The sequence below is a fragment of the Poecile atricapillus genome, chromosome Z (assembly GCF_030490865.1).
Source record: "Poecile atricapillus isolate bPoeAtr1 chromosome Z, bPoeAtr1.hap1, whole genome shotgun sequence".
In the NCBI taxonomy this organism is placed as follows: domain Eukaryota; kingdom Metazoa; phylum Chordata; class Aves; order Passeriformes; family Paridae; genus Poecile; species Poecile atricapillus.
Window position 1 is genome coordinate 13,405,694 of NC_081289.1, and position 72,089 is coordinate 13,477,782.

At 41.0% G+C, this 72,089-nt stretch overlaps 2 protein-coding genes across 2 annotated transcripts; one reads left to right on the forward strand and one right to left on the reverse strand.

Annotated features, from left to right (window-relative positions):
• The first annotated feature begins 16,500 nt into the window (after nucleotides 1-16,500).
• Nucleotides 16,501-46,478, forward strand: LOC131592726 (cadherin-related family member 3-like). The gene is made up of 20 exons (XM_058864454.1): nucleotides 16,501-16,516; nucleotides 16,631-16,833; nucleotides 21,164-21,332; nucleotides 23,653-23,738; nucleotides 24,728-24,822; nucleotides 24,919-25,023; nucleotides 28,559-28,707; nucleotides 30,039-30,228; nucleotides 30,524-30,696; nucleotides 31,258-31,361; nucleotides 32,155-32,254; nucleotides 32,400-32,498; nucleotides 33,094-33,320; nucleotides 34,988-35,159; nucleotides 36,716-36,960; nucleotides 39,482-39,645; nucleotides 40,923-40,936; nucleotides 42,346-42,377; nucleotides 43,371-43,419; nucleotides 46,165-46,478. Exons 1-20 carry the CDS (start codon nucleotides 16,501-16,503, stop codon nucleotides 46,476-46,478), a joined length of 2,706 nt encoding a protein of 901 aa, XP_058720437.1.
• Nucleotides 46,479-60,716: 14,238 nt separating this feature from the next.
• On the reverse strand, nucleotides 60,717-64,522 carry LOC131592727 (synaptophysin-like protein 1). Its single transcript, XM_058864455.1, has 5 exons — nucleotides 64,454-64,522; nucleotides 63,681-63,799; nucleotides 62,319-62,523; nucleotides 61,621-61,809; nucleotides 60,717-60,833 (listed from the first exon to the last, which is right to left on the reverse strand). The coding sequence occupies exons 1-5, from the start codon at nucleotides 64,520-64,522 to the stop codon at nucleotides 60,717-60,719; spliced, it is 699 nt and encodes a 232-aa protein (XP_058720438.1).
• Between the last annotated feature and the right edge of the window lie 7,567 nt (nucleotides 64,523-72,089).

Sequence of the window (72,089 nt, forward strand, 5' to 3'; positions counted from 1 at the left end):
TTTCTAAGCATATATTGACTGTCAGTTTTCTATAAAGAGAGGTGTCTACTCTTCTGTTTACAGGAGAGATGGAACCCTTTTTCTGTGCCCTCCCACATCGTCATAATTAGCAAAATTGATACAACTCACTGAAATCTATTAATAGCATAAGCAGTGGCATTTTATTGAGTAATGTGCTCATGTTGCAGTAGAGCTGGGTACTTCTGAATATTTCTAAAATTGTTTGTAACCAATGGAGCAAAACTTATGTCATGCTCTTATAAAAAAATACAATGTTAGAGGTTGTATGGAAGCAGAGTGAGTTTTGGTGGTGACAAGACCTAACATCAGCGCCTTGATAAACACAATATATACTAGCAATACAATAGGAATTGAAATTGAAAGGTAAGTCTACATTGGAGCGGTTAGAAATGTCTTGTATGTCTATGTATTACAGGTGAATAGAGCCATGAACCTGTGTCTTCTGGATTTGTAGAGAGAATAGCATCTCTGGGTTCTTAAAGTGCTCATATGAGGGTGAATTCCTCCATTTATTCAGGGTTTAATGTTTTTGCCTATGGAAATTTTTACATTAGCTGACAAAACCCCCTCAGTCTGTCTTTGTCAATCTGAATCTTAATGTAGCCAACTGTTCTGTTCTGTTCTGTTCTCACACTACATTTGTGGTGTAAGAGTCTAAGAGCATGCTGTGTCAGCCATGGGATTATTGGTCCTAGATTTTGTAAAATTTCCCATACGCATTTTTAAAACAACAGCAGATAATTATGAGAGTTGGCAGATGCCACAGACATAATTGTTTTCAGCAGCTACAATAGATGTTTTAAAAACACTTCCATATTCAAACCTTTAGTTAGTTCAGGGCTGGTGAAATACAATCCTTCCTATTGCCTCCTGCCCTTGGGACATCCTCTAGGGATAGCAACCGGCAGGACCTCCCTCTTTCTAGCTCCCCATTGCTTTTCACCTGCCTGGCTCACCTTTTAGGTCATTGCTCCAGGTAATTTGCTGGGCTGCCTCTCTGATCTGCTGCCTCTCTGATCTGCTGGTCTGGACTTTGCAAAGGCTTTGGAAAAATCATATCTCAAAACAACTATTCCATCAAAATGGAGCCATGTCTGGAAAGATGGTTGAACTCATCAGCATTTTATTTCAAAAAGTAACATGGATAAGGCGTACCTGGCACCAAAATATTATGTGTTAGTATTTAAGGCATGATGATGATGTAACTGTCACTTTCCTTTTCTCCTGTCCCTGTTTCAAACTTGACCTGACCTGAGATTAAACAATCAGTGTTGTCACCATAACATATTTCTTGTGCTCTAAGATCACAAGTAGGCTGACCTCAGTACACAGCAGATATGGTTGGCATGCAGAAGGTAAGCAATGGTACACATGATCTTGACCAATGCATTTATACCCTCACCCTGTCTGCAGCACACGTGGCCACACATTAGTGAGATGATAAAGTTTTCCTTTCTTTTATATTTTTTCACTTCCCTACTCTATTTACCTAAGCAGCAGGAGTCATCCTAACAGTTGTTAGTGGGAAAAGATACAGAATGTAATACATCTTCTTGTCCCTCAGGAAAGACATTTGGTAAATTTGGAATGAGCATCTAATTCTCTCCAGGATGCTCTGAATGTAAATTTGGAAAGAGAAATTTCTCCAAATAATTATAGTTGAAATGCTGAATTCCAAATATATTTATTTTCTTTGCTTTTTTGTTGGCGCGTGTTGCACACATGCTGGAAGAGATTTCTTTTTTGTGGTTGCTATGGTAAAAAGCAGTCCCCAGTCCTTTTACTTAAAACCCATGAACTGCAATTAACTGTTTAATGTTGTAACAGACAACAGCTCTAGTAACACCTTAACAGCTTTGAGCATGATACTCCCATCATCTCAGCAGATGGTGATTTTTGGCATTCTGTGTTTTCAGTTTATTCCTCTCCTTTATAATCCTTGCCATTATATCTTCTGACAAATGCTTCTGGACTAACTTAATTGCAATTTGATTATACTGGGACAGTCCTCAGATCTCACATCTTTTCGTATTTCTGTTAAAGGTGACCAATATATGAAAAAAAAATAAATTGTGTGTATCCCCATCAACAATTATAAAACTGGATTTTAAAGTAAGAATCTGTTTCTTCTCATCTGTAACCACAAAAATACAGTCTTAAAATATGCTTAGTCTGCCATAGGAGCCCTTCATCTGAACAGAAAAGGAGAAATAAATTATTCTTTTGTGAAGGAGTAACCCTGAATGTTTGTCAAGATTCTGAATTAAATAAGAGTTACCAATTTCAACTAGTTTTACTACAGAGAGTTGTCCTTCATTATTATTTCTATAGAGATGGAGACTGAATTCCTCATGAATTTTGCTCACTGTTTTAAAGATTTGTGGCTAATATAAATCCTTTTAAACAGAGAGTTTCAATTAAATTTAGAAAAAAATTCAACTTTGCCAAGACATTATCAAAAGCAAGATTGCCTTATGAAAATGTTTTTCTGCTTCTCTTCCTTTTTCTCCCATATAATGTAGTTGTATTCTAATTTTTTTTCACTTAGAAATAAATTATTTGAATTTAAAATCAGCACTGTTCTCCATTTTTCTCTTTAAAAGGATTTAGCAGGCAGAACACTTCAGATGTTTAATTCTGTAATACAGGACCAAATAAAGTTTTTTTGGTACCTCTGGCAGCAATATTAGCATTTCTTCTTTTTTGGGAAAAGAAAACAAGAGGGGAAAAGGAAAAGAATAGTTTTCCCAGAATCACAACAAGATAATATTGCAGTTTCAGGTTCTAAAATATGAATGTCTCATTCACAGCTATTTCCTGGCTGACTCCAGGTTTCTATGATTATTATTTATTCAGTGCTGATAGTGTGTTTGACATTGTGCAAATATAGAAAGAGATATTCATGTGGACTATCTGCCAGGATTTCCTAGTTGTTAGTGGCAGTGTTAGCCTCTTTAAGCAAAAGCTTGAGGCTGTCTTTAAAGCAGAGATTCTTATCCATCCTGCCAACATGCAGCTTCATACATATGACCGTGGGAAACACTGCTCAAATGCACAAGGCTTTGGAAGGATGGACCCAGTGGAGTTTAATTTAATTAGTACAGCAGCAGTGTGTGGTAGCTCTAACTAATCAAACCTTTAAGACCATTCATGGTAATTTTAAAAGCTGGAAAATTTTTAGAGAGAAGTGATTGGGAAGAATCAAAGATACCTAAAGATACCTAAAGAATCAAAGAAAGACTGTTTGCTTGAATACTGCATGGTTTAAAATCCTGTGTCTTCTGTGAAATCCATGAACTGTTTTGTAATTTATTTGTAGGAGTTACTGATGGCCCGTGTACTTGATTCACCTAGATAGTAGTGATGGTGTCCCTCGAGTTCTTGCTGCCTGTTGCAGACTATCCCCTGATTAATTTCTCAGGTTAGGGACATTCTGCCAGAAAAAAAAACAAAAAAAACCAAAAAAACCAAACAAACAAAAAAAAAAAAAAGTGAAAAATCTTAGTCTAAACGGGAGGAATGTTTGTCTTTTTATTAGAAATCTATCTTTGGATTTCCTTTCCAAAGAAGTCACTGAAAAATCCTTCTAAGGAACTTTAGTGACACTTCCTTGACTTTATGCATGAAAGAGTAGAAAGTTTGCTGTCTGCTGTTTCATAGATGAAGAATATTTTTGTCATGATAACTTGTAAAAATAATAAAATGTCCAAAATCCCACCAATAAAACCAACTTGCAATGAATTAAAAGGTGGAATGCGAACACTTGTCCGTGTTTTCTTCCTGGCTAGGATAATAATTTCATTATCTGATTCTTTCCCTTACCCCAGCAGAATGAATGGATGATGACAGTTAGCTTCTCTCTTTGTCTGAGGTAGTGATACCACCCAAGCTGGCACTGCAAAGCCTTCTTAGAGCAACACAAGTCATATATAGGAGCCAGTATCAAAAAGCTCCACATCCAGAAATGAGCACATCTGCCACGTATTGTACAGAAGCAGCCAAACCAAAAAGATTTGTAGAAAAATAAACAAATCTCTGAGGAGCTTGAAAGCCGAAGTCAAATATCTTGAGGTCAGTTCAGAACTGTGAAGCAAGTTAAAAATGGATGTATCAAATCTGATATATAAATTACAATTCCTGTATTAGTCATAGTTGTTATACCCCAAATTTTGTTTGGGGAAGGAAAGACAGTGCTCAAATTTCCTTGCCTCTCCACCCACCTCCCTCAAAGTGTTCCCTTTAGCTTTCAAGCAATTTATTTACACTGGGAAAAATGTCTGGTCTGCACTCACAGAAAAAGTTTTAATTAATTCTCATTTTACAAATCCTCCACAATATTTATTCAAAAGATTGGCAAATTCCAGGAAGTTCACCCATCCCTGAAAAAATAAGTTTTATAAACAAATCTGGCAACAAATTTATTTTAACAGCAGCAATCCTGCTAATCTGTCAAGATGTAGTTTGTTTCTGACTTTATTAAATTCTTTTTCATTAAAAATAGAAAATAATTTGCTACAAACAAACCATTTAGCTGGGACATGGTGACTACCCCTCTGCTATTTCACAGAGCATTTAATTCAACATAGAAAAGCTAACAGTATAATGTTTTGCACTTTTTTTTGTTTGTTTGTTTTTTAAACAGAAACAACAACAACATTAGGGGCTTCGGGACCTTTAAAGCCCATTCTTGCTGTATCCCACAAACTGAACCAGCATTACTCCACATCTCAACATAAACAAGGGGCATGTTTCAGGCTGTATTCCACAGGAATTTTTTTGCCCATACCCCTATTTCCTGTCCATTTGTTCCTGTACATATCATCCACTTGGTCACTTCTTATCCAGCCTCAATCCATGGATCCAGTTCCCTGTGCAGCAACACCAGCACTTGTGCAGGTGCATTAGCCTGAGACAGCCCAGGCTGATATGACACAACTGAGTGGACTGTGCAGCTTAGTCTGATTTCATTAAGAAAAATGTCCATGCCCAAAAAAATGTTTTATGCAAGGAAATAATCTCAGATGTTTGCAAATATCAGTAAGGCAAAATATGCAAGCCCCACGGCTTGCCATTAATGTTGATTGAAACAGAAGAAAAATAGGTGCTGAAGTTCAACTTAAATGGAAACCATCCTTCTTTGTGTTAAGACCTCATCCAGCCGGACTGCTGGGTGTGTGAACATTTTGGGGTGTTCACTTCTTGATTCTTAAAGAGATTTGGCATGTCATCTCGCTGCTGCTCCTTAGCACAGGAAAACAATTTGTGAATCTATTTTATATCACAGCTTCATAAAACTGCATGTCCTGGTGTAAAGGCTCAGCTGGTGCAATGCCAGTATAGTCCCAGCAGTTTGTACAGCAGGTAAAATCTGCCATCCATCTTTCCTGCTACTTCCCCAGCTCCTTCAAACTTTAAAAGACTGATCCAGATCCTGATGAAGTCAGTGAGAGCTTTCTCTCTGTGCTGGATCCAGCAGTATGCAGCCTCTTAAGTCCAGCAATTAAGATATTGAGCGAATGTTAGTAATCCTTTCCTGCCTGCCTAGAACACCCAAACTGTCTGAGTCAGGCTTCATTTCATGCAAAAGCCTGAGGAAATCAGTTGGGTTCATGTTGCATCTGAAAGGTCAGTCTGTGTCCCCATGGACTGAGAGGTATGGGGGAGTTCCAGAATTTGCTGTCAGTTTCTTGCTATTTATTTCTGGAAGCTGTTAGCTTAGATTTTTTTTTTTTTTTTAGCTAAACTTAGTTATGGGGAACTGAGATGCTAAGAGTGAGGGCTTTGGAAAGTCCCATTTCTAGGTGCTTTAAAACCTGTTTATAAATCTAGAACCCTTGCTTTTCAGGTTCCTTTTCAAATGGAATTTTAAGTCACATTATGGACACTCAGGAGTGTGCACATATTCTATTTATTTTCTAATACCACATTTAAGGACTTTGCCAAATGAACAAAAGCAAAGAAAACAACTCTAAAAGTCCTGTCAGAGTTTGACATCAGTAACTTTATAAAGTAGTATTATTGTGAGACATTTTATTATCTAAATAATACCTCATTTGGAGGAATTTCAGATACACATTTTTTGAAGCATATTTAAAATCAGTGTAGATAATGAAAGGATTTATATTTGATGTAGAGATTTATATCTGATGATGGGAAATAATGGATTTTTAAAATATAAGCCAATTAACTTAGCAGACTCTTGCTCAATTGGCACTCATTCTATTTAAAAGAAAAGGAGTGGTGGGTGTCTAAAACTTTCTCAGGCTGAAAAACAATGGTTTTTTATAGTATTGATTCTCATGCTCTTTTTGATTTAATCCTTTCCTTTACATGTCTAGTAGATAGAAATAGTGGGAAAGTCACAGCCACAAGCAATAACATGGCAATTAACTCAGGGGTACTGGAGGGACATTTAAGTAATTCTAAGTCAACATTTATAAACATGATGTTGCTGGCTTGAAAATCTGGACATTATTTGCAGCTTTGGAAGATTAGATTACTTAACTGATTTTGATTTTCAAATTGCTTTTGAAAATCAACCACTGGTTTGAATCTGCTCCAGATGGGCAATGACTGAAAATTGTTATAATTTGGCACATATTTGGTAGCATAGATAAGTGAGTTGATGGCCTCATTAAAAGTATCTCAAACATATGTGCTGATTGAAACCCCCTCATCTCAGGCTCAGCAGGGTTTTGGCTGAAGGGACCTGAACAGCTCTGTCACCCCTAAGGGCCCTTTCTGGCATGACAACAGGAGGAACTTCATAATGCTGCTGCACACAGAGGTGAATATGAAATGTGTCATGGCCCAGTGCACCTGCCCAGCAGCAAGTGTACCCTGCTACTGGCCACCAGGAGTTTCTGTGTGAGTACATGTGGCCCCACAACCTGAATGAGACTCACACAACTGAGATCATGGAATTTACAAGTCTAAAAGTGGTGTTTTTTCCACCAACAGGTCCTCAAAATTATTGCCTATCTAGTTAAAAAATGGTACAGAGAGACAGGTACTGAAGGTTCAAAGGCTCCAAACATCAGAACCAGACATCCCCAAACCCCCTTGTTGTCTCTGCAGAGAAACAGATGTTTCAAAAGTACATCACTTCCCTAATCCTAATGTAATACATCACATCCTAAATGCAACAGCTAAAGCTGGCCACACCAGCTGGGCCCTAGCAGTGCCTCTTTGCTTCCAAAAGAAATCTAGGGTGACCATGGAACAAGAACTGTCTGGTCTGTGTTTTAGTAAATTTAAGGCAGGCAAGATAAATCCCATTCTCAACAGCATCCCATCATTCTGGCAGCTACTTGCTAAGCAGCTATGAGAATACTTTGCACTTTTTTCACTATCTCAGAACAACTGAACAGGGTCTTTCCTCTGAAGTGTTATGACTCAGCTCCCACACACAGTAATTTTTTAAAGGAGAAAAATGTATCATTTCTAATAACAAACCTGGCAAAGGCACTGGCCAAAAGGATGTCCCTGGCACATAATATAGCTGCGTTTTAGGATGTTTTGTCATCATTGCCTACATGAATTAAATGGCTCTTTTCTGTTTAGACAGCTGGATTTCTCTGTGGCACTAGATGGCAATATTCCCTCAGCTCCTACAATGGTCAGGGGAGCAATACACAGCAAAGGGACACATCCTGACCTTGTTTCCTTGTTATCACCCATGCAGCTGATACTATAACAGCCAGGTTTTATGTGACTAAACTCAATCTGGGCTGTAGGGTTTTTTAAAATCTCTGTGCGTTCATCCACCTACCTTTACAGCTTCACAGTTCTCTGTCAAAACATTTATTGGACACTAGGTTTACTGTGTGGGATCTTCTGTTTCATTAAGAGAGCTCTTATGGTCTCAGGCTGCTTCATGATGTTGCTGCTCAAATCCACAGACAAGAAATATAAACATCCAGAATATTGCACTGGTTTCCTGCTGCCTTTTGTGTATTAATGTGGTGGCAGATTCAGTCAAGTCATTACTCAGATATAATGTTGCCTCATGTCAATTATAAGTGGATTAGTTTTTCCACTCATGTTTGCTCTCATATAAAATCAGCATAATCTAAAGTCAGCAACTGTAAAAAAGTAATTCTGTGTCTGTACCTAGATTAATTTAACCCTATCCATGTGTAATACTTCTAAAGGTTTTCTCTAGTTAAAGAGCCTATAGACAGCAAGGAACAGGGCCAGCAATGAATATTGCCTATCTCCTTTGTGTGATTAGGATTTTTTTGCCTTTGGACCACTCCAAAAGTGTTTATTGAAATTGCTGCTTTCAAAATCAAGCTTGTCATTGATTTTTGTGAGACCACGATCACAATAATTCACAAGATCATGATTTTCCAATAATTAAGTACTCTGAAACAAAGGTGTAGAGTAAAACACCCCTGCTTATGCCACACCCCTCTTCTGGTCCCCTGGAGAGCCACAGAGCCCAGCTGAAGATCTCGAAGTTTTTGAAACCATAAACAAACAAAATTTCACACTGTTAGGTGGTAGTGAATTATTCTCACTCCTCCTGTTCAAAGGATGGAGTGACTTATGTGTAAAAACCCATCTATCTCTTAGTGAAACTCCACCACCTGAGCCCTCACCCTGTGCCCAGCCATGCCCTTTTCTGTTAGTTGCAGAGTTTTCTGTGGGTTGTTTTTTCAAAATCAAGAGAAAGTATTTTATATGTGCTAAAATGCAATGTTGCTTTTGCAAAAATAATCAAATGCCTCTTGCTGATAAAAAGGGAAGGCCAGTTTAAGTAACTCTTGATATAATAAAATACTTGACTAAATGAAGTGCATCACACTGTGTACATAGAAACCTTAGAGTTTGTGTACCCATGTTTTCCCAGAGCATTCCTTCTTGTTGCACTTGGATCATTTGCTATTCACAGCCTGGTTTATATATTTACCAAACAGCTCAGGTGGCCAAGCAATTACAATAACAAATGTGTAATATGCAGTAAATGCTGTAACATGAGGTACAAAGTATTGCTGCATGGGTTCAGGCCCTCATCCAATAACCAGTAAATGCAGAAAGAAGACTTCATTGGCCTTAACACATTTTTCACTGTATCTTTACTGGCACTAGAACTTAATTTGGAAGACATGATTAAAAGTCAAGTGTTATATGTATCTGGTATGGACAGGTGACATTATTTCTTGCAGGCACCAAATGTTCTATGCTACAACACATTATTCATCTCAAATCACAAGACACAAAATACTTGCTGGTAACATCTACTTTTGCTTGGGTGAAAGAATATTAAAACTTGTTATCACTGACTTCTGTGTTTTGTTAGGGAAGAAGAAAATGTAATATTTTTAAGCAGCACAAGAACTTCTTAAAGAGAAAAACATTTATCAACAATGTGTTTTTTACAGTCATGATGTCTTACAGTTGTCATGACTGTTGTTGGGAGTGGGACTAAGACCTCCGGCTTTTCTGGAGTTTCTGTGTGGCCTTGCTGATGTCACTTGGTCTTTACATTTGGAGTATTCAAGTACCTCTAGAGCTTTCTTGAATTCATGTCCTTGTAATCATCTGTCTGCCTCAGTCCACATTTGTCTAGATGGAGCTGAGGGAATGGGAAGGACCAGAACAGTCTCTGCTAACTTAATGCCTTTCATATTCCCAGTGGTCCTAAAATAAGTGCTCAAATTCTTTGTTGCAAAAGACAGACTCTTAGGATTCCTTCTTCTCTGGCAAATGCTTTCACCTCTTGAGTGTATAACTGCTGGAATAATGGGAAGACTTGTTTTCAGCACAGACAACAGCATCATTTTCAGCTCTCTGTGTGTACTCACCCAGATTTTAGGCTGTTCTTTACTTAAACCTGGATCCCCAAAACAGAATTAGCATGATGGAATCTCGTCTTGTTAACAACCACTTCAAGCTAATTGTCAATGGAGTGACTAAAGGGGGTTACATGTTTACAAGTCAATGCTGGAAAAATACCTGCCTGGGACTTTTTTTGTAATTGTATAGGTTACTGACCTAGCTAGTAGGGGATTGCAATAGGTATGATTAATGTAGAATGGGTAGTACTCTTTGACTTTTATTTGTTCTTGTTACTTAGAAATGGTACAAAGGAAGCTGAGAAATTGAAGGAAATGGTGCATAAGTTTCTCGTGTAGGATGCTAAGGTACCCTTTTAATATTTTAGGAAAGGCTACCAAGGCAGTGCTTGGAGAAGCTGTAATGTTTAAAGAGAAAGGAAATGAAAATAAAACCTAACAGTCTCAGTAATATAATTCATGAAACAACAATAATAAAAATCATAAATTGAGGCTGGATCAGGTGTGTGAAAATTCTCCTTAGGCGGCCTAATTTTTGGTGAGTAATTACCACAGTGATAGCAAAATATCTGCTTTCTCCCGTTAAAGAGAAGAGAGACACTTCTCTGGCTGAAGTAACCATTAATGGAAAAATTATGTCTTGAGCCTCTGATGTGTTTGAAAAGTAAGAGAACATTTCCTTGATGCTGACAGACTGGAAGTCGATTGAGAATTAAATGCGTAGAAAACAATTGAACATCTTGAACCTGCACATTTTGTTATGCAAGTGGACTACTCTGAAGCTGGCTTCTGTTGAAATCCCTCACTTTCCTGAGCACAGGCAATTGGAAGCTTGAACATCAAGTCCTGATCTTTCCCACCTCATAACCCTCACTTCTCATGTTCTTTCTCCCAACTTAAGAGCAGTGCATCCCATCTGTAGATCTTTTCCTTGGAACCAGGATTCTTTCATCTCTTGAAAGATATTTCATCTTCCTCATATTCCCCACTTTACCTGATTATCCAGAAGACTTTTTTTCAGAAGTGCACTTTTTTTGCTCCAAAGCAAAAAATAATACAATACCCAAATTACATTGCAAGTCATCATGAAAGCCAAAGAATTAAAAAACCCCACCTTTTTTTGAGCTTCCCTCCATTTTGCCTGAAAACTCCCTGATTGTATTCTTGCTAATGTTGCATTGACCTCTCTTCATCTATTTGCATTATATTTCCAGAAAGCTCATTCTTGACCTCTTGGCAGTGTAAGTGCTGCTGTTGCTAGACTTGGCAGTAAATTTCTGCCTTGCTCACCTTTTCCTAATTCACCTGTTCCTAACCAGCTCATATGTTTTTTTCCTACTTGATTTTCAACCTCTTTGGGGCTCTCTTTTAATTCTGGCTCCCCTTTCACTTCATGCCTCACAGCCTGTCAGGTTGAATCAGAGAGCCATAGAAATCCACTCAAAGGAATGTAATAAATGAGAGATCTAAGGAAAGTAATGAAACACACTGGAAGTGACCCAAGACAGAAGAAAGAGCCAGTGCCCTTTCTACTCACCCTTACTCCACCCATATGAGCTGCTCTCCACACTCCCCTTCCTGTGTGCTATGCTTGGCTCTCCCCTCATCTCCATGGTCACCTTTACAGTCTCCTCACAACATGCTTGAACCATGAGGCTTAGCAGGAACTGTTTGAAAGCCCTGGAGACATATTTAGAGGGAAAGCAGAAATTAACTACTCCATGGGTATTCGCTTAGTACCTGAAACAATCACTCATTGCATTTCCAGGTGAAGTTGGGGACAGGATAGCATTTCAGGCACATGTACCTTTCCCATACATGTCTCCTGTATCTCTCTACAGTGTCTATATCATAAATAATGTCTGGTTTATGTTTATGGACTTTGAATCCTTGCTGAAAGTAGATGTGTACGTTGTCAGAAGGAGGATCAAAACAAAGAAGCTGAGAATTTTGTTTATAGGAAGAAAAAACACCTCAGGCCACACCAAAATCAAATCCTCCTCCTCCCCACCAAACCCCAGCCTAAGAAGAAAAGAAAGAAAATAAAGGATAAAATTGTGACCTTTGAGTTCTGGAGAAGGTTTGGCTATCCAGAGCATAGGATGGAATCAGTCCTAACACTCAAAGTAAATACTAAACCAATTTAGAAATGTATCTGAAAGACTTTGAAACTTATCCCAGATGTTTCTATAGTTTTGTCAAGACTTAAAGAAATAGGCTTATAATGGGATAGATTACACATTACAACCAAAAGGAGGGAATACCAGTGTTCTGGTATTCAGTAGAAGATCACTGCACAAGACATCACCTTGTACAAGCCTGATTCATGCTTCTGCACACAGACCTCATCTCTGTGAGGTGTCCAGTCAGATCAAAAGTTTCTTTGTGAACTCAGGAAATGCTATGAAGGGATGGGCAAAGACCTGGTAGGTAAAGAGACAGGTTAGAATTTTTTTGACAATATAAATATATTAACATTATTACCAACATATCTAGGTCATTTGAGAGTGAGATTTTCCATACACTGTTTTTACTAACATGAAGTCTAGGCACACATTTCCTGGGACAAAGGAAGATCAGCCTCCTTGGTACTACAGGTTTTGTTCCCAGATGATAAAGTGTGGCCACACCCACTTTAAACCATTACAAGATCCTAGAAGCACTTTAGAATAGATGCAGATTAGCCATCAAATGAGTACTTCTCATGATTTCTCAAATCAGTATCTGATATGTAGGTATGGTTCTATTCCAATCAGTAGGCTTTACTGACGCATCCTTTCCAGGTCCATTGTGTCAGCAGAATTCTCCAGGCCACATAGGTACCATTGCCTAAGGTGTGAATACAGCAATCATAGGTAATGCCTGCCCCAGTGTTAAACAGGCTGCTCATGTTCAGCATGTTCAATTAACATGCTCATACTACACAAAACACAGAAGCAAGGGACAGAACTTTCTGAGCTACTGTTAGCTTTCAATGGGACAACCAGAAAGGGTCATGCGGACACATCTAGAGATGCCAGCTTAGATCACAAATCATTCAGGTTTCTTCACAGCTGTGTTAAGTATGAATCTCAAAATTCTTCCTCTTAGCAGAGATGCTAAGTTTGTGCAGAGGTGTTGAGAATCAACTAGATGAAACCCTGAGCAACCTGATTTAATTAAGTCTGCTTTGAGCTGGATATTTGACTAGGTGACCTCCAGAGGTCCCTTCCAGGCTAAATTATTCTATTAATCAATTCTAATGCATCTATATTTCATTCAGGTCCAGTATTAGTGTCACTGCTCTCCTATTCTCAATGAAATAACACTAGGACTGTCCTCAGTAAAAAAAAAAACAAAACAACAAAAAACCAAATTTGGTTGTATTGTGGGCTAGCAAGTTAAGTGTCTAATCTAAGGGAGCCAGTGCGCTTCTTCAGGGGCCCATGCTGTTCCTGAGACAGAAAAGCTGCATCATGTACAAACTTCCTCATGTACACATGCCCCACCTCCAAGTATGCAGTATTTATTGTCTGAGTGATCCTTTAGTAGTCAGAAAAATAAGAAAACTTCAGGTTCTAGGTTTGGGTGAAAAAAACATGAGTATTTGATTCTGGTGTGTGAAGAGAGCACCTCATTGACAGAGTGGTGAAAGCGGCATGGTATTTCCAGATTTAAACAATACTAGATTCTCTTCATAATGCTTCATTGAATAAGACTATTATAGTGGAAGGACAATTAATGACTGTTTTTCCAAGTACAGACCAGGGCTGTGAATGAAGTGTCAGCAAGGAGCAGTTCCCTGACAAGCAAACAAGCTGACTGTGTTTGGGAACTCCCTTAGAGACGTGGGTCCTTTGTTTCATTTCTCACTGCTCAACATGAAAAAGAGGAAGAATTTAGGAGGAGCTGATTTAAACTGCAGAAAACATACTGTGATCTTCCTTCAGTTTGCATACTGGTAACATGAAGGACAGGGTCATAAAGACAATGAGGAGCACGATCCTTTTCCTAATTTTGCTGGGAGTAGTATCTGGTAAGAACATGATTTCATTATGCTGCTAAAATTAGGACACTGTTGGCTGTTATACTTTCTCTAGGGAATTTTATAATACATATTTAGGGATCAGACACAGATGGGAAAAATCAAGTAACAATTATTTTCCTACTGAAATAGATTGGGCTCTGTGGTCACAGCAGTATAATGAAGAGAATATGACTCTTTGCTAAAACACTTTGTTGGATGAGGCACTTCATTTCTAATAGCCACTGCTCAGTGTGACAGCACTGGAGTGGGAAAGGAGGTCAGCTCTCCAAGAAACAATAACTAGTAGTTATACTCCAGTATCTTCCTTTCAAATATTGATAACATTTCTCTTTGATAAAGTAAAACATGCAACCAAACAGGACCAAACAGAAAGAAATTTATGGACTATATTAGTGATGCAAAATCACTAATTTTGATCTGTGTAAATACATGGGAAATTTGCTAATATGATATTCGTATATTAGCAACTTAGTAGATATTCAAACTGTCTGAAGTCTGTGTGGCACATGAAGCACTGCTGTTGCTGTAAGCTACTTCCTCAGGTAGGGTCATTTTGTTCTCAAGGAACTGTAAGATTTCTGCAATCCCTTAGAAACCTGACAGTATTCAGTGGTTTTCCTGATGTTCCCAAAACTGTGATTAGGACACTGCCCGTGACTTTTAGGTTTGTTTCTTTGAAAAATAGCGTTTTTCTAACCTGCATGGTGGTGGATAGAGAAAATCTTGAACGTGTTACTCAAACACACTCTAAAAATTGGCACATCACAGACAAATAAGTCTTAAATATACATAAACTTTTCCAAACTAATATCGTTGCTTTGTCTTGGACTCATCATTTGTCAATGATTGTCATTGATAATTCTGATAAATAATGTGTTAAATTGCTTTAGAAATATTTTGTTCTGCAAAGTAAAGAGGTAAGCAAGGATTTGTGAATATGGAAGGAGAGTTTTTGTAAAATTGGTGGGAAAAAGAAGAAGCCATTTAGATGAAGAACCTAAAATTTCAGTTAAAAATAAAGAACAAGAAGTAAGAACTTTTGATTTAGAAAGACAAATTCTGAGTAAACAGCCAATGAAATCTTTGGAGATAATACAAAAATAGCAACTCCTTTCTACATTTCTAAATACTAGTAAATTAATTCATTGTTTTTATAGATGGTTTCCATTAATGAACTGTGGCTTGATGAGTGAGCTGAATTCATCAAGTACTGTCCACAGGAGATTACATTCAAAGTTCAGCTCCACTTATGGAAATATATCTCCAGAAGCCCTTCTCAGCTCAGCCTCATTTGCATGGGTGATTTTTGTTGATGATGTTTTCCAGAATCTCTAATAACAGTAATAAAAACTTAGTCCTTCACTGTTATCTTGCTCCTGCTGATATAAATCAGTAACAGCTCAGCTGAACTCAGTCCTACTAAGGTGTCAGATTGACCTGTCCAGATTAACTCTTTCAGGCACTTCCCACCTCACAGTCTCCCACATCCCAGCCTGTACCTGTAGAGTTTCTCCAATGCCATATTTTCCATAAGTGCCAGAGTAATCCCAGATGGATCAGTGACCCATGAACCTGCTATATCTGCAGTGTGGGAGCATGAGAATCTCCATGCAACTGTGGAGGGGCCCTTAGGCTGCAGCTCAAATGGTCTCAGACTAGTTCCTGTAGCAACTTTTCACCTTGTAGTTCTGCAGCAAAAAAAAAAACAAAACAACTTAATGGGGCTTTTGCTACAGTAATAACCGTAATTACAGTAATTACTGAGCCTGTCCAGACCCTTGAGTGGGCAGTATCTGTCTCCTTCTTGGCACAGTGTGTAGGAAGTTTGGCTGAACATGGCCAGCTTTCTTGGAGAGTGTTTTGGATGAGCCAGTGAAGCATCCCCAAGCAAGAGTCAGCCCTGCCATAATCTGGTGCTGAGATACATTGCTGGTTCAGGGATGTGAGATTAATGAAGTGCTGTTTCAGGGCACCAAAAACAGTCCTGATTTATGTTTTCTGACATTCTCCATAAGATGAAGCACAACAGGCCTTTGTCAAAAATACCAAAATCTAGAAGCTAAATGACAGTGGCAGCAAAAAGTTTGGTTTGGGGAGACCAGAGGTCCGGACAAACAAGGAGCTTGCACAGATCTCTTGGATGCCTCCCCAGTATGTACAGCTTCCACGCAGTTTTGAACCATAGTGTGCTTTTGTGGGCCTGCATCTTCTGCAAAGACTTCTCCAGATTGCTCTTCCTTGCTCAAAGCAGGAGACATGACAAAAACACCCCTGGAACTGCTACTAACTCACACTACTCAAGAGCCAGGCTTGCACACAGCTGCCATAGAAAGAATTAGAAGAGGGAAAATAGAGGAAATAGGTGCTGCAGATAATATAGTCCACAAAAGAACATTATTTCTTTAGTATCTGGGTCTGTTTCTCAAGGTACTTTTTGATGTAACAGTGAACAGAGGCACTAGTTAGTACAGGGGGAAAAATGAAAATATAGAAAGAAAATTGGCTTCTTTGCTTAGGTATAAAGACATATGAAGGCAAATGGTGCAGTAAAATAATTCTTTAACAATAACCACTCTAGATGACAACATTGTAGGACTGAATAAACAAAAAAATGGATTCTTCAGCCATTAACACTGGATTTACTATGATGCAATGCCCCCATTCATAGGTAAAAAGAGAGTCAGGGTATTTTGTCTTCCTTAATGGCAGCTCTTGACAAAAGCTGTGTACTTATTAGCTCAAGATTCCCAGAAGTAATTTTACATTCATTTTCATCTTGCAGGAAGAAGAACCCAGTTGCTTAAGGGCTTACCTGCAACAAGCACTGTTGAAGAAAACTCAGCAGCTGGTGTTTCAGTCTATGACTTTAATGTGACTGTTTCTTCATTGGCTGCTGAAGGTGTTGCAATTCTTCCTACCATAGTAAATTCAAATCCACTCACAGAAGCTTTTGACATTGAATCAAAAGGAGGTCTTGAATTCAGGGTGAGTTTAACTTGAGTAATTTTCAGTTGTAGGCTGATGTTTCCTGGATTACTGAGCACTGACAGTGCACAGTGTCACATCTTTTAATCAGAAAAGAATTTTAAATGCAGACTGTGGTAATATTCAAAAATGCTGTAATAGATATGACAGATGAATAGCAATAGTAATTATGATTTTTAATTGCATCTCGGAAAAATCACTCATCACAATAATTCCATTAATTCTGTGATAGAAAAATTGTGATTTTTAGAAAATAATGGGTGAAGAAGAACATGGAGGATCTGCTTCTGTTTTGAGGTTTTATCCATAGTTTTTCAGCTTAATATGTACGAAGTGAAATGAAACGAAAGTGCCTTCGTTAAACCACTGTTTGGCCACTCTCATCAGGAATTAAAATAAATTTGTCTCACTTCCAAAATAAATGAGGCTGAATCAGATCAAAGTAATTTTTAATTCTGAACAAAGGCTGTGACACATGAGGAAGTTATCTTGAGGTAAGAAGTTATCACCCTTCCACACATCTGTGACCTGCCTATATCCATTGCACACTCTTGTCCCATGGCAAATGCAGAGCAATTTCCATTACTTCAGGCTGATTTTTATTGTTGAATAAATTAGCAACTATTAGCTCACATTTGTCACAGGCAATGAGTGTTCAGATGCCTGATAACTTGTCATCCCATTGCAACTTGCTTGTACATCTGAGCCTGAACAGTGAATAGAGGCTTTAATGTATACAGATAGAAATGGTGCAGAGTCTTAAAAAGGTGATTTGAATATCCTTTTCTGGGTGTTTGGGTTTTCACAGAACTGATAAACAGCTCTTTTCTTGTTCTCTCTGCTGGTGCTTTTGGGAGAAAATTTGGGAAAAGTAAGGCTGCAGCCCTAGGTGGTGTTTGCTCATGGATTTGATGTGCCTGCAGGGAGCTGCTGTGGCTCCCATGCTCCAGCCTTGCAGCAGAGTACAAAGCTCACTTGTGCCAGCTCTGATGGCTCTTTACTGCTCCCCAGCCAGGTCAGTGAAGTGATTAAAAAACCTCTCAAAAGAGCCTTCTTTCACCTGTGAAGCATAGGGTGGGACTGCACAAATACCTGGACTGTGTCAGCTGAAGAGATCATAGAATTGTAGAATTATAGAATATGCTGAGTTGGAGGGGTTCCTTCAGGATTATCTAGTCCAGCTCCTGGTTCTATATAGGACATCCCAAGAATCACCCCGTGTGCCTGAGAGCATTGTCCAATCGCTTCTTTAACTCTGCCAGGCTTGGTGCTGTGACCACCTCCCTGGAGAGCTTATTCCAGTGTCCAGCCACTTTCTGGGTGAAAAACATTTGCCTGAAATCCAGCCTAAACCTCCCTGAACTCTGCTTCATGCTCTTTCCTCAACTCCTGGGTAACAATCAGAAGGAAATAGATGCATCTCTTAAACTGGCTTTGCTGACAGAGAATCCGTAATGTAGGACTCCCTTCCTAAGCTTTATTTTGGCATTTTGCATTAAAGTGATCCCTTCTGCTGCAAAATAGTCCTTTTTTATACCTGCTTGCTCCTGTCCCATGCCATCTTTATATTATGACACACAAGAATTTATATTGCTGCTTGTTGAGTGGGACTGAGAAGTTAATCTGGAGGAAAAATAATAGACAAAAAGTCCTTCTTGGAATTTTTCATGGCAAGGATGATGGAGAAATTCTTGTTCTAGCACAGTGCAGGGTGACACAAGGATGAAAATGGAAGAGACTGCTGCTTCCAAAGTGCCAGTTTGTATCCATTTCATACCACAGCCGCATTACCAGAATGGCCTGTGAACCTTTCTATGTTTTGCTTGAACTGTTGCTTTTTCCAACATTTCCTAAGTAACTCAGAGGACTAGAACAAAGAGTTTGAGCCAGTGAATATCAGTCATGGAAAAATCATAAAGAAAGCTACATACAAATTCTGCAAATTAGCTGATGAGTGCTAATTACACCTCATAAAGCAAGGATAAATACTTGGATGTTCTTAGTTATTTTATTTGATGAGGATTGCTACTTTTAATTACTTATGCTATGTTGTAGCAGATCTGTACAATATTTCATAAAAGTGACGTGATCCAAAACCAGACACCCCAGCTCTATCTACTGTCATTAAACCTTTGCTAAGATATAGAAAAGGCACTCATTTCATGAATGAATTATGAGATTAGCTAAGTACCTGCTAGGACAGGCTCTTCAGTATTTATGAAGCACATTTAATCCTGTTGCAGCAGCAGAAAACAATATCATGTTTCTTGATATATTTTGAGACTTCTGAGAAAGTAAGAGTTTCTGAGATCTCAGTCCTGCCCATTCCTCCTCACCTTACTCCTGTTTGAAGTTCTCAAGAGCAGATGTGTAGAATGCATGAAAACCTGTTTTTACCTGGGTGCTCTTAGTGGTGCTCTCTGAATATATTGGTGGTGGAGCAGGGAGCAGTGAAATTCTCACGTGGAATGAGTGATAGACAGTTCAGAGGTGACTCTAGATCCCCTTTATGAAGCCTGCAGCTGCTCCAAGTGTGAGCAGTCCTGCTTTTATCAGTAAGCTTTGCTCCTACCTGAAGGAAAGGAGAATAGCTGCTCACAGCCTATGCCAGTGGCATGCTGTTCCCAAAAAAGTTCAAAAGAAACCTAGAAAGAGATCATTTGGATTCACATGTTCACTTCCAAGGCCTGCATAAAGGAGGGTGGAAGATGTGTATTTAGACACATTTAGTCCAGCTGTAGTTACAGTACCAATGAAAATATTTGGCTGTGAACTGGAGGGATAATCTCCAGAACACATAACTTCTATTTAGAACTGGACAGTTTAAAATGTTGAATTCATTGTATGTGTTTACAGTATTTAGATCTCCATCAAACATTAATTTTGAACATCAAGCTTTCCATGGTTGTGACAAGTTTTTACAATGTTTCTTCTGTGTTAGCATCACTTTATGGGAAACTCATATCTGTAGAGTATAGGAGGAAAGGAGACCATCCAGGACACAGTTATTTTCTCCTGCAGTATTTTAACAGAAAGATCCATGAGGTTCCAGACAGCAGCTCTTTTATGTACCAGAAGGCACAAAACATTTGTGCTTCTGTTCACTCTCCTCCAACTCTTTGTTAATTGTCTCAGTTTCGACTTCTGTCTTCTAACTGTGCTGTGTTTTTGTGTTTGTCCTCTGGCCCACAGCATCTCATCTAAACCCAAGGATTTATCTCTTTGTTCTCCTTCTGCATGCTCTTCAGTCTCCTCTATTCTGCAGTACTGTGAATATACTGACATGCTACTTGTCACACACACTCATGAATCCCAGCTTTTCTGCTTCTCCAGTTCCACAGAACCCTGCTACTGGGTTCAAGTTTCACACATTTTTAGCCACACAAAAAACTTAATGGTCACCTTTTCCTTTCTTGTCCAAGAAAGGAAAGATCTTGTTTTATTATTGGTTTAAGCAGTGAAGATTGAGGCACACAACTTTCAGTATCCTCCTGTTGCTCTGGACTCATCCTAAATCCAGAATGATTGCATTTTACATTTTTTCACAGGGTGTCAGTCTCAGGCTAGTACATATTTTGTGTTAAGAGGCAATATGCAGAGCTGAAAGCCTTTGAAATAAAATCCCCTAAACAAAATAAAGAAAATGTTTGCCTTATCAATCTTGCAAACATCAAGGCCTAGGATATTTTTTCAATTAGTTTGACATTTTTCCCAAACAATTCTGGTGCCTCTCTCAGACAATGTACCCATGAAGCTCCCTTCTGTGGTTTTCCTGCAAGTCTTCTCCCAGATACAGGCTACACAAGGAAGGTTCTAGTAACTTCTAGACTATATGGTCTTCTGCCTTCACACTCTTTATTTCAAGTTAAAGATCTTCTTCCTCATGTTCCTAATTCACAGAAAAAGTGAAGCTGCCCTTGTGTCTTGCAAGGCTTCCTCTGAATTCTCAGTCTCATCACACCTTGAGCACTCCTGGAGCATGGTGTAGAAAGGAAAACACTTGGCACAGAGACATACCTGTGGGCCTGAATTTGAAGATAAAGCATTGCCTGAGAGACATGGCAGCACCTTCCAGGCTATCTCCTCCTCAGACTCCTCCTCACACAAAAGATCTTTGAGTTACTCCATGAAGCCACACAACATTTTGATCTCTTCACTCTGTTTCTGTCACATTTTCGCCACTGATGCAAAATGTGCCAGCAAGTAAAAGATTATCTAAAACACTCACTCTTTACTGATTGAAAGTGTCCCTTGATTTGTGTTCACTCGTTTGGACTATAAGTTTCATCTCTTGCATCATGTGCTAATAATAATAATCTTTTATTTTCAGGTTATTACCACTGGAAACCCTGTCCTAGATTATGAAACAATGCCAAAGAGCTTTGATTTGCAGATTTTTGTTGAAGATGCAACTGGAAGAACTGACCTTAACATATTGACTATTCATGTAACAGATAAAAATGAGCATCCTGTATTTCGAGGAAATTTGGCAATTCAAAGTAAGATAATGGTAGAATTTGAAAAGAACAATACTTGAAAAGATTACATCATCTTAAAAAAATTGAGCTCATACAGTGCCTGTAACTAAAGTAGTCTAAAGTAAAGTAAAGTCTAAAGTAGTCTAAGTGTTTTGCTTCAGGAAAACAAGGAAAGAATAGGACACTGTTTTCATCAGTGTTGTTTTACACAAAGAGTTGGTACGCTTCATCTCTGGAAATGCCCTTTCATTTTTCTTGAAATTTTGTTAAAAAATTATTTACCCATTTTGAAGCAGCTGAAGAATTAAAGGAAAAAATTATACCAATAAATACATATGTTCTTTTTAATTAGAAAATTAAAGTTTGCTGGTTTTATAGCTATTGAGTATGGGTCCATATTTCTGTAGTTTGTTGAGAACTGGACTGACAAGCAAGATAAATTTCAACAAGGGCATATTGTATGTGCAAGAATTTCTGTGGGAAAACAATAAAAATCTTGCTTTGCAGATGTTTTATATCTGCATATGGCATCTGCACCTTCACATGAGAAATTAAGTTGAAAATCAGTCTTAAGAGTGAGACCTCAGAGATTGTGATCTATAGTGATACAGATTGAAGGAGGCCCCTACACGGGGCGATTGATGTTAACCAAGTTTACTTGGTTAACAAACGGGAGGAATGTGCAGTAGCCTTAGGAATGAGGCTGGAGAGCCTGGACTGCAGCTGTGGCCAGTGCAGGTTTTGCACGTTGTGCTGTACCTGACGCTGCCATCAATAGAAAGGATGGGTAATAAGTGTCCTACTCTCTAAGAGATCTTATCTTGCATATTTACTAATGAAGAAGACCTTCAAAAATGGTAACAGATACATCAGAATATAGTGATTCATTATGTGCTCACATGCAGACAGAACAATTCAGTTCATTCCATAAAGTACTGAGAGCCTCTTTGATGACTTGCTGTCGTAGCAGCACTATATGGCCAAGCATACTTCAATACTCAGTTTTAAAAAATCTGAAAATACTAAACTGTGATCCCTTTGTGGCAGGTATTCAGAGGTAGCTGCTAACCCCCCAGGTTTGGACTGACCACGCTGGGACAGTGAAGCTTGGCTGCAGCCTGACTTTTGCAAGGGGTCGGGTTCAGAGCAGCCTGCTCACATTCAGCCCTCCTCACTGATGCCTCCTGAGCACATTGGCATTGCTGATTCCATACAATACTTAGTTTGTAAAGCAAATTAGCTTCCCCAGGGAAGAGGCTGTGTCATCTTCTCGGTATAGCTGGTGTCTTGCATATCATGGGTGCCACTGGAATCTAATAATAATTAAATCTGACGCTTCAAGGGATCAACACAGCATGAAACACACTACGTGGGAGCTTGTTACAAATAAAGGCATCAGCTTAACTCTCAGCTAGAGCTGCCATAAATTGGTGAGCACAGATGTCTGATCTGTCTAACTGTGTGGCTTTAGTTAACAGTACCAGCCACAATTAGACACTAATTGTGCATTTGCTGTTTATGAAAAAGCATCTCCCTCTCATTAAACTTTGTATTCATATTGTTGTCCTCTGGGAACAACTCATTATGCTGCTCTGGGATTCCTACTGCTCTGATGAGGAGCAGCAGTCAGTAGGGGTCACAGTGGAAATTAATAGTCCAGAAAGAGCAGATCCAGTATACACGAAAGGGCATAAAGCAAATAATGTGATCTAAAGATCTGTTGTTCTGTTAATTGCTCTGCCCAAGGAGAGATAAGGCTGTTGCCAGTAGTCCAGTATGGGATAGACCAGCTGTGAGAATCCCTGGCATGGAGAGAAACATACCTTGCACTGAAGTACCAGCCTCAGTAAAGCAAACATTTAAGTCTGTGCAGACCATCATCTACTTATCTGCCTCACAGGTGTAAAGGAAAAGCAGAAATTAAGATGAAAGGCTCTGAGCTCTCCTGGCAGGGCACAGGACAGGAGGGGGATGATGATGAGGACCTAGCACAGGATTGTGTTCTTCCCACCTGCATAGTAAAAACCCCACAAATATAGCCCAAATACATAATTTTCCCCATAATCTGTGAATAGCTAAAGACAGTCCATAAGGAAAGATCAGTCCTTCCCCTGAATGGACAATTCATATTGCAGTGGTTGTTGCTTGTTTACAGATATGTAATTGGTTTCTTTTTGTCTTTTGAGTATTTATGATCTTTATGATGATTTTGGAATTCCACTTGTGAAGTAAGAAGATGTAGCAGGCAGTAATACATCCTAACAGCTTCAGTGCATAAGTCTCTTTGCTGCTGTGCCCTTTATTTTTACCCAGATAACAGAGTACTCTTATGTCCGTGCAGCTGTGACCATCTACGTGTTGGAAGGGACACCTCCAGAACGCATTTACCAAGTTGATGCAGCTGATCCTGAAAATGAAAAACTCCAAGTAAGTTGTACTAACCAAAAAACTCCAGAGATTATGTAATCTGCTGAGTCTGAAATGTGAATCACCATCATCTTTCAACAACTTCCTTCCTTATCAGAAACACAGGAAAGGTTTGATCTGGAAAAAAATAAGCATTCTCAATACTAAACTAAGAAAAACCTGCCTTAATGTTTGGACAAAAACTATATTTTAAGTTCTCAGCCATCCAATATTAAGGGATATTGGAGGCAGAATTTGATATAGTTAATCAGAGAGACAGTAAAAATTGTGAATTTAAAATTAAAAAAATAGCTTACAAAATGTTTCATATAGATGACAGTGACTAAAAATAAATAAAATTTTTAACTTTCTGTATCACAATGTAAATTCTTTTAAATGAGACCATAAGGAAATCACTTACAAGGCAAATTAATATCAAGTTTTTGACAATCTCAGGACAAACTGTGACCTTCAGTAATGAAAATGTGAAAATGGCTGATCTGAAAATACTGGTGGTATTCAGAAAAACTTGTGGAAAATGTTAAGTTGGTAGCTGGGGAAAAGTAACTGCACTTAGCTAAGAATTATGTTGTATCTTTGCTTTATTTAGTTTGGCTTTATAAAGTACAGTACATTCAAGAACTGAACCCAAAGACGCTACTTCAATGTTTAGTGTTATTCAAGAAAGCAATTAGCTTGAAGTCTGTCCTGAGTCTTTGCCCAGTCAAACTGAGCTGGTGAGGAGGGAAGCAGAGCTGTGGGAGTTTAGTTCTGCTTTGTGTTCAAGAGCAATGGCAGTGAGTTCCATGTGCCCTCTAACCTGACATATCTGAGGCATAAGAAGCTGCAAATAAAGAAATGCAGTTACATCCTTGGACAGATCTGCTCAGTGGCTTTTGCAGGTTATTTGCATGGTGCAAATAACTTTCCCTTTTCTACAAGGCAAGGAATGAATGAATGGAGGTATGTTTAAAGACAAAAAGACTAAATTTTTGTTCTCTTCATTTCAGTATTCACTGCTCCCTGCAACATTGCCATTCTCAATCAGGAAAAGTGGAGACATTTTTTCCACAAAAGAATTTGATTATGAGAAAGATCCACACTGGTGAGAATGTATTTTATTCCCATAGTTTATAGCATTCAGGGAAATGTTTTCTGACATACACAGAATAATTCCTGTTCTGTTTTTCTTATCTAACAGTTACTTTTTAAATGTAACAGTGACAGATCCAGAAGGACTCAACTCAACCAAAACAGTGAATATAAATATAATTAACATCAACGATGAAAGACCTTACTTTACCATGTGAGTAAAAATTTTCCATTGCATTCAAAATGTAGGTGTTTTCTCAGGTTTACTGCTTTGGCACCAGTGGGAGGGTTTAACATAAGGGCAAATAACTATGACAACAAAATACTACTGAAAAAAGCATTTTAATTTTGCTATGATTCCTATTCTTATACTGGAAAGCTTTGTCCTAATGTTCCTAATTTATTCTTATTTATGTTCTTAATAGTTTAAAGTTTTCTAGGCTCTGTCTTCATGCTAAGAACAGCCAAAAAAGCCTGTTTTACTTGTTAGCATTTATAGAGGTTAAAGCTATGCAAAGATCTGTGGACAAGTTCAGACAAGGAGATTAATTTCACCCGGTGTGAATACAATCATATAGAGTTTTCTCCTTATGTAGGTGTGCATTTCATCATAATTGTGTTTATTCATGCAGAAATGTCTAGACATAAGAAGGTCTCCCTTTTGATCAGTCTTCCTCTTCCCAGACACGCTTGTAAACAATAGGTGATCTTTGAAACTTTGTTGTCTCTTACTATGTCCTAAGCAGGAAATTGTGTCATAACACACAAGTCAGAAATATCTTTTGAAGACTAATGGAGTCAGGAAATATCGAAAATGTGGAAAAATAGGGACAAATATGTATGTGCTGCAAGCAAGCTGTTTTGCTGTGGAAAGCACAGTGGACAGTTGTTTCTGAAGCAGGAGCCTGACAATTATCACAGTTGATCTGACTCTGTTGTTGATTTATCTGTGTCACTGTATGAGACACTGATGGGATTCAAGGCACTGCCATTGTGTCTCTTGATTGTGAGACTCTGCAAGTTCCCTGCTGAGAATATTTATGATGCCATCTCTGCAAAAGTGAAGACAGGATAGCCCCTGGGGCCATGCCAGGAGGTTCCAGCCACTGGTTTGGAACAATCTTCTGGGTGTTGTCTTGACCCAGAGCAATGGGTGTCTCCTGGGCTGAGGCAAATCATCTGGACCTTGATGGATAAAGGGGTGAAGAATCTGAAGAAACAAGAAATTAAATGTTAGAAATAGGCATAAATTGTTGTTGATGTTGTTTTTGCTACCTACTTAATACTTGAACCTCATGTCTGCAATAACAAGAACTCTAGTAGCTGATTCCATGTTACTGTACTTCTGCAAGGAGAAGGAATCCTGTTCCCAGTACCAATGTCTGCACATTGTGTTCTAGATGATTGTTGCCTCCTATTTTGCTATTTCTGTGTATTTATCCTTGTGTCTGGAATGCTAAAAGAGCTCTTTTAAATATTTATCTACTTGTTTGAATTAGTGAAAGCTGCAGTGGCTTGAGAATCTGTAACACCTAAGTTTTAAGACTCTTTTGGCACAAAGAGTCTAGTATTTGTTTGAATCTTGTCCTTTTTTAGATTGACACTACTGATCAAAAAGAGCAGCTCAGTTTGCAAAGAATTTTAGATTAAATTGTATTTCATGATCTATCCTTAATATGCACATGTATGGCCTGTCCCCTGCTACAATGTGAGCTGCGTGCCGGGTCTAAGTACTTCCTGACACTAATAATTAGTTCTGGAGTAAGAGCTGGGGAAACTTGAGGAGTTAACAAACCTCCTTTATTTTACCCCAATCATAGATGTCAAGAACCGAGTTTCAAAGGGTCTTTTTAATTGTTCCCATAGTATATGCAAGCACATCTGGTTTTGGTGTTCACAACACTATGTTGGCATTCAGCCTTTTGAAACTGTTCCTGTTAAAATCAATGGAAAACTTGTGGAGTCAGGAAAACAAAGGAGAAGAAAACAAACATATGCTTCCTTTGCAGTTATATTGCAGTGACTAAAAGGTCTGCTTGAACCATCCTGTAACCACCACTGGCAGGTGGTAGACAGATGACAACAGGACACATCCCAGACATAGTTGTGTAGGAAGTGACCCCAACTCCTCCCCAGCTGTTTCTTTGTGCAATGGGGGTGTGCTCAGTAATATCCCACTTCTTCCCAAAATATCTAGTGGGGAGGGGATAACGACCATGTTGCAGAAGGGTTGGTAGGACTATGAGGGTGGAACTGTGATGAGTTTGCTGTTCACAGAGAGGTTGGAGTTGGGGTTCCAGTGGTCCTAGGGAATTTCCTACTTTGGGGCAAATACAGATAGAGATGTGGGAGTGAGTGGGATCTGTTTATTTCTGCATGATTCTGGAAGCAACAGGAGAACAAGGAAGGAAGGGATTCAGTGCCAAGGATGAGATCAAAACTTTGTAAATAACTGACACAGCAGGCTTCAAAAACTCCTTGTTTTCTTCTCTCTGTAAGTTAGGTGTTTTTACCGGGAAAACCCTATGTGATTTCTCGCCTGTATACTTGCCTCTTTTCATATGAACTGACAGAACAGTTGAAGATAGTGTGTCTTCATAACCATTTTAAAATTGCAAGTGGAGCTCTTGAGGCGTGGGATCTTCTGTTCTGTCTCTGCAATTCTCTGCTCCAATTGCTAAGTGCCCCATGAAGTGTGTCTTCAGAGAACAACAAATAACTCATGTTTTCCTGTGCTGGAAACTACAGACTAGTCAATTACCTAAGTGGTAGCATAGAATGTTTTAAAAGTGCAAAAAGTATTTAGTCTTGGAACACACTTCTAATGTTTTTTTGAACGCTTGAGGACCTTCAACTCCCTTTGAGTTCCAGAATCAGGAGGTGTGTGTGTGTTTATGTGTGAGTAATACAAATCAGTCTTCTGAAATTCCTTGCACCATTTTTGTGTCCTGGCCTATGCCTATTTTTGCATGTGGTTCAAGTTCTGAAATTGTCTACCTGAGTACCCATGTGAACATCAAACTGCAACCACTGTAAGCAATCCTGCACAATTGCTTGCACAATGCAATTTATTGTGACCTATAAAACACAGTTATTGGAAAATCAGGGAGCACTGGCACACCAAATAGCGGCAGTAGAGAACCATTTTCCCAATGTAAAATGCATCAGATAGACAGATGCTGCTGGAGTTTGAGGCATGTTCTTCTGTTAGGCACCCAGAAGAGTGCTCCTTCCTGCCTTTGCCTACTGCAGCAGCAATTCAGTTTTTCTGTAATATTGTTGCCCCCAAGAGTGCTCCAGAATTCATCCCAAAAGATGGTTAACCACATTACTTATTGTAATTTTTGCTTTTCTCTTGCAAAATGAAGGAATTAAAGCAAATATCTTCATGACCTGGTGGCTCTGTACAGATATGGATGGCTTGATTTAACCACCCCCTTGATTTAACCACCCCCTCTTCAACTTCCATGGTTCTGTGAAAGTTAAATTGCTTTTACTGTGGAAAACTTGCAGAGGAAGAGCTTTTACTTGTGTGGCTGTGTCATGCTTTATGAACATGTGCCAGTTCAGCTACTGCTACATGTCCAGCTGGCAGAACCAATGACTGGGATATTTATCCAGACATGCAAATAGCCATCACTGAGCCCAACAAGGCCATGGCTCTGCTGCTACAGTTGGCTTCTGAGCTGTGTCTGTAATCAGCTGCCCTTACAAACAAGATGCATGCTTTGCTGCATTTTATCTTGTAGAAAACAAAGAATCTACAGAATTCCAGAGGAGCAAAGCCCAGGCACCATTGTTGCCAATGTAACAGCTAAAGATCCTGATGATGAAGATTCTCCCAGCAGACTTTTCTACAGTATCCAGTCATCTGACAGACATTTTTCCATAAACCCAGGTCAGACAAACAAAAATGTGACTTCTGACATCTGAAAAATAATAAAAAAAAAAGAGACTGTCTACTTTGGAGAAATTATTTTTGCCATAGTTTTAAATAGACTTTATTTTGTGTCTCCTTATAGCAATAAGGAATGTGCTCAGTCCCTTATTAAGGCCAAATTCTTTGGTCAGCTGACCAACACTTGGTAAGATGTCTTGGAGAAAGTAGACCAAAGGTGACTTCTTGACAAATATTGACTTGTTTCTGGAGGGTCATGGCTCCTTGGGTGGAAGTAAGATTGCTGAATTATTTTCAATATTTGAGGACTGCAGTGACCTTTCTGGGGCTCTTGAAACAGCTGCAGGTGGTTAGACCATGATGTCCTCCCTCCTGTCTGAAATCCTCTCTAACAGTGAGGTGCACAGCAATTCTATACCTCAAGTTCATTTTTCTATTCATGACCCTCCTCGGTCAAGACCATCAAAAAGAGTCCTTTTTCTCATGGTGACCCTATCTTCTTCATGCTCTCTGGGGTCTGTACATTTTTTCCCCAGGATTTTTTCCTCCAGGGCTGGCATTCAGTGGCAGCTTTTCCCCTTGTCTGCTGTTGCTTTAGAACTGTTTATCACAGTTGTTAGAAGTGCCACACAGCACAGTGCTGTGGGGGATAAGGATGATCCTTAAAGCTTTGGATTCCCTATACCCTTTGGCCTTATATTGCCACCTTCCTCCTCAATTGCATTCCAAAATGCAGAGGATGTATTCACTGTTCTTTTAACTCCTTTGTGCTCTGGGAATAGTACTTGTACTGTGCCATAATATTTTTGATAGAGGCAAACAGAAGTGAAAAAACAGTATTAAGTGAGTGGCTGACCACAGCACTTGGCACAGTCTGTCACAGCTCTGTTGATGTGAGTAGATTTGGAGGTGCTGAAGGATGCTTGAATGATAACAGTGGAAAGTGTAGCTGTTTTACTAGCTGGGGAGCAAGGGCAGCGCAGGCATTAGCAGCTCACTGTCCTTGATACTCAGTGAACGCGCTTATTTCTGGCTTGCACTAGAAGCTTGAGAGTAAGGGAAACCTAAATGTTTTACAAACCTGCTGCTGAGGCCTCCTAACGTGTGTTTTTCAGCAATGGTATCTAGCCATTTGTCTTACCCAGAATGGTCAGAGCCATTTTTTATCACTTAAAAAAAAAATAACTAAACCAGCCACGATTTCCACAGAACAGAAGACTTTTTGTTCTGCTACTTGTGTGTGGAGCTGGCCTACCCTCTTGCACATGCACCATGACAGTTTGTTGCTTTCTCCCATGGTGAATATCTGACTTCTGGCTGCTCTCTGACAGCAACTGGAGTGTTGCAGGTGACCGGGAGAGTTGACCGGGATGCGCTTCCACTGCGGCTCCATCCTAACATCTCACTGATAGTCCGGGTGGAGGATGGCCCCAGCAGCGGCCATGCCAGTGAAATGGAGATCACAATCATTATTGATGATGTCAATGACAACCCACCAGAATGCAATCCTTCTGCCTTCAGGTATGGAGTCTCTTCCTTGCCTTGGTGCTGCCTTTCTGCCCCAGACCAGTGAGCAGATTAGGGTACATCCCCAGACCTGCAGCTGGAGTGGACATTTGTCATTAGCCTGCCCATTGTACAGGGCTGTTGTCCATCACAACACATGGGTCAGATTCTGGGTTGCTTTCTCCATTGTTCCATATTTAGATCTAGGACTTCACTTAAAAATAAATCAGTGTTTTGGCATGTGATATATGAAGAGTGCAAAAGGAGAAATATAAGTTGCTCTGACAGGAAATGTCTTTGTTTTAAACAGGAAAGAAGCAAATGAAAATACAACTCCTGGGACATTTCTTGTTGATCTTAGAAATTACTGTAAAGATATTGATGTTGATCCATCAAACAACCAATTTAGTTTCACTGGATTATCTGGTTTTGGAAGCAATAACTTTGCTCTGGAGTCCACTGTGTCTGGAAGACTTGTGGTCAGTCATTTGTGGCTTTATGTTAGATTACACCAGTAGAGAAGTCAATTTATGAAATATTATAAGGGATTTTTCTAATTCATTGTACAAGAAAAAAAAATACTGTAATCCATTTCACAGTAGGTATTATGTGGAGAATGACTGTTTTGACTGGTTGTGAACTAGGTATCCCTAGATAGGATGCTTTCTAAGGATTCCACAGAATTTAGTGAACAGAGACTGTTTTCTTCAGTTTTAAATAAATGTGCTAGATATGATTGAAAAAAAATATTCTTTTTTAGGGAGTGTGAAGCACCAACTTTGATATGGATAAACAGAGAAATTTGATGCCATTTCATATTCATTTACTCATGACAGACTGTGGAAGATCCTTGCTATTCAGCATGAAGAATATAAATACTTGAGAAATCTCATACTCAGTAACTCAGTAAATGGTCAGAATCATAAAACCTCTCTGAGTGGCAAAATTTCACAAAAGTGTGGTAGGATTTTCACTTCTATGATTTCACGTGTCAAAATATGGATTCCTTATGCTGATAGCTGCTGGCAAACTTGCATTGGCCAGAACCCCACCAGTTCCTGGACATGTGCAATGGTGGATCTTTTTTTGCTTTGAAAAGAACCATGGGCAACTATAGAAAAAGGGAAACAACAAAAAATAGGCATTCTGTCTAGCAGACAAGAGTGTTACAGGAGCAGTAAAATGATTTTGTATGGTTTACTTTAATTTTGGAACTGAGGTTTCCTTGTCAATAAGAACTGCCCTTAGCTGCTTCATCTGCCAACATAAAAATCATTTTCCTTGCTGCACAGGATATGATTGCTGTCAAGCCTTTGATTGCTGTGTATGTTCAACGTAACAGACTATACAAAGTAAGCTGTGCCTCCAGGAATCTCCCTGAAGAGACAACCAGCACTGGATGCCTGTGTGTTGGTCCTGCTGCCCCAAAGTTTATGAGGGTTCCACAGCAAGATAGAGAGCTCAGAAAATTAGAATTTAAATCTGTGCAAGCCACCATTTGGTAACAACTTGGTTCCTGGACAAACACTCATGGTGATACCCTCTTTTTCAATGTCTGCAGGCATGAGCTCAAGTAATAGCTCAAGCTATTACTATTAACAATGTCAGATACTTGTTGAGCGAAGAAAGGGTAGTGTAAATAGCCAGCTCATTATACAAGCTTTGAATTGACTAGGTAAAAGGTCAAGACCTTATCACCCAAATGATTAAAATTTCTGCTCTTAAGGGGAAGGAATTTTGTTGGCAGAAGTGTGAGTATGTAGAAAAAGCCTGGAATTCAATCCTGGAATTGATTATTAGCCTGTGTTATTCCTATAGAACTGTTCTATATACCCAAGGGGCAAATCACACTTACAGAATGCTGAAAAGAGTAATTGTCATCATGTGTTCTCTGAGTTCATGTATGGAGATATAATTATGATTATGTTCCTTTCTATTTAGATCAATGGAACTATTGATTTAGAAAACCCAGCTAATCAAGGTGTTGAAGTTTATACACTGACTGTCAGGGTGCAAGATATTGCCCATCCTACCTACTCAAGCAAGTATCCCTTTTACATTTCTTTTGATAGTTTTCTGTGCTGTAACAGCATGGAGAGAATAATACCATATGTATTTTGAATATATGCATGAGAAAATTTCACAGCCATACTTAACTATGATTTAATCTTCTGTTATATTTCCAGATATCATCTACATTTACATCAGGATAAAGCCAGTGAATGAATTTTTTCCAGTCTTCCTTAATTTATCATATGTATTTAGTGTTTCAGAAATTACTAAAGGTACAGTAAGTAGAACCTAAATGATAGAAATAATGTTGCCATATTGTTAAGTGCCTTTTCTCTCCAAATGAATTTTCATATATGTAGATGAGGCAAATGGCTCAAAGTTCCAGTTCAACTAGGGTCTCACCATACAACCACCTACTACCCTTAAATAGACTAAACTGGCAAAAACTCCAATTGTACAGATGGAGGCTGAGACACAGACAAATTCAGCAATTGCACAAGAAATCTGGGACAGTGCCAGGAACTGAACTCAGATGTCTTGTTTTACACTGTCTTTCTGCTCTTGCTAAATTAGCCTTTTGGAGGGACTGTGGTGCACAGAAACCTTTACAGACTGACACAGACAAGTGAGGACTCCCTTGGCCCAACCACAGAGCACTTCTGCTGAGGTTCTTTAGAGACTCCTGTGTTTTGGTATTTACTGCTAGCAACCCATGCACAGGGGAGCCATAGCACACCATAGGGAAGTAGTGCTTATCCCACCATTGCTTTAATTTTTAGTTAAAACTAAACCAAATCTTTAGCTCAGTTTCATCTGCACCTTCTGTTACTTCAAATGTGAATGAAATATGGATTTTCTGTCTCTCAGTTGGATCTAGCATTGGAAGAGTGCATGCCACAGACAAGGACTGGCCACCCAGTGTCATCACTTACTCCATTGTAGCTGCAACTGGCACCAGGGATTACACAAATATCTTCTGGATCAGCCCAACAAAAGGAGATGTGAGGATTTTAGCTAGATTAGACTATGAAACAACTCAGAAACATATTTTCATAGTACAGGCCTCAGACCAAGAGAATTCTGCAACAGCATCAGTGAGTAAACCCACTCTACTACTTCACCTTTACCTACATCTTTCTCTCTTCTTCCTAGCAAGAATAATAAGACATTGGGCAAAGCACTTTGATCTGTAAAAGGCAGGTTCAACCCCGCCCAGTAATATATTACTCAGATGAAAGAGGTGTTGTTCACTCAGTGTTGGTTTATTTCTCACAAAAAGAATAAAATAATATTTTAATGTTTTTAACTGTGATGTTTGTTTCTCAGACTTTTGTTTTTCTTATTTTACCTGAACAGTGAAATTATTTTCTGCACCCTAAACAATTTAAGTTATTCTTTATGGCTATAGAGGTACTAGAAAACAGAAAAAGGACAGGGTCATGAGGCCAGGTAACACAGTTTAATTGTAGCCATGCTTAGTGGCAAATTCTTTTTGGAATCTGTGTAGTGTCCCTTGGCCCTCAAACATACTTTTGAATTTTTTTGTGATTTTTTTTTCCCTGAAAAGTGTTCAAAGTAATGTGAGAATTGTATTGCAGCGTATCAGAGTTGTGTTTTCATGGAGTGGTAGAGAGAGGATGTGGACGGGAGGAGGGCTCGGGCAGCCTCTTGGTTTAGTGTCAGAGGGCCAGTAGCTGTGTCCACTTGGCCTGCTGGAGTTGTGCCTTGCCCTGACCATGATCTACTTTTTTTCCTGATGGTGTTATCTAGCAAGAGCCAAGACCATGCCAGGTACCAAGAAAATATTTAACAGCAGGGTTGCGCCTAGGTTTTCTGCCCAGACCTACTTTATTCAGAAAAATAAGTATAAATGCTATATCCACTAAGGTATTTTATAGTAACTTCTTTCAAATCCCCGTGTCCTTCACAGACAGGCTCCTTTTGACTTCACATTTTGTCCCTCATGACTCCTTTACATTTGATTTTTACACATGTCTTGGGGGTAACACAGGTACTAGGCTTGCTTTTCATTCCAGCCAAGCACCACCCATAGAGTTGCTACCTAGGAGTCATTTAATCTCTTCATCATCTGCAATGTTTCAAGGTGAAAATTAATGACAATTTAGCATCAGAAGCTTTTAACAATGTCAAGTTTATATGTTGCCTGACTAACAGACATTAGAAGAAAGAACTTTGGGAAGGGAAACTTTTTCTTTTAGCTAGCTAATCCCAGTTGACATCAAACACCTCTGGTGCTATTCAGGGTGCTCCTATCCATGCAAGAGGCCATTACCAGCATTTCTCGCTCGCTGGGAAGAGTCTATAAACACTCTTCCTTCCATGGAACATACTCTAAATGGTTATTAAATATGATAAGAGGTCTAAGTAATGATTGTGAAGCAAGTTGAGAGTTTTGGAAGGGAGTTTAATGATTATGTGGTACTATTATTATTTCTCATTTTGGCTGTAACACAAGTCAGGTTGTTCAAAGGGACATGTCATCTTGAAAACCCTTCACTTATGGAAGATGGCTCAGGTTACAGAACTTGTTCCCAGAAGAATGCTGATCACAAGAATTGAAGGACAAATGATCACAGACATTTTCTGGTGGGAGCTAGTTTAGAAAGGGACTTCAGTGCTTTTAAACAGTTGTTGATCAAAAGAACAGAATAGACAAAACCAAACAGTTTCTGAAATTAAAAAAAAAATCTGTCCCAGTACACTGAAGCAGCTTCAGCTTGATATTGCTCTTTTCTTCCAGGTAACCGTGAATGTTTTGGAAGTAAATGATGAAGAACCAGTTTGTTCACCCAATTTCTTCTCACTTCAAATCCCAGTTGATTTAGCTGTTGGGACCAATATTAATGGCTTCAGGATTGAATGTCAAGATCGTGATTCTGATCCCAGGTCTTTCCGTTACTTCATTAACAAAGGTACCGTGGGTGAGCTGGGAACAGTGAAAAAAAAATAGTGAATGCTGATAGTTCACTTATATTTATAAACAAAAATCTAACATAGTTTGTATGCTACTTTTCTGGTGTGCTAGCTGTGATCCACAACTCTGCATATCATTACGTTGATCCTCTCTCCAGAAGCTGGCTACTGGTGCTACTGGTGCTGACAGCTAGAACCACCCCCTTGCAAGGCTGGATTGCCTGCCATATTAATCAATAGGTTATTAATTACACATTGACTATAACTTCAGAAGAATGAGCTGGAATGGTGTGCAGTGTCAAATTTCCCTTCCAATTACAGCTGACTAAATCTTGAGAAATGATGGAAAGTTCTGTATCTCTGTGTATCTCATCATCACATAGATGCTGGTGCACTGTTCAAAACAACTGCTGGAACCTACATGTCGTAGGTCCATGCTGTATGCAATGAACCCTCATTTTAAAAATCCATCTTTGACCCTGATCAGCTGCATCCACCTGGAGAACTGCAGTAGTATGGGATGACACTCAGCTTTACAAAAATGGAAGCACACTCTCTCAGGGCAATTCCTTCTTTTCTTGCTGAGGTGACTGCTGTGAAGGAGGGAGCAGATTGTTCAAGTGCTAGCAAAAACTGTGAACATCAAAAGAGAGAATCTCTGTCCTGCTGTAGTCCCTTGATGCCACAGAAGGAGCTCTGCAGACATGGTATTAACACGTAAATCTGTATAATGGCTGTGTTAGTAAATCCCTGACCACAGGCCCAGTCCTGGTGGTACAGACCTGGGCTGTGTTGTGCATTGGCCTCTCAGCCACAGAGCAGCTCATGGCCCTTTTTGTGCTATAAAACAGGCATGGCCTTCAAGAACATGTCAACTCTTCATCTCTGTGGGGCCACAAGAGCAAAACCAAAGCATATTTGGTGCCTCTTCAAGGCTCTGATTTCCTGTATACGCGGTCTGTCCAGGTCCTAGCTGCTGGGGCTGGTCTCCCTGCAGCTGGGGCCATGAGCAGCTCTCCAGCTACAATGGACAGAAAGCAAGGGGTGGGGAGCCAGCATTTCTAAACTCTCCTCCCTGCCCCATGATGTTGACAGAGCGCTGGAGGCAATGAATGTCACGAGTCTAACTCTCTTCGAAGGCCACTGCCTCAGGCAGATAGAGAAGACATGAAGAGGGGCTGGAGCAGCACTCCAGGGATGGCCCAGTAGCAGAATGAGCCCTGCCACAATGCAGGGTCCTCACCCCAGCTGGGTGTTGTTGGGTGCTCCCCAGGTTCTAAGTCCAGGTCTTTCAGGTCACCTATGCTCTTGTGTGCCCTATGGCTCTGAAGTGTTCCCACAGCATCCACTCTGCTATGTCCCCATATAAGGTCTTACTCTAGATTGCAATGCTTTTATGACTGTATTGTTTTAAATTATTTTATATGGTACGAGGGAGATCAAGGAGCCCTTCTTGTCATTAACATTTCACCACACCTCACCACTTGTTACACACATTTACTTTAATATGGGATTAAAGTAAATTTTTTTGCATTTTGGTGTTACCTTTTTGCAGGCAATGAAAATAGACATTTCATCTTTTCACCAAGCGCTGGCTCCAACACATCTCATCTGATTCTTGCATCAAGGTTTGACTATGAGAGTGGACTTGATACAAACTGGATTTACAGTCTGAACGTCCACATAACAGATGACAATTTAGTATCTGCCAGGGACAAAACTACACACTTAATTAAAACTGGAACAGTGACTTTAAGCATCAGAGTTATCCCAAACCCAACTACTGCCACAACCACTACAGTAAGTTCACTAAGACTTATGTCTAATTCTGCATTTCTTTTATGGAATAATCTACACAGGAGTAAATAAAAGAGGATAGATGTATGCAAAAAGAAAGCAAAAACCTAGAGTGCATCTAGTCCTGGGAGGTTCTGAGCCCTGCACTCTTATGATGAAGCCAGAGGTGGTTGATGTGCTCAGTATCATGAAGGATTAGTCCCAGGTACAGAGTCATAACACGTGTTTTGTATTTCTAAAACAAAAAGGGCATGAAGCCAAAGGACTGGGCATGCTGCCATTACCATGCAACTGGAAAGTTAAAGATTTTGGCAGCTTTATTAATAAGGAAAGAGCAGGGATTAACCTTTGCCTGGAACCTTAAAATTACCTCATGCATTTTGCACTACCTCTTTTCTTATTCATAACTCTTCTCTCCCCCAGCTGCCTCGCAGTTTTGTGTGCTTCTTTATCATTGGAGCACATTAATCTGTGGCTATCAAAGTTGAAACAGACAACAACAACAAGTCCTCATTTCTCAAAAGGGTCTCTTTTCCAGACCTGAGGTCACTGTCATGTAAAACTTGGAGCAGCATGTCAGGAACCGAAGCAGTTTTGCACAGCCTCAGCGTGTCGCTGAAGTTTCAGCAGGTTTCAGACAGCAAATCCAGAGGGCTGGGATGGGTCTTTCCTGAGCTCCATGCCCATGTGATGGCCATAGCCGAGCTGAGGAAGCCTGCACAACTTTTGGCAGCCCAGGTGGGATCTAACATTGCACAGCCTGTGGAGCTGTGGGCCTGTGTCCAAGCAGTACTTTCCACTTCTCCGCACAGCCATCCTAGTTGAGTTCTGTCTTACCAGTTTAATTTTGAAGCTGTTTTCCATCAGGCTGGTGCAGGATGTGCAGAGAACTTGCTTTTGTCTTGCCTGTAGATGTGACAGAGTCTGCGAGTATAGGCCGCTCTGTCCCTATCCTTGTACCTGTCATCCCTTCATGCCTTACTGCACCATCTTCCATCATCCACAGTCCATCCATTCCCTGCCTGCCTGCAGAAGGCATTACCCTTTGCTCTCTGGCATTCAGAAATGAAAATGAGTATCCAAATGAAGTGGTGAAAGAGGCCTTGGCCCTAAAATTGTCTAGATCTTCTAGAGGCTCCTGCTAACTGAGCCAGAACCAAAGGATCCTGCAAACAGCACATACAAGTCTAGTTGCTTTGCTGTGAAAATGCTTAGATCCAAATTTTCAGACTGATTAATAACCCCATTCTTATCTAATGCTCTTTTGGGAGCAAATCTTGATGTGGAAATGAAAAGTTAAGCTGAATAAACTTATTCTGTATTTCTTTCCTGTGCTTTACCACAAATACAAGCAGTCTCAACCGCATACCACAACATTAAATGTGTCTCTCCAGAGATATCAGCCTTCCACTTTCAGGCTGTTTTCCAGAAGAACACTTCCATTACAGCAGGTTCTCCCATCACTATTCTTTACATGTGTTCAGTGCAGCAACTTGATGAGTCAGAAACTGGAAAGCTGGTAGTGTAGAAAAGAAGCCCCATCCCAAAAAGTAACTTGTGACTTCAGTCCAGGTGAAGATAAAGTGGTAGTGGTGATTTTGAGATTATTTGAGCCTTTCTCTAAGGATTGGATGTATCTTTTTTTGACAAGACTAAGTAGGTTATTTTAAAATTATCCTTAAACTGTAAAGAAATAGATACCCTGCTCAATTTCATACTCAGTGTGATTACAAATGCCTTACAGAAAATTAAATAAAAACTTCAGTAGATGATCAAAACTAATAGTATCACACTAGATAATGAACCACGTAGAGTAAATGAGTAATTTCTGAAATGTGTGAGGATCGTTTCATAATGGCACCTTAATGAATGAGCTGCTAGCACCAAGTGATGTGCCAGCTCAGAGATGTGTCTCCTGACACTCAGGAAGATGTGGGAGATTGCAACTGCTCAGGAAGTGTGGTTTTTCCTTCTGGGACAAGTCACTGGGTAAAAAAGGAGTTCCACTTTTTTTTATACAATAACCCAGTTCCTTAGGGTTCAACTCCTCTTACAAGGCAGGCTGAATGATCACTGCAGTGAAGATGACCCACTTCCAGTTTTGCCTTCGGTAACAAGAAAACACTGTCTCAGTAATGGCAGTATTCCCTGAACTTGCCCGCCCTCCAACAGCGTGCTTACAGCCTCTCAGGCAACCTGGGGCTTTTAAACTCCACCACGACATGCTTGTTTTAATGTAAGATATTGAAACGTGATCTGGAAGCTCCCCTTTTCCTTGTGGATGGGCTCCATTTCGCCTGCCTTTGGTTGCCCCAGGAGCTCGGTGGTCCATCCCAGGCATCTGAGGTGCCTTGGCAGTCAGCAGGCAGGCAGGCACACTGTCTCCCTCCTCCTCCCTCCATCATCTGCAGAGCCCCGGGGCAAGCTCGGGCCGGGTGCCTCGGTGCAGAAGTTCAGCCAGATGAAAGGTGATGTTGCTGTCAGTACGCAGCCTCGAGGAACTCTTCCTGTCTTGTTTTAAAAGCCCGGCTTCACTGTTGTGACGAAAAGGGAGAACCTCTACTCTCCGTCGGCGTGGTACGTGCCATTCGTCATCACCCTCGGCGCTTTGCTGCTGCTCGGGCTGCTGGGCTGGCTGGGGCTCCGCAGCCGCTGTCCCCCGGCGCGGAAGGGCCGCCGCAGCCCGCGGTGAGTGCCCGGCACCGGGACAGGGCCAGCAGTGACACAGGCGGCTCAGGTGCTTTAAATCTTTCATAGCGCTACGCCCTGTACTGTAGGAAATGCTAATAGCAGGTACAGCGGTATTGGGTGTTAATGGTATGAACGCAAGGAAATGCGTCCACGGCATTTTTTTCCCATGGGTTTAGTAATATTAATATTAGCAGAAGGTAGGAGTGGAATTAGCAATTATAACCTCTAAAGGCAGCTATGCTCATGAGGCTCAGTCAGAGCCTGTGCCAGACTGTGCTGATCACAAATATTTTGGTCTGTATTTGACCCCCACTCCAAGGGAGCTCCCATCTAGGTAGTTACTGGATGCGTTTTCCTCCCTCTCAGCTACAGATCCCGGCGTCCTTTGCAAATATTGGCGCTCATGCCAAATTCATTGTTCTGGCAAAACTTCTGCAGATTTCCTGGAGTTTTACCAAGCCAGTTACAAGGCTCTGGCCCATAAAGCTTACCTCTAAGTGTTCGTGCTTGGCAAAAGGCATGGAAGCACCTGGGACCAGCTCCGAGTCACTGTGAGAAGTGCAGAGATCCCTGCTGGCTGCCTTTTCAGTGGGCTGAAGCCAGACTGCCTCTAAATTCACTTTGTACTTCACCAAACAAAGATAAGCAGTCCTTTAAGTGGCTGGGATTAAAAAAAAAAAAGAAGAAAAGAAAGGGATTTCTACAACTATTCTCAGGATTTGGACATCAATTTAGAAGTTCCATTAAATGTAAAGAACTACTATGTCACCATGACTATAGTTCAAATGGTGTGAGCAAGGCATTAACAGCTTGTGATAAAAATGACAAATGAATCTAAGATACTGCTATTATTTATTAATTGGGCAAATGATTTATTGGCAGCTGGGGTCTCCCATTAAAAAGCAATTTCTATATTTTCAAAAACATTTATAACCATTCAAATTCTTTAAAAGGTATTCTCTGAGCACATCAGATCAAAAAAAAAATTGACCTTCCTCCAAGGATGGAACAAAATGACAATATCTGAAAATGTATTTTTCCAGATTATATAAATCCATTCTGCTATCATCAATAAGATTTTATTATTTTAAGAGCATTTCTTCTTGAAGAAGTCTTAGGGTTTTCTTGTTTGAGAGCAGCATTAAATGATGCAGACTTTCTGTGAAAGCAAAATCAGAAACCAAATAAATCAAGCAAATCATGATTTTTTTTTTTTTATGTAGGGAAAACCATGACATTTGTTAACTACACTCTTAATCTTCTTTTTATTACAGGATAAATGCTCCAGGTGTGTACCTCTTTTCTATATTTTAATGCTTCAAAGCAAGACCTTGTTTATGATTCCATGTAAAACATATAAATTAATTTCTAGATATAAATTTAACACAGTAGAAGGGTACTGAGATTAGATAATCTTAGCCAGTTATGGAAGGCCTGACAAAGTGATTTCATGGCCTTTTTAGTCTTCAAATCTATTAACTATTAGGCAAAACACAAATTCAGAGTAGTCTGGTATTCTGGCACGGATGCCAAGAACAACGGCATTTTTCACACACAATTTATATGCTATCATTCTAAAAACAATCCCAGCCATCTATAGCACCTTCAAGAGAGATCACTGTTCTCTGATCACTTCATTTGCTCCCTTGACACCATTACTTCACATAAATAAAGATTTATTTTGAAGTATTGGTGCTTTTAAAGGGGTTTGTATAACTTCACAGGGAGATAAATCACACATGGAAAAGCATGATTTTTTTAAGCAGACTTTTTCTTTTTAGTCCCACTGCATTTCTGCTAGAAAGCATTGCTCATATGGGCTCAGTTTGACCTGGCTTTTGTAATTCTACTTTCCTCAGTCAGTGTCTCCAGCTGGAAAAAAACACAGGACTAACAAACCCCACAAAATTAGCTGTTCTCTTGGTTGCCCAGTTTGAGATATTTCAGTGTTGGCTGGTTTCCAAAAAGGGAAAGCGTTTTGCTTTCTGAAAAACTAGTTCCCAAATGCTGGGCAGCAAAGTCCAGACAGAACAGGTTTCCCATCACTGCTCAGGTTGAGATCCACCAGCAGCGCTTCAGAGTTTTGCACCCCTGGCTGCAAAGCACATTTGTGGCCAGGCACAGTTCTCCAAAGAAAGGCCATTAAACAAATTGGCAAGGAGTGAGCAAGAAGAGCCCTCATAGCAACTAGTTAGGTATCATCCACAAATGCACTGCTGCTGTATTTGTTTGCGTGTGGGATGAGTTAATAGTGTGGTAAATTTGCACACAACCAAACTGTTCTTCAGTCTGAATTTTACTTGACTGAAAATGCAGCTCTTCCATGTTTTGTCTCCAAGCTGATATTTGACACATGCTTTGCAACCACAACTATTCATGTAAAACAATAATCTGCATTTCTGGTTCCGATATTCTCAAAGGTGAATTCTTGTATTTGTTCATATTATTTAGAAAGGGAAACTTGTTTGATAACCACTGCTATTCATTCATTGCTGAGTTTTCAAGACTAGTCTTTTGATTAGTCACTGGCAACTGTGGATTCTCACTCAGCTTTTGAAAAGAAATAAGACTCATTTAAGATGTCTCAGCTTTTGAGTAGAAAGAATGTCTATTTCTTTGAGAAAGTATTAACTTTAGTATCTACAGTCACTATCAGAGAATTTTGATTATTAACAGTGTGCATTTTCTTTTCTGTAGAAAAGAAGAAGCCTAAGAAAGACGTGGTTGTAGTAAGTACTGCTGGCCTCAGAAGAAGTGCCAGTTTTGCCAGCCCCATCATGCCATACCATCATTGGACCCTTTTTATGAATGGTGTCTGTTTTCCAAAGAGAATATGAAAATGATAGGAAAGGAAAAAAATATTGTCCTCAAGTGCAAAACACTTCATTGTCCCATCTGGTCTCTGTGGTTTGAAGCAGCATGGGGTGTGAGGGGTGGTCACCTGCACTGGGGCCCCTTTGCTTCCAAGTGCCAAAATGCTGTACTTGGGTGGTCAGACAGTGCCCACAATGACAGGGACACTGCAGAGTTGCAGAGGTGGAATGACAAGTGCCCCAGCTTCACTGATGGCAGCAGTGCATTGCTGAGACACCACTGACTCTGACCCACCAGAGTGCAACGAGTAAGGTATGCCAGCTGTATGGAGTTTGGCCATGATAAGCTGCTTGCAGCAAAATGTCATTTTGTTGAGATGTTTCTTTGCTCCTGGATCTCAGGGCTCCTTCCTTTTCCTAGATATGATTGTATAAAGGCTGCATAATTGCATAAATAGACATAATGCTCTCAGGCCTGTGGTATGGTTCCTGGAGTGGTTCTCTGCAGGTCCAGGAGCTGGACCTCGATGACACTTGTGTGTCCCTTCCAACTCAGGAGATTCTGTGAATCTGTGCAAGGCACTTTGATTAATGAACTCACTCTCCCCAGATTTTTCAGAGAGGAGATTCCCAAGCTATTCTGGGTGGAGGAGACCCTTTTGTGGTTACACACATGAAGGCATTTAGCATGTCAGAACTTATTAATTCTCCTTTAAATATTTATTGATGAAACCCTACACCACAAATGGCTCTTGTTGCCAGTTTAGATTAAACCCAGCTAAAGGAAGGCAATATACAGGTCACACAAATCCACCTCCATCCAGGTAGTTCACCATTTCCAAATCATTGCTCCTCCTTCTGACTTAACTAATTCATAGGTATCATTTCACATTTTGTGTTTCTTCACAGACAATGACAAAGCTAAACACCATCTTTGATGGAGAAGCCAGAGACCCAGGTAATAAAAAGCAATTATCAGAGGACATGAATACTAGGCTGTAACCAAACTGGATTAGTTGATTTAAATATGGTTTAACATTGGCTTTTCATATTTCCAGTTTGCTATTTCCAAGGAGAATGGGAGCTGTATCTCAAAAAGTGAAAATCAAGACAGTGCCTCAGTAACATCTGAATAGTAGAATTTACTTACAGCCCTTGAAAGCACAAATCTGATGGTCAGGCTGTTCACTACTCCTCTGCTAAACTGGAATGTATGGATGTGGTATAGGAAGGTGGGAGGGGAGGAGGAATTTGCTCCGAGTCTCCTGTCCTGGTGCTGTCATAGCTACATGGTCTCACCAGTCTCATGTCTGGGAAATGGCCAGGAGATTAATGTCACTGCAGAAGTGCTGCCTTCTCCTCCTAAACCTCTCCCTGGATGCAGGGTGGGTGGGTGAGTTGCTGGCTCCTGCACAAACCTCCTCCCTTACAGCAATGGTGCATTGCTGCTGTTTATCCAAGGCTCAAGCATTGCTTGTTGGGGAGAAAAGGGAAAGCCATCAGCTGGTGACAGCTACTATGTCACCAGGCTCCAGCTCTGCAAACTCTGGGCTTATTTGATAAACCAGCTGGGAAAAGTGAAAATGAGGAGAATGCTACAAATCTCAGGATGAACTGGGGAGCTCATCCAGCTCCCCAGATGACAGCCACTGCTCTGCAGCAGGGCTCGTTACAGGAAAAATTTTGTTGTTTTCAGGAGGGTTGATCTGGCTTACCTCATTCCCCTGAAACACAGCCCCTGCCTGAGCCCCTTACTTTGATGCTTGGCCAGGAATAAGGATGCCCAGCCCTGTACCTAATGGCTGAGGGCCCCAGCACAGAGATGGGGAGCTGGTAAAATGTGACAATCAGATAAAATAGGTTTTAAAATAATAGATCTGAAAATAGGTCTGAAACAATAGGTCTAGAAATCATCCAGAAGAAGGCTTGTTTCAAGGCTTGGATTAATCTGGCCTATTTCCACCCAAGTGCCTGTGACTTGTGTTTCTTATTAGCTGGCTCAGAGCGGTTGGATGCCTTGAGCTAATGGGAAACACTAGGCATGGAGACTTCAGTACAATTTGGGCAAATAAGTGGGACCCTACTGTACAATTAAGCCCATCCACAAGGCTGCTCAAGGCCAGTTTCATCCAGGTCCAAGCTCACCTGCTATTTATAAAGAGATCTGGAGGAATGGGCTCCAAAGTCCCTGCTTTTTTCCCCTGTGTAGCTGCATTTCTAATATATTAAACATGAATAGTCTCTAGGCTGCTGAAAGAGCTGCTTTCCAGTGTTCTTGCAGGGCTGCTGGGGCTCTGTTTCTCAACCAACCTAAACATACTGGACTTAAGGATGTCTGAGCTCATTCAAAGAGCCATCCAGAGCTGTAGCATCTGTGTCATGCCTGACACAAACACTAAGCTCTGACACAGCTCTGTGCTGACAGCAGGGAAATGTGTGCTCCCCACTTCTCCCTTCTCTTCCCCACAGCTTGATGCAAACCCTAGAGGGTCAAAGGTTTCTGGTTTGGAAATGAGATTAAATAATTCCTGGGACATCATCTGTTGAGTATGATTAGGAGGGATGGTCAGAGCCTGTTTCCTGACCTGGGCTGCTTTAATATGCCCACCTTGTAAGCAGTCAGAAAAAAATAACATGTAAAGAGATCCAGTTTCACCTTGAGTTGCTTAAATTGTGTTAATGTGTCACAAATGATTAATTCTGATACAAACTGCAACATTTAGTAACACATAACCACTGTTTCTTTCCAAGTCATAATAGTCTTTTGGTTGTCTCTTATTGCTAATGTTTAATTACAGGAAGTGCCATTATAGCTTCTGATTCTCTGTTTAGCAACATACACTGAGTTAGACTGTGATCACACTGGACACATGGTAATTTTTTGACTTATCTCTTGGTAGCAGTGAACTGAAGGAGAGGATATTTGCTTTTAATGTACAAGTGGAAATTACCCATGAAACCTGAATAGAGATAGAAATCTTTCTGACAAGGGAAGGTAGCCATGTGTGTTAAACAACACAAATTTAACAATATTTTATATATATGATAGAATCATGTACTTGTATGAAACACACAGTACTTCACTCTATTAATGGCAAAGTGGAAGAAATCATCTAGAAGAAAGAATTTTACACAAATGGAAAAGGAACTCACACAGCCAAAACTCACTGGATCTCCAAATCCTGGGTCAGTCCAGGTGAGCTGACACGGCCTGGAAGATGTGTGTAGCATATTGTGCCCCTGAGAAGGTTTTGCTATCTCTGGTAGGAAACTCTACATGACAAAATAGGCACAGACATATACAATGGTCTTGCTTAGTATGGTTCAAGACAGAAGTTTTGTCCATTCAACTATGGATGTGTTTGTCACACTACCCAAGTTAATCCCTGGTAGCTGGAGCTTGGATAGAGTTATAGGGCGATAAGAAAGTTATTTCTTTTGGAATGTGAATGTTTTAAATATCCTTGTTCTCCTAACTGTGAAGACAATTCTTAGAGTGGCAGAACAGCCAGCATCTCTGAGTGGCTGTTGCAATGCCTGGGTCCCCTCAGAAATGAGGCTTTCCTTCTCAGGGCCACCTCCCCAGCTCAGCTGAATTCCAAGAGCTTCATGTTTCTCATTCCAGTCCCATGCTGAGAACTGTCATGTCTTAATCTGCTAAAGCAAGAATGATTTTAATCTGTTGTCTTTGTGTTCTTGCAAGTTACTGGCAGAATGTACGAGTTCAGCACACGGTCGGGGGCCCGGAGGTGGAAGAAGAGCAATGAGCCCCTTCAGCCAGTGCTGGCTATGCAGGTAACTTCCAATGCCACAGAGAAGAGTGGCCAAGGGGTGGATACAGCAGAGGCACCAAGTGAAAAAGAGCCTTCAGAGAAGAGGAAAGAGCTGACTGCAGCAACAAAAGCAGCTGCCAAGCCCTCAGCAGGGCAATCAGAAACACCAGGCCAATCTGGGCTGAGATTGCAAAAGAAGAAACAGGAGTCTGAGGATGGGGAGTTATCCTCACCAGTCCCTTAAGGCAGGAACTGACCTCTTCTCCCAAAATGAACTCTGCTTTGTTATTAAGCCAGAGTGCATGAGACTCCAAGGCTTCTCTCAACTGACCCTTGATCTGAACAGCCAAAGAATCAGACGTGATTTTTCTGTCTCTCTCAGCTGTAAAACAAAAGGTGGCCATAAGGTTTATAATCCAGACACAAAGGCAGGATGAATCTGAATGTACCTTTGGCAGGTGCATGTAAGAGCAGGAGAGAAGAAGAGGAAAGAAAGCAGAGTCATGGACAGAAGTATTCAGTGCTCACTGCCTCCTACAGACTCTGGTAGTTTGCCCCTAGAAAAGTCTGCACCTCTGGCAGGCATGGTCACATCCTCTGATTGCCTTTGGGAATGGCAGCATACACAGATGTGCTTTCTCAACAATAAATGGGGTCTCCTGTCCCTGCTGAGCAACTGAATGAGTGAAAAGCACACCAGGGTAGAAATGTTTGCTGGTAAAAGTTAAAAATATTTTCTTTTCATTCAGTATTTCATTTCAACCCTTCCTCGCCCTCCCATCTTGCTGTAGAAAAGACCATGGCTTGAAAGCAGTTCTGGAGTAGAGAAAACCCAAAGCTTCTTGTGGTATCTCAGGCTGTCAACACTTTCAGTTTATTTATCTTTTGTAACACTAAGAGCATTCAATATCTTCACCTTTGGTATTTCCTCTGGCACATTTAGTGTTTTACAGAATCAAGTGGAATGTACTCAAAAGAATAATGACAGTAAACACATGGGGTGAAATAATCTTTTCTGAGAGTGAGCATGTATAATGTAAAGGCTATCTAAAAACCTGATATAAAACATACTCAACAAGATTTTATAAAATTATTTTAATCTGAAGAAAAATAATGATAAATGATGACTTTATACTCTATGTCTTTGTTTATTTTCTTTCCTGATTGCAAAGTTTTCTGATAGTAAGGGACTGATATCAGGTTTCAGAAGAAGATTTTGGTTTAAGTTGAGCAGGGGCAGTTAGTGAAGATTTTATTCAGTCTCTCACATACACTGTTTTTGTCACACAACAAAGGATCTGGATGGAGAAGTCCACAGGAATTTCTCCAAGGATCCTACACTTCACAAAAGCACCTGTCATGGTGCTGTAACTCTTTTCTGTGCTCCAGAGGAGTGGCTTGGCTCAGGAGCAACTTCCCTGACAAATACAGATCATCTTCAGCCAAATACCGTTTCATTACACAATCAGAACCCCAGTGTGTAATGGGCACTACAATGATACAGACAGGAGAGAGTGATTTATACTCTCTGAGCACGGTATCACTTTACCGTGTCCATGGCAGTTGTCACAACATTGTTTGATCTTCTGGCACCAACAGGGGCAGCCACACATTCAGTGCTCCAGCCCACCACTCTTTGTATTTTTTAGCTGTAAATACAGCACATTCAATTTATATCCAGGTGAGTTTCCAATGACATAATGAAACTGCAGCTTCTTAGCAGATCCTCCTAGCACTCTGACACCAAACTACCCATAGGCACACCTGGCACCTCCAGACATTAAATTTTCTTACCTGAAGAAGTTAACTGCATTACTTTCATGACAGGAAAACACAGGCTTTTTGTGTTGACTTTCCTGGGCATTTCTCTAGGACAGCTGCTTTGCTTCCTTGATGATTTTCATTTTGCTTCAGTGATTAAGGGATGAATAATTTTTTTATTTTTTTGTTTTTGAGGGAAGGGAGAAACAGGCTGTTGTTTTATCCAGGAAACTGGAAAAGATGCAGATGAATACTTGTCTTTCTTTACTACTGTTCCTGCTGCTGAACTGCGCAAACTTATTTCCTTCCTTCTTAGGAAAAAAGCCCTAACAGCAGCATAACCTGGTATCACAGCGGGCTCTGAGCTCCCTGTACACAAACACAGTGTCATGGCACTGCTGCTGCCGTGCTCTCCCACAGCTGGGCAACAGCTGGGTGAAAACCAACTGCTCTTGTCATGGTGCTCTCATACTCCTGTCTCAGAAAATATGACAGCTGAGCAAAGAGGAACCATGGATATAAGAGAGATGCCAGATCCAAGCACTAACACTGCCCAGAATACCTGCACCCAGTTGAGGTGGGTTTAGGTGATGTACTCAGCATTTGTGGAAGAGAGGAGGCAGGTTTAAGCAAGGTAAAGTATCCTGTGAGTCCCATGCAACTCTCTGCATGAGGAAACAAGTGTGCTGACCACAAAGCACAGCTTCACCCTTCCTTACACTGTTGCTTCCATATGTGAAATTCTGATCTCCAGTTCCAACTCATTCTTCATCTTGATCTTTCCTATAAAATCTTATTTTGGACATGCAGAGGACTACTTCCCTTGCTTAGGATTCACAAAATCAAGGAATAACAAGGTTTTATATGAACTTTATGCTAAAGCAGCACCATTTTCTTATCACCTGCACCTACTACTATCGGTGTTCCTCTCTGTGAAGGAACCAAGAATGAATTCTTGGTCTCATTGAGCCAAAGCACATCCATTCATGTCTCTGGCTTGTCTTTGGTAGGCAGAACTGACTGACCCAGGTGTACACTTGTTATTTATTGTATCAAACAATACATGAAAATATACTTCTAAGATAAAAGCAACATATTTTTTCATAAAATAAAGATTATAATACACTGTGCAGTACAGCTTTAAATGTTAGAAGCCTCTTCTCATTGTCAGAGGAGCTTTTGTGCTTTTTGAATTCAGAAGTCTTTTGAGAACACAGAGTCAGTGTCTAGAACTGCCACTAGATGGACTGAGAGCAAAGATTAAGTGCAGCTCTACACAATAAAAGCATTTGATAATTGGAACAATTAGCTAAGAACATGAGCCCTTTCCATCATTTGAAGCTTTCAGAAGTCAAGAACTGCTGCTGTGTGCTGGAGAGGGTCAGACTAGATGCAAGGAACAGCTTCTCTAGTCTTCAACAGCTCTGTTAGCTTCTGTGAACACAGATACAAGGTGTGAACTTTGATGCCATTTATTTTAGACTGATGACACTGATAAACTGAGACTAGAAGAGGAGGAAAGGCACCTGGTGGTTCAAGCAGACTGACTGGGGGCAACAGTTCCTGACCTACAGCTGCCTTTTATATGTTATGCAATAATTTTTTCTGAAGTCAACAAAAATCGGTGCTAATTCTGCCACAGCTTTTGATTGCTGTGTCTCTGCCTACTACACATCTCTGAAGTGCTTCCAGATCTGTGGATTGGCATTGCTCTGAAAGCTTCAAGGGTGCTTAGGGAAGAGCACAGGTCACTTTTCTTGACGGGGTCTAATTCCTCCAAGCAGTTTATGTCAGATCATGTTACTGGGGTTTTGTGCTTTTCTTCAAAGGGTCCATTTTCATGCTGGTGTTATAAATAGCACTTGCAATAAACATCAGAAGTCTTGACTTCTGGCAATGTAACTTCTTTTATATTAAGGAATATAGAAGTGCCAATAATGCATTTCTTCATGATCTGAAAGAGACCTACACATGAGAACAACTTCAGCTGCAGAGATGGAGAATGCCCAGGAGGCTGCCACTGTGTGACTGCTCACGAGGAGCAGGAGATGGTGTTCAGATCCCCACAGAGAAGGAGGGTCAGACAAGGGGAGAAATCTCCTCCTCCTGTGCAAAGAATCTGGCTTCTAGGTTATCCTATGAGAGCCAGATTACAACACTGTAATGTAACTAAGACTTGAACAGCAAGCAGCCACAGCTGCATATTGCACATGTCCCAGCTGGTTAGTTGTCTGACAGCCACAGCCACATCAGGCCTTTTGCAAAGCTCCAGCTGAAAGGCTGAACACAGGTTCAGCCCCCACTGGGCTCCATCTGCACATGTCTTGTCTGAACTAGTCCCTGCAAGCTCCCCATGTTGTCACAGGGGAGAAAGAGACACTGGGGGTGATTTATTGACATCTCACATCTCGAATAGATCAGATGAACTGTGCCCTGAAAACAGCTCTTTCTGGATGCCTGAAGCAGGTATCAATGACTACAGAATGCACACAAAGATAAATCAGCTGAGTCTCTGCCCAGGTTGTTCAGGTGAGGGCAGGTCTGTGCCACTGCACCAGTGCCAGAGGAAGCTGAAAATGAGGGAAAAACTGAGCACAGAGGGCAGCCAGGCTCTGCTGCTGCCTGCTCAGATCCCAGGGGGAGATGGGACACCACCCATGCTTTGTCAGTGCTCCAAGGTCTGCTTCCTGGGACCTGTCTTGAGGGAATTCTGCATCTGGAATCAGATGTCATGAGATGTGCATTAAAACAGCCCAGTAGAAAAGCATGGGCATGGCCAGGAGATTAAAGAAGTCAAACACAAGCTTCAGCAAGTTTCTGCAGTGGGCTCAAGGTTATTGAGTGAGACACACTTGCAAACAAACTAGATAAATACATCTTACTCTGAATTGTATCCAAGAATGGTATAACTCTGCAGTTCTTTGGTACCTAACCTCAGCTGCTGTGATCAATAGATGCCTGGGATTTGATTTTGGGGCAGAGTCCGTACTTCTGAAGCTTGAGAAGAGCAGTTGGTGAATGACATGGGCAAGGCATGGCTTGGTCTGGCCATGCAGCTCTGCTCTCTTCTTTATGTGGATACCAGCTGGGACCATGCAGACGAGCAGCAGTTCTGTGTTTGCACAGAACTGGCCCCTCTGTGCCCAGCACTGCCTGCTGGGCAGCTGTGACAGAGGGGCTGTGTCTGTCCCATGCACATGAACCTTCCTCAGGCAGGGTTTGCACGCTGGCTTCTGTTCATGTAGGTAGCAGGAGCCACAAGCTGCTGTATCTGCACATTTAGTGCAGCTCTGGGCACAGCACCCTGGGAGGGGACAGGGTGGAAAGAAAAGGAGCGACTGGAGAGGGTCCAGCAAAGGGCAACAAAGGCAGTGGAGGAATTTGGAGCATATGAGGACAGTCTGCAGGAGCTGGGCCTGCTTAATCTAGAAAAGACTGAGAGGAGATCTCAACAAAAATATCTCAAAGGCTGGTGCCAAGAGGATGTGTAAAACTCTTTCCAGTGGTGCAGCAACAGGATGAGGAGCAGTGGTCATAGAAAACCAAAAATCCACAAGAAATTCCACCTCAATATTAGGAAGAATTTTATGTTGACGGTGGCAGAACACTGAAACGACTGCCCAGGGATGTCATGGAATCTCCCTCTGGAGAGATTCAAAACCCACCTGGAGAAATTCCTGTGTAACCTGATTTTGGTGATCCTGCCTTGGCAAGGGGGTTGGACTAGAAGTTCTCCGAAAGTCCCTTCCAGCAATAATTATTCTGTGATTCTGTAACAACAGGAGCACACCTGGTCCCACCGGCCCCAGGCAGAGGAGAAGCCCCAGCGCCCCCGTAGCTGACCTGGTCCCAGCTCACTCCAGCCACTTCTCCTTTCCTGCAGGTACTGAAAGCGATGGCAGACACTGGCTCTGTGCCATCCGCTCACTGGCTGGTCGGCTGAAACTCTCTCCAGGCGCTGCTGGCATCGAGGGAGGCAGGGGATGGACAGCACTTGAGACGGGAGAGCGGAGGTGCGGCGTTCCGCCCGCGGCAGCGAGGAGCCCGAACAGCCCCGCGGGGCCCCCAGTCCTGCCCCGCAGCCCCGGGCTCCTCTCGGGCTGTCCCGCACACCCCCAGCACCGGCACGGGGCCCGAGCGGCGGAGGGGTGGCAGCTGCAGGACCCACGAGAGAGGACCAGGCTGGAAGAAAGCTAAATCAGAGAAAAACGAGGGAAAACAGCCAGACCGTTCGGCACCATAGCAATGCAGGCGTATTCAGAGAGAGATGATCCCCTTATACGATTTATCCGTTGCAGAGCACACTGGGTCACTCCAGGAACGATCAAATGACCTATTTTCTGTTTGCTTTGAGCTCCTCCCTTTGCCACGCTGAACTGAACCCGTTCCTTGCTGTTTGTCTGATACACAGACGGGTGCTCCTGTATTTCATCACCTACTCTTTTGTATCCGTACAGACTGGATGCAACCAGCAGGCAGGGAAGGATGCTCCGGCAGTTCTCTGCACAGCCATGGGCATCAAAGCAAGGAGGAACCATATTCAATCCATTTTCACACAATTTCTAAACGCCCCTCCCTGCAATATCCAGCCTGATCATATCGTCCCACTTCATGCAAGCAGTATAACCACACTGACACCTAGAGAGGAGGCTGAGATTTCTCTGTTAACTACCAGCACCAGGGCTAGCTGTCTAATACACTTACTCTGAAATGTCCTTACAGATGTGAAAGCATGCAGCCTGTGGCAGAAGCATCTATGAGATTAGACACCTCTAAAATTTCAGGGGAGGAAAAAATGAGTTTAGAAAAGTGACAGCATTCAAAGATATAAAAATGGACACTAATTTCTGCCAAAGGGTATTTCCTAGTCCCTATACCAAAAATACAGCAGTATTTGCTTGCTATGAAATACTAAAAGGCAAGGACTAAAATCCAGATATGAAACATCACCTATTCAGCTGCTACACAGCTATAAAATGTCTGAAGAAGTTTGACACCTTATTCTGTCAATCACTGCCCCAAAAGCCTCCCCAGGCTTTTGCTGAACAGCAAAATGGGCTGAACAGCAAATGGGCTGAACAGCCCATTTGAAGCTGCCCAGGCAGATCAGAGTCGCACCAATGTCTGACAGCAGCATATCAAGCTCAGTGATATATAAACTTCAGTGAAGAATTTCCTAAACTATTTTGCCTGATGCCAGGATGTGTTTTGGCATCATACCAATCCCAGTGGTGCTGGAGGGGATGAGAGAGAAGGGGGAAGTGAGCAGAGCATTAGTGTAACTCTGTGTCTGTCTGCATGGGGTGGGTGATGCCTGTGGGACAGCTAACCCACATCAGTGCACCCTCCAGACTCAGCAGAGCTGCAGCTTGTACCTTAAACCATTTTGTCCCCTCCCCACCACTGTTGCACATGGAGTGAGGGAGCCAGCTTGGATGATCAACAAAGAACTAAAACAACAGACATTTGAAGACAGCATTCCAGTGTTGTTGTGACACATAAGTCAGGACAGGGATTTCCTCATGCACAGCCAGTGTTGAATCAATACCATGCTCTTACATGTTCCTGAAGAGGTCCTGCCCCATCACTGAACCAGAAGCTTTTTCCACAGAGTTAAAAGGACATTAACTTACCCTCTTAACAAAATAAAGCAGCAGCCAGCCCCAGGGTGCTTCCAGGCAGAACTTGGCTGTAATCACTCAGCTGGCTTTTCTTGCATGAAAGAATCACTGTCCTTTCAGCTTTGTTAGCTGTAGGTCATGACAGGTGGTTGCAACAGAATGGTAGCTCAAGGGATTAATCCAGATGGGACTGATCATTTCTGCCCATTTTGGGGCACCAGCACATATGCATGGCTAGGGAAACTCCAGCCTGGAGGCCTATTGCACTTGCTGTAAATCCATACAAGTAACTTCCCAGCTCATGGAAAAGCAAGTTCATGACTTCTTGAAGAAGAAAGTAGAGATCTTCAAAGTTTCCACAAGTCCTGCTCTACTTCCAGCAAGAAAATGTTGAAAGCTCTGAAGTGCCCACATTGGCCACATAGTAAACCAGGCAATCAGTAAAGTTCAAAATTAAATTACTTCCTTGATTAAGAGCTTTCAGGGCCTTGGGACAAAAAAGGAAATACAGGCCCTTTGGCTTTTTTATTTTAGCAAAGCATTTCTCAAATTCATTTCTTGATCTATCTTCATTCTTAAGATACTCTGCATGGAGCTGAATGCAAAAAGCCTCCTGTGCCTGCCAGTCCTTTCTCATTACTTTTGATGCACAGTCTCTGTGGAAACTAAAGCTAAAAATAATTTCCCTCATCTCCACCACTAGCACATACTATTTTATTCTTTAACCATAATTGCTTGATCTACCTGCATTCATGATCTTCTAGGAAGATACCTTCCCAGTATTATGCCAATTTCCATGAGTCCTCTGCAGGGGTACTGCTGGTGTTGTACCTGGGATCATTGCTTGCACACTGTCATAAAGATGAGCGTCCACAGTCACTACTGGGAACTTCTGGAAACCCCAAATTCAGCTCTGAGCTGCTGCAGCTTGAAGGGCTCTATTGCCATTTTTCTCCTTTGGACTCATTATTAGAATATTGTGTCTTCCTCTTCTGTTCAGGGATCTTTTGTTTGCTGGTCAGCTCACAGTGAAATGTCCAGTTGAATTGCAGGCTGTTTGCATGGTGTAACCAGGACCTGCTCCAGGGCAGTAGAAGCACTTCATGTCCATAAAGGGCCCAGAGCCAACTCTGGCCCTTCTGAAGGCTCCCAATGCAATATCCATTAAGCCCTTGTAAAAGAGCAGGTCAAATTCAGTCTCAAGGCATCACAGCCTCCTTTTGCTGCATGCAGACTAGGCTGTTATGTGGCACCAGAAAAAGGTTTTTTCATTAGATAGCCAACATCTATCCTTTACAGTCTGCCCAGTCTTTTGCTTCTTTGCTGGACAGCAATCTTCATGTCACTGCAGGCAGACACCTCAACAAGCCACTGCTGCCACCCAAATGCCAACTGAAAAATCTGAGCAATATAAGAGAATCTACAAAAAAACACCCCCGAGATCTTCCATGCTAAAGCCATCTCTCTGTGGAAGAAGTGTGCCATTTCAGCTCATAGGACCAGTCACAATATAGAATAAGTGTTCTCTAGCTATTTTAGAGTGATTATGAAATGAAACCTGAGGACACAATTCCTGTATTAATGTGGCTGTTGAGGGAGCAGCTAAAACACTGTGTTCTGCTAGTGCCAATGTAAAAGCAGAAAATAATTTCTCTGATCTGAAAGCTGTTAAAAAGAAAATACTACAAAACTTGAAAAGGAGTACGGTCTGGAGGCTCATAAAGATAATAGTGAAATATAGTATTTTCAATTCACAAGAAAGGGAAAGAAAAGCCACAGAAGCATAAGGCAGGAAAATCCAGCAGAAGGACTAGCATGCACAGTGCAGCCATTCACCCCAGAGCAAAGGAGTACTCCAAGGGAACTTGATCATATTAAATGTGAAGCTAAAATTAGCTGCTTGCAAAAGCAGATCGGGATGCAAAAATTAAAAATAGCTGCTGTATCTGCAGAAAGTATTGGAGAATTAGATTTGAAGTCACCAGAGGAAGATGATTTAGGGGATGGTATATGTAAATGAGAAAATAAAAAGGAGCTAAGAAGATCAGTATGTATAACAACAGATAGAATACCATCCCAGGGCAGGGGGCATCACAAAATGACTTCTGCTTTACATGACAAGAAATAGCCCAGGGGGTTCTGCTGCTCATCTTAGGCCACAGAAAGCAACAGCTCTGGTCTTGAGTGTGGGCTACTTCCAACTTCAAATTGAATTGAAACAAACAGGTGAATTGATTAAAGCTTGTGCTAATACCAGCTTTTTTTTTACTCAGATTGTGAGTTAAGTATCACACAACCTCCTCTATGACTGCTTTAAGGCCAATGCACAGACAGGTAAGGAGGAAGCACAGCTGGCAGCGATAGCCTGAAGTCACAAGCCAAGAAAAGACAAAGCATGTTTTATGAATAAATGAGGAGTTACTCAATTGTTGACAGGATGTAATAGCAAGTACAAACTACCCTTTGCTGATAGGGCATAGATACCTGCAAGCAGAAGATACAATCTCCTGGCAGCAACAGCAAACAATCAGATTCCATGGGCCTGATGGATTATGAGATCCAGCTGTACAAATACACCCCTAATATTTGCAACCAATGCTGATGTAGCAGAATGAGAGGGAACCTACTCAGAGAGCTAGAAGAACACTCTTACTGAGTATTATGGGTTTGGTCCAGGAGGGAAGGGAAAAAAAAAAAAGCCTGAGGGAGCATTCCAGTGTCAGCCAAGCAGAACCTACAGTGAAACATTAACGGAAAACATGGATAGCAGAGAATAAGATCTGTCAGAGACAGATTTCCTCAAGGAAAGAATGGAAGAAAAACATGGTCAGGGTCAGCACATATTTCCTTAGTACCTAGAGTGCTTATCCTGAAACAAAGGGCAAAACCTTTGACTGTGTCCATGTGCGCACAAATTTTTAAGGATTCAACACAGCTCTATCTTGTTGCCTTCCTAACCCAGTATGAAGAACAAAATATCCAGGCAAGAGGAGTGCTACTGAGTACAGGTAAATTTTTGGAAGCTGCAACTGAAAAGTAAAAGGAAAATTTGTAAAAACACAAGGCTGAAATTTTAATTTCTTCTCCCTGCTCTAAATATGTAGTGCCTGTAGGAAAGCAGTATTTATAAGGGTACACTTGGATTCACTTGACATGATAGAAGGGAATTCCACGTTTGAGTCAGTCTCTGAAATGCAACTCTGGAGTGTTGCTAATATGCAGGGACTGGATCTTAAACTTGAAGAAAACCCCCTCACTCCCTAATATTTAAGGGATGGGAATGTGTTCCTATCCTGTACCATTCTTTTGTCTAATTAATTATTCAGCTTAGTATTTCAAGGTGATTAAGCAGCAAAATCTGGCTTCTGACGCTGATCTCTATTGCTTTAGGCAATACAGTAAATCTGCTAGGAATGAACACACACTAAATACTCCCACAAGAATAAAAGTAGATTCATGATGATCCAGAATATTTGATACACTGTCATGACTTGCTCAAGAGTGGGGCCTTTGTGGAAGCGTGAGGGACTGTTTTCAGGCAGTTTCCAAGAGTGAGGTACCCTACCAGCTCCCCAGGAGTTTGGAGTAGGGCAGGCAGCCAAGCCAGCACAGCCCAGCCCCAGCTTTATGTGCTGCTCAGTTCTAGACAATAGGGAAAAATAAACAGGCTGCAGCTACCCTGTGCCCATGAGCAGGTGGTCACATCAAGGTGGCATCTGTCTTCTTTCTCACCTTCAGTGAGAACTCCATACCCCTGTCTTCCACGGCTAGCCAAGTGTGCAGCAGAGCCAAAGCCTTGAGGAATTCACCACTCATCACAAGGCACTCTTTGTCTCCAGTACAATCCATTCTAGCAATGGTGGTGGCCTGTCAGCTGCTGTTTCAGTGTCCCAGCCCCTGCCTGTGCTGCAGAGGGGTTTGCTTGCTGAAGTGACAGGGCCAAAGTGGTACAGACCCCAGAGTGACTCCATTTCGCACTTTTGGCACTGGCTCTTGGGGATTTGACATTGCCAGACTTCCCCTGGATTTAATTTCCCACTGCTTTTCCTGCAGGCTGGCGATGAAGCTCTCAGCCAACACTGACACCACACCAGCTCCCACGCAGGGACTCTCTTAGGAGTTGGGACATGCATTTCCCAGCATTGTCACAGGGGTCTGATCCCCAGATCACTGGTCACAGCAGCCTAAATCGCAATGTACTTGCTTCCTTAAACACATCCTAATGCTAATAGATTCTATCCTTCACTGAAGAGTTTGCTATTGTTACCCTATTCTGACCCCTCAGCTTGGTTTTCCTTCACCATCACCTTACAGCCTTTCTTCCCACTGTGGGTTTCTGATCAAAACCCCATCTCTAGCATCACACCAGGGATCATACAGCAGTTGACTTGCTAGGGTTGCATAACTATAGCCTGCTACCAGAATAATTCCTGCAGCATGAGAGGATTTTTATGAGCTTGCTCCACTGATGGCTGCAAGTAAAATTGCTGCCAGCTGAGGATTACTAACCTGTAGAGAGCTGGCAGAGTTCCAGGTCCTTTGTTCCCTCAGTACAGAGGGATCAAGCACACTGCATCTCCTGATAGCGCTGGTGATTCTTGTGCAGTCAAGATAAAGCTGGTAAAGCAGACAGTCATCCCCCTCCCCTGCCACAAGTAAATAAGACAATATTTTGGTGCTACCAGCACATATATGATGTTAATTCAAAGGCAAAGACTGCTCAGCCCGTTGTGGGTGTCCAGGGTAAATGAGAACAGCTGCTTACTCCTGCTGCATGATGCTTTCCATTTCATCTCAGCTGCAGGACTCGAGCAGCCATCAAAGCCTGCAGTATTCTGTACCAGTCCCTCCCCCCTACAAAGGGAAACAACCTTTATTCTAACCAGACAGAAGTGCACATGGGGCCACTTTTTTAAAATATTCCTTGCTGTGGACTACATATCACACCTACCTTGGCCTGTTAACAGCATCTGGCTCTGCATTGGGCTCTGTGGAACAGACACAAGCAGCCTGGATTTCTACAGAACACAATCCCTTATTTGTGAATCTCTGTTTTACCAGCTATAGTCCTGCCTGTCATGTTCCATCTCCTCCTCTTTTAAAGGAAAGCACTCTGGGAATGGGACATACCTGTTTCTTCTACAAAATAGTGTGAAGGTAAGTTTCAGCCTTAAGGAAACAAGGGATGTCTTTTTGAGCACATATTAAATTTAAGTTCTTGTTAAAACAATCAATCAGTTAGTGTGCCAAGATTTTCAGCTCTGTTTCACTTGTTGGCTAGACCTCAGCCATCAATAAGGCTTACACTGATCTAATCCATTACTGTTCTCCTATATGCAAAAATACTATTACCATTTTATAACTATGCCATGCCAATGACTAACAGGTCTGTTTGTGACAAAGTAGATAAGCACATAAGATATAGGCAGGAACATATTTCTGTGGAAAACATTAAAGGTTAATAAAAAAATATTTTAGCCACATCATGTGTAACCTTGTATCCCAAAGGCTGAAAAACCTAATTAATGTATAATTACCATATTTTTTTCTTAGACAATATGAAAATAGGAGTTTTAGATTTTAGGATGAAATATGTGTTTTTAAATAAATAAAACAGTATTTTTGTAACAGTAATGCAAACAAGTGAAAATTGCACTTATTACCTCTTCCAAAAGGCAATTAAAATGAAATACTGGATAGCTACAAGTAACGAAAGCCCCTGCTCTGAACTGACAAAGAAGTGCTGAACAGCATTAGGCAGCAGTAGCCTGCAGGAGTGATACATAGTCCTCCTTACAAAAAAAGCCACAGGGCCCTAGTGTAAAAGCCCCTCCTGTAGCACAGGTAACTCCTCCAGCTAACAGGGGCAGCCACAGCTAAAGCCATGCCCCAGAAGCTACAAAGCCAATGCATTTGCATCCACTGCTACAGCAGTAAGGACCCAGGGCATGTTCTTTCAGCAGCACTCATACTGACTTTATTATACTCTTTGAGACTACAGTTTACTATCAGAAAGTCAATAGCTCCGGCACACTGAACAGTTACAATTTGCATTATATACACACTATTATGTTTGTTTTCATCACAAACAGTTTAAACAGACCAGAAAGAATTGAACAGCTTTTATATTAGGTTTGTCAAAATGGTGGTTCCAGGCAATTCCCAGGGAGACAGACACCATAATAAAGAAGTCCACATGGGAATACCCAAATATTGCTCCCAACGAACGGGCTGAACAACATCAATAACAAATTTGTCATATTCAGACATCTCCCTTTACATCCTTTCACACACAACCTTTGTTCATGAACCTCAAAAGCAATAGACAGAAGCCTGAGCAGTAAATAGCAGAATATATCAACTTTGAGTTCTACAGCATTTGTAAATGTTTTGGGCCATACTTTATTTTTTCTTCCTCCCCCACCTCCTTCAAGTGTTTAAATTATCTATTGCAGCTGTATACAAACTCTCACATTAGTGAGACTAGCAGCTGTGAATTCATTCAACAAATGTCCTCGTTCAGAGATTATCCCAAGCCATTAAACAGTAACAACATATTAAACATAGAAGTAATGTCCTTCCTGACAGGCCAGCAGCAGATCTGATACAATGATCTGAAAGGAGTATCTGGAAACCTACACATCTTAGCTGCAAATTTGACAGAGCTGTGAATTCTACTCAGGTGACTTTTTCAAGGTATCAGTGATAAGAAACTAAACTGCACTCTCACCTGCCCTGGATGAATTTACTTTCCATTTTTCAGAGAAGACTTGTCAGAACTAATAATATCCCAGATACAGTGGCTTCTCAGCCGTCCCTCCTATAAGGCTAATTTAAGAACCAGAAAGGGTCAGCATCCAGATAACCTCTTCATTTTGCTCTTCAAAAACTGTAATATAATGCTGCACAGCCTTGAAGGACACAATATATTTCATGATAATTAAACACTTCAGTTGGAGTACCCACGACCTTATGTTAAACTATAGTAGAAAATAGAAGTTTGTATGAATTATCAGTTATTAGTGAAATGAATCCTAATGGCTCCATGATCTTGGTAGTGTGATGTGAAAGGGTAAGCACTTCAAAATACCAGCTTGTTTTTATACCCTTTCAGTTGGACTTTCAGAAATTCTCTTCCATTGGTTGTGCAAGTTGGTGTCCTTGTATATCAGCCAAGCATTTCCTGCCCATAAAATCATATTAAGCAAGCCAAACACCTGTAGGATAAAGAAAAAAAAAAAGGGGAGGGGGAAAGGTAATATTAAGTTTGTTGTGTTTGACTGGGTTTTGTTTTCCTTTTTTTAAAAGAAGTCAGAATGTCTCTTCAAGGCAAACCAGAAACAAGCAGTGTCTTTGGCATCCCTTTGTTCTGGACAAGACATTTCCACACTCTTCAGCTATTTTAGCTATTTAACAGAGTTCTTTGTAGACCAGATAGTCAAACTTACTCTATATTTTGCACAGAATTAGACAAATTATTTTCAGTCACTGAGCACCTCTGCTTATGCACTCTCAGATCAAATGACTAATTATTATTGGGCCAATGAATAACAGCTGGAGTTTTCAAAAGCAGGATTCAATAGGAAGATCATACAATAAGCCTAACTTTCTCTGCTATGAAGAGTAAAAAGTTGGGTTCAGCACCAGCACAGCATTCCATCCTTACATCAGTCATCAAACCACTTGGGTGGCTTAGTAAGATATTTTAAGTTGCTGTTAGCTAGAGGCATAAATAGACCCTCAAATGTGTCTGGGAATGCTGCTAGAACAGCTCTAGAGGTAGAGCCTGCAAGTTGTTTCTCTTTCTTTAGAGGAAAACTTGTTTCCTCCAAGAAATTATTTGCTCAGCATTTTATCACAGTATTTATGGGCCTGAATGACAAAAAACCCATGAAGAAATCTTAACACAGAGCAACACATGCAATCAGTAGAGCAAGACACTTGGGTACCATTTGTTGTTTTCCAGCACAATTTTTGTACCTGTATGGTGGAAGGCATACATACCACAGACACATTCAGAACTCCCATGTTGGTCACAGAAAGAAAATGGCAAGTTGTTCCTGGTGCTTTGCAAGAATCAATTCCTGGAATAATGCTGGCTCCTGTGGACACCTTGATGTCAGCAAGCGCCTTTGCCCAAACAAAAGTACTGACCAGCCACAAAAAGGCTGTCAAGACACTGATTGCCAAGTCCTACACAAGAGAAATACTCATTAATAAGTTAAAAAAAATTGCAGGAATGTACATGAGAGCAAGGCAGAGACAGTATCAATTATATCACCAGGATAACTGCATCAGTGCTAATGACCACAAGCAAATTTAGTCATTAACAATGTTATAGTTACAATTCAGTCTTGATAACCTGCTACAAAAGTTTATGCTTGTGCTTGATAGATGCAAAAGAATCTTAACCTAAGAAATCTGTTTCTAAAATCTATCACCTATCTGAAGAGAATTTAAGCCAAACTTAAGTAAAGTGAGGGTGATGGGAGAAGGACAGAGGATTTAAATATGGATGGCCAAGGGCTTTGGGCCCCCTTTTCTGCTTGAGTGCTGTAGGGACCAGTCTGAGACACTTGTGTTCACACTCCATTTAACTTTTGTAACTACTGGATATTCACCAATTATTCTTGCATTAGCAATATTTCTCTTCTCTTTGTAGCTTCAAAGAGAAAGCATTAAAATAGCTTAGTATTACTTACAGTTAGTGGAAATTTGTTATTTTGCTGATACACGTGGTTATATCCAACATAAACCACAAGGGCAGTAATACAGTAGAGGAACACCAACGCTGCCAATGTAACAAAGAGCTGAGCAGAAGAGGAGAAGTTGCCCATGAGGTAAACATCAGTCCAAGTACCACCACAGCCTTTTGGGTCTGGTGCACTAAATACAACAGTATTCAACCTGTGAAGAGTATATCCATGTAGTTAGTTTGCTATATAGTGGGAGCTTCATATAATTATACTTCATACATCACAGCAACAGTGCTTCCGCATTCTGATTGTATAAGTTTACTCTGAAAGATACATATATGTATGTAAATAATCAGTTACATAACACAAGGGTTTGCCAAGCTATCTGAATATTGTGCCCCATTCTACACTAAGATAAACAATAGTACCTTCAGGAGAAGGATCCTAATTTCATTTTTTGCACAGTTGAACAAAAAATTCCTAATTTGGAAGCAGACTTAACATTACTTGAGAGTAAAAAACAGGGTGATGAGGACTTAAAAGGCATTATAGCTAAAAAAACACAAGCACTGAAGCTGGATAAAACAAAGCTGTGTGACTAGCATTGACCACTCTGTTACCAGCATAGAATTATTCCAGATCCTCACTCTCCCCCCTCCAAATGCTGTTACAATGCTGGGTTTTGTGACCAAATTCTGTATGTTGTAGTAGCTTTTACTAGCTGTCCACTGGATTAATTTCTATACTTAATTATGTTATTATGTTTATTGAACACAAATGGAACACCAACCCTGCATGCATTGTAGTTGTGCAGCTGACAGAGCACAGGGGAAGCCTCCTTCCTCCTGCTCCAGGAAAAGAGCTTGTGTCTACAAGAGCACTACAATGACACTGAAGTATTTTTGGTTTTTGTGCCCAATACCCTCACCAAGAAAGTGCTGGTATAAACTGAGAAGAATTTTCCATTCAGTCTTGGAACAAAAATGGGATAATGGCACATTCAAAATAATCTTATCTGGGCCTACAACGCAGTTCCCAATTGATAAAGAATTAGGCTGTTAAAATTATGTTGTTTTGCTTACTAATTAATTTCTATAGCATATGTGCTCTGCTAGACTAGAGGCTAAAGGTAGAGTCATACAAAGCATAGTACAACCTATTGCCATTTCTACCTAATTCTTTCTATAGAGCACCAACAACTACTGTTCTTTGAACAATTATAACTCAATATTTATTTATTGCTGCTACAGACCAAGCCAGAAGATTCGCACCTTCATTTATACAGCAATGTTCATAACGAGACAGACAGACAGGGAAAAGGGGAATAAGAAATAATTATCAAGTAATAGCTGAACAATTAATGCTCACCTGAATGGATAAGCAAAAGAAGCTGTAATTGTTTTGTTTACCACACCTTCGCAGGAAACTAAAAGAGCAGTTTCACCTTGAAAGCCTCCACATGTGGTAAAAGCAAAGATGGCAAGAACCTGTAAGAATTGATATACAGACACTTAAGTGTGCTCCACTAGAGCTCAAAGGAAGGAAACTCAATAGTCAGCTGAAATAGCAACAGAATTAGTAAAGCTGAAGTATGAAGTAACGTCAAGAAAAAAATGCTGAGTTTCTAAAATCCAGAAGCATAAGCAACACCGCTAACCAAAGCCCATTTAAAAGTGCTTTTCATATATTTTATTTTCAGTTGCACAGAAAATGTTTTTGGGGTTTGTATTTTGTTGGGTTTTTTGTATGCTAACAGCCAACATAGTATTTTTACAAGTCTTGCATACCTACAGCTATATGCTCAAGTAACTAGAAAGTTCATGCTCAGAGTATCACACATCAACCTGACTCTCTAAGCAGCTCTTCTTTTCCCTTTTTTCACTATCCAGACCCTAAACCCCCAATCATCAAAACAGCACAAGCTGCCATAACACACTTGTAGCTAACACATCAGGTTTATGTATCTGCAGCCCAAGGGTGTGGCAGAGGAGCAGCCCAGAGCTGGACACCCAGCACCAGCAGCCTAGGGCAGGGTCTGTCAGCCCAGGGGCTCACAGCTCCCCAGGGGTACCCAGCCCAGGCACAGCAGCAAAGCCAGGCCTGGGCCAGCAGAGGGAACAGCCTCCCCCAGCTCCACTCACCCATTCAAGGACCTTAACAAAGCCTAGAGGCTCCAGGAGCATGCTGAAGTCCATCCTGAAGCCCAACATCATGGGAGAGACCAAGGCAGCCAGCAGGAGCCAGAACCAGCACCAGCCAACTACTGCAGCATCCCCGGCACCTCCCTATAGGGGCACCCCTTGCCACACCCCCTCACCTGGGGGATGGACCCACCCACAGACACTCAGCTGGGGCTCTTCAGCCCCAGGCCCTGTCTGGGTGCTGGGGAAATGAGGCAGTGGGAACAGCACTGGTTATTTTGTGCAATGAGGCAGCAGTGACTTCTTCCTCTCTCCCCATCCAGGACACTTTGGACAGTTACATGTGCTGTACCTTGAGCTTGGTGATGTGATGGCAAGCAAGGCACAAGCACCTGACAATCCATGTGCTTGTCAAAATCTCATCCACTACCTTTGACTATTTAAGCTTTAATTGTTTTCTGTGACTGCACTTTGTTGCTGGTATGTTAATCATCAGTAGAAGTGAAGAGCTGAAACTCATGCTGAAGAAGGTTTGAGGGCTGTCAGAAGGGCTGCCCTCTTCCCTGCCCAGAGACCATGGATAGCCAAGGTGGCCACGGGCACAGCACTTACTGCCAGTTTCCTGGCTCTGATTAAAGATCCTTTAGGAGCTTCTTTGGCGTTGCTGGGAGCCTTTGAGGAACATCAGGGTGTCTGGTGCTGCCCTTGGGAAGGGATGGCTATGGGAGGCTGTGGCTGCTTCTAGCAGGATCCACCTGATCTGGCAGCTTATAGCAAGATCTGCAGGCAGATCCTGGCCAAAGGTCCTGGCTCCCAGCTGAGAGCCATTATTGCTGCCAGGCAGCCCTGAAGAAGGTGCTGAGGAGATGCCAATGGAAGAACTGGCTTTGCATCCAGCTCCTGGGTGTAGTTAGAAGGTGCAGCAGCTTGTGCCAAAGGGGGCCAGCAGCCTCCACAGGGCAGCAGATGTGTGCTCAGCTGTGGTGGTGGTGTGCTGAGGGTGTCTGTCCCAGCTCGGCCAGGATCAGCTCTGCCTTGGCTCAGATGGAACTGCTGAGGGGTTGCAGCTCTCCAGTCCTGGGGCTGACAAGCTGAGGTGCTCCATGGACCTGCTACCCACAGGTAAGGAAGGACTGCTCAGGGCTGTGGAGGCTGGGGGCTTGACTGAGTTTGCTCTGTAACAGAGGTTCTTGCTGTGAATAAATCATGGGAGGCCAGCTAAGGGTGGGAATACAGGAAGAAGCTTCCAGGCTGGGGACTGCCTGTGAGAATGGAAACAAAGCCAGTGTTCAGCTGGCCTGGGGCTGCACTGCTGCAAACTGCCTGGATGGCTGCAGGGTCTGCCATTCTCACACAATTCAAGGAGAATTTTTGACCCCAGCTTTCTGTGCAATGACCAAGAGAGGTGCTGACATCTGCCTGCTGCTACAGATCCTGGAGGGAGTCCAAGTTAAAGCTGCAAAAAGGATGGCTCTTTCCTTTCTTTCACTGCTTTGTTAAACACATAAATCTCACAGAAAACACACCATGGTCCAGACAAGTAGTGCTGAGGGGTCAAGCCACCTTGGTCAGCTTTGCTGCCTGGATAGCCAGTGCCTTTAAAGGGGTAAAATAGGAATATAAAACCAGGGACAGACCAAGGTGAAATGTCTGTTTGCTCATCTTCTTGACATCCTCCATGCCAAAGAAAATCTCTTCCATATATAAGTGGCATATACAATCTCAGTTCAGCCTAAATGAACCAAGTAACTCTTTGTCTTCTCATCCAATATGCCTCTGCAATTTTTTGTCTTCTGCATATCCTACTTAAACCCTATAAGCAATGTATCTCCCTAAAAATACATATAGACATTGGTTTGGTTACTCTGTTTTTCCACTTGTCAGTTAATTAAAACCATTTCATTATTTAAAACATTATTCAAAAAGGCTCTCAGTCCTGATTTCTATGCTTTTTCTTCCTCAAGCCTTCTTAGATGTCAGATGTCCATTACGGATGTACTCTGAACTATATACAGTGTTCTAGCTGTGGGCTTGTTAATTCAAAATTGGAAAAGCTCTTAATTTTTCACTCCATATAACTTATCTTTCCCCTGAGTTTAAAAGTATTTTGGAACATTTCTCCTTGTGGATTTCATTTCAAAATGATACCAGACATTTTAAATACATGTGTATTTTAAATACAAGTGGTCCTTCCAAATGGGTAATTTCATAACCTGAAACCAATTCTGGATCAAGTCTCTGCAAGGAAACGTTTAAGCAGAAAGACTTTATATTTGTAAGATTCACTGAAAAAGTTCAGTAAAAAAACAAAAACCAAACAAACCTCCCCCCCCCCAAAAACCTCAAACGAAAACAAGTGGGAAAAAGGCAGTATTGCATTCTGTATTTGGGAAAAAGCAGGACAGTATTAATATGCTAATCATGTAATAAATCCTTTCCACTCCAGCAGGGCTCAGGGGAGTGCTGAGGCACATCTGCTAAAGCTTCTATATCAGTTGTCAATACCCAGCAACCCCAGTTTGGACAGGGCTGATAAAGGAGTTCTTTTAATGTGGACAATGATTGGCAGTCATCTCTGAAACTGAGATCCAGATGTCTGACTGCTATGGCAATATAGGCCTATCCATTTATCCCTGATCCTAAGAAAAGAGATACGGTGACTGATGCAGAACCCTCTTGATGGAGAATTAAATTAGAACAATACAGTTAATGTCAAGCTGCACGCTCACTTGGGAGTCAGTTTTTGCCGATTAGCTGATGCTCAAGCTGATCAAAAGACTGGGCTGATAATATTTGACACTGTAACGTAGTTTCAGGTTCTGTGAAGTATTTGGCCTGGTATTTGATGACTCTGGAAGGATATAAAATTCATGTAATCACTGATTTAATTAGAAAGCAGATACTGCACCTGATTGAACTGAAAATCAATACTATTAGTGAAAAAAACTTATTTCTCAGTACACCGAGTCCCATCCTTTGGAGGTTAATAAAAGGACAAAACCTGTGGCATCTATATATCTGGTCTAATGGTGTGTGACAAAGCTGTGGGAGAGACCAGTGGGATTCCTGGCTGTCCCAGAGATGTGTGTGCAACAGAGACAGCAAAGGGCTTGTGTCCCCGAGTGAGGAGAGAGGAGGCTTCCCCTGAAGCATTGTGCAACAGTCTCATTTACTGATGCCTGTGGAAGATTAATTCAAACTACTGGATAATTAAGAGTCACAGAAAGCTCATTTTCTAAAGAACTTGGGTGGCTTAGCAAAATGAAGAAAACACTAACAGGTATTACTGCTGGCTTGAGTTGCACAACAGAGTAGATACAGGGAAAGCAGAGATTTATACTAAGAGACAGTTTTACCAATAGGATCCTGCATATAATCGAAGAATATGATTTTTATTGAACACAAAGTGTGAGATTCTGAAAATATCTTCCAGCAGAAGACAAATACTGGAAGTTGTTTTATAGGGAGTTTGGAATATTTGCAGTATTGTTGTTTGTGATAGCAGTGTTAAAATCTCTTGAAGGTTCATGGTGTTCTTTGCCCATCCAATCCCCTACAGAGTCCAAACAAAGATTAATTCAGGGAAGTCCTGAGCTCTGTGTTTACAGATAAAGCAAGAGTGGATGATTAAGTTAATTCTCACCTGCTGGGGGGGAGCCATTGCCCAGGACTGTCCACAGCACTGTCTATTCAGCAGGGCTGGAAACACCAGGTGAAGAAAGTGCTTTTCTTTCTCCCGTAGTAAATAAAGCTTACTTGACACTAACTGTCTGCAGATAGTTCCTTGTCATGTAGTGATCTGCATTTTGTTAGTTGTCTGTATGTTTTCAAATATCTGTATCATTCTATTTGCTTGTGCACTCTGATGCTTTAAATCTTTCCTCTTTAGACCTGTAAGTATATTTATTATTCAGTTCATTTCTATTGGCTAATAACAACATTAAGTTAGATTGTTCCTTTCCTCTGACTTCTGTAGCACACCTCTGCCTTTTCTCCAAGACTTTGGAAATCACTGTTTAATGTGTTTGATCTTTGCTGAAAATCCTTGAGATGTATTTCACCAGGTGTACCAGTCATCTTTCCTATCCAAGCAGGCTTTAAGTTCTGTGGCTAATACAAGTTAGATTTTACAAGATATTGTATCATTAAAAAAAAAAACTGAACCCAAAATCTAGTCATTTTGCACTGCTTCTTTTTCATTTACTCAAAGCAGCTTAGTTATTTCTGAACTATTACTGACATCCTTGCTGCCTTGAATTTAAATTTTCTACCACTACACGTGAAAAAATTCTCATTATTCTCCTCGATGCCTGTGGAAGCCACTGAAGAGCAGGTGGTGGTGTCCCGCACCCCCCACGTTTCTGTGCACATTTCCCAAGCGAGAGGGAACACAGCCCTGCCCGGAGAGGCAGCGGCTCATCTGGAAGATGATTCCAAGCAGAAGTTTCTTGTAGCTGCTCTTGCCTCTCAGGCAGTGCGATTTACACACGGGATCACAGTTTATAGACGAATCCTGTGGCTTAATTTCCATAGTTTATCACTGATTAACTTATTAATTTCATAGTTTATAGGTGTTAGCTGAGTACCACGGGACCACCCCTGTGCTAAATCTGGTGCGTGCCTTGCTCTCTACTGCTGAAGACAGAGCTCTAGAAGATATCAATTAGCTATAAAGGACAAAGAGTATGATGTATGCAGCTGGAATAAAGATTCTAAGTTGTACTGTAGGGGTATGAATCTTCAGGCAGGATTGATTGGGCTGGTTTCTGGAGGGGTTTGTCTGGGCCGGGGGAGGCGGCTGCAGGGCTGTGTGGAGTCCTGTCCTACCATCTAGTGGCGCCTGGAGACAGTGCACACACGGAAAGGGCCCGTTCTCAGAGGAAGGAGGACTTCACTGATTTAATAAATTATTACCAGTTTATCTTTGTCATCTCTGAAACCTTCTGGACGAAGGGAAACCGTTAAGAATGCCAGGGATGCTGATTTCCACACGGAGGAAAGGGTGTAGAAAGCATTCTCTGCTGCAGCCAGGCCACTTAAGTTTGGTGTGGATCGTCAGTAGCATCTGTGAATATACACTGGTCTCACTGTACTTAGTGCTGCACGTGATCTGCGCCTTACAGAAAGAACAACTCTTTAGTGCTACGATTAATTTACTTTTCGGTGAATCTAGATATCAGAAAAGCCCTTCCCCTTTTCCTTCTCTTAATTTCTTGACAGTAATCTCTGAGAACTAATCTAGTAAATGAGGTTTTGATTGTATCATGCCACTTTAGGCAGTATCTGTCGCTCATGCTTCAGCCTCCCCCTGGGTTTTGTGGTGTTTTATGTGTTGCTTGGTTGGCACTGACAGCTAAATATACATGCTCTGCCCATGGCTGCACTCTTTTCTGCAGAAGGTTATACTGTCACACATTTGAACTGATCAGGACACAAAATAAACCCATAAGTAGTATTTTTTTGTACCAAATGGATGCAAAAAAATCTTGTGCATGTGCAAAGCAGGAGGTATTTTGAGGGAACCTCCCAGGAGCATCTGAACACAAAGAGTAGAGTTCTGCTCCCAGCAGAAAATGCAGGGCAGTACAGGACCTTTGGAGCTCCCAAATGTATCAAATTGGACTCCTGAACTGGATTCAAGATCAGGTCAGGGATTGCTGTAGCACACTGACTCTCAGCACTAAAGAAGCTTTAAAATGTGCCCATTTATTTGATGGATGGATAAAACAGCATCCACTCTACTTGCTGCTGCTATGCTGCTGTGCATCTAATGTTGCTATAAAATTGTTTGTATTTTTAACCAAATCTCATTAGAAGTTTATGTATAATTAATTATGCAACTGAACTGATTGCATTACTTTTTTTCCTTCTTTATTTGTGTTGAAGGTTCCAGATTTCACAACTGTTGACAAAGTACGTGCTAATGACATCATTATGAAGTTCTGTTGTTTACTGTTTTCTTCAACAAGTAGTAATTTTACTGACTTTGGCAGAGAGATTGGTGTTTTGCATGATTTCAATAGATTTTCTTACACAGAGGCATAATATAAACCAAGATGTTCCAGAATAAACAGGACTATTACTACCAGATGGAAACAGTCGTGAAGCATTATTGGACTTGAAAAAACAAAAACATTTTAGGAAAAACATTCTAGGAGTCAGCTTAATCATTTTGAAAACAATATCTAAGTCCAAAGTACTGTTTTTGGAGAAAACAATGGAAGGATATAAATAGCAATTATTTCTGATCTTGCTACTTTATCATCTATGCACATATTTAGAATATGTGAGTCTTTAAAAGGCTTGCCAACACACTTGAGTTAGTGTTGTAATTTTAATCTGAAATGAGATATTTCTGATTGTAACACAAATCAAGGCAGCTAAAACTCAAAAGATAGTCTGGCAGCAAACTTATTGGACTTAGGGACGGGAGAGATTGGCTGACTTTATTTGTAGAGCTGGTCAAAAGATTAATTGTGATTTTCAGATGAATTTGAAATTTATCCTGGTAACAATAGCTTATGCAATCAGAGCCCTGGCAAATGACAGGTTTAACAGGTTTACAACTGAAATCCAGGTCATGGACATCAGGCCACAAAATTAAAATTAATCTATTTAACAGTACAAGTATTTCTTATTCTAAATGGTGAGAAAGGAAGTCTGTGGAGTTGTGTGGAATAACTACACATGAATGCCGATGGTCAAACAGGTGATATTTGTCTGCCAAATGAGACACAATAGACATTGTTACAGAGTCTGTTAAGAAACTGAAAGCAATGAAATCACATCTTTTCAATCACAATGAGATCACATATTTTAGATCATAAATTGCAAAAAATGCATACAGGTTAAATAAAATGCAAAAAGCTATGAGAAGTGAAGTGAAAACTAAAACAGAGGATGTAAGAAATTAAAACATCACTTTGTAGTTAATTCAGTTATTATTGGATTGGACTAAATTCTCTAGAAAATGAAACACAAACTAAACAAGTCTCAAGCAGCCTATATAAATGAAAAAGCCTCTCTTAAAGTCATTAAATGCAAATGCTACTCAGTTCATAAATCCTTAGTCCAAAAGTGCATAGTCCTTCAAATGCAAGGGTGATCTCTCTTTTGGTGCAAGCCAAGAGTTTGGCCAAGATCATCTTCACGTAGAAAAAGCAAACTGTACTCTTGCACTACAATTTGGCAGCTGCATGTTTAACATCTTTCCTCAAGACTGCCTCAACACTTGACATTTAGCAGAAGCAAATCAAGCAGGCACACAGTGATCCTGCCCTTTTCTTGCTGCTTTGAGTCAGGGAATAAATTGGGCCACTACTGGTACCTGCCTGTCACACTGCAGGCTTCAACAGGAGCATGACTTCTGGCAGGAAAATTGAGCAAAAGAGGATACCATTTGAGAAAGAAGATATTGCAATGTTGGCAAATTATTACAGGGAAAACAAAAGAAAACATCTCCTTCCTGTGACCTGACAAGTCCAGATTTTCAGGTACTTGTGCTGTAAAAAGCTGGGCCTCAGAGAAAGAATTTAGAAATCATGTATAAGATCTGCTTTAAGACTTTTCTCAGTTTTATTTTTTAAAAAGTTCTCTTAACTTTCTAAGCCTTATTAATGCAGCATGTGGCAATATG

Coding starts and splice junctions, on each gene's coding strand:
- LOC131592727 (XM_058864455.1), bottom strand. CDS start 64,522: ATGTTGGGCTTCAGGATGGACTTCAGCATGCTCCTGGAGCCTCTAGGC. Junction 63,800..64,453: donor TTGTTAAGGTCCTTGAATGG/GTGAGTGGAGCT, acceptor CAATTCTTACAG/GTTCTTGCCATCTTTGCTTT. Junction 62,524..63,680: donor TCTTTTGCTTATCCATTCAG/GTGAGCATTAAT, acceptor TACTCTTCACAG/GTTGAATACTGTTGTATTTA.
- LOC131592726 (XM_058864454.1), top strand. Junction 16,834..21,163: donor AAGGAGGTCTTGAATTCAGG/GTGAGTTTAACT, acceptor TTTTATTTTCAG/GTTATTACCACTGGAAACCC. Junction 33,321..34,987: donor AGAATTCTGCAACAGCATCA/GTGAGTAAACCC, acceptor CTTTTCTTCCAG/GTAACCGTGAATGTTTTGGA.